This window comes from Ceratotherium simum, chromosome 2 (assembly GCF_057802395.1).
Source record: "Ceratotherium simum simum isolate JZ-2026a chromosome 2, ASM5780239v1, whole genome shotgun sequence".
Classification (NCBI taxonomy): domain Eukaryota; kingdom Metazoa; phylum Chordata; class Mammalia; order Perissodactyla; family Rhinocerotidae; genus Ceratotherium; species Ceratotherium simum.
In genome coordinates, this window is record NC_141901.1 from 43,245,132 (window position 1) to 43,316,598 (window position 71,467).

At 44.5% G+C, this 71,467-nt stretch overlaps 2 protein-coding genes and 1 long non-coding RNA gene across 3 annotated transcripts; 1 reads left to right on the plus strand and 2 right to left on the minus strand.

Moving 5' to 3' along the window:
* Positions 1 to 7,830: 7,830 nt before the first annotated feature.
* On the minus strand, positions 7,831 to 8,925 carry PRR9 (proline rich 9). Its single transcript, XM_004436044.3, has one exon. It carries the CDS (start codon positions 8,923 to 8,925, stop codon positions 8,575 to 8,577), a length of 351 nt encoding a protein of 116 aa, XP_004436101.1. The 3' UTR covers positions 7,831 to 8,574.
* An 11,150-nt stretch (positions 8,926 to 20,075) lies between these two features.
* Positions 20,076 to 21,725, minus strand: LELP1 (late cornified envelope like proline rich 1). The gene is made up of 2 exons (XM_004436043.3): positions 21,576 to 21,725; positions 20,076 to 20,381 (listed from the first exon to the last, which is right to left on the minus strand). The coding sequence occupies exon 2, from the start codon at positions 20,358 to 20,360 to the stop codon at positions 20,076 to 20,078; it is 285 nt and encodes a 94-aa protein (XP_004436100.1). The 5' UTR covers positions 20,361 to 20,381; positions 21,576 to 21,725.
* A 16,790-nt stretch (positions 21,726 to 38,515) lies between these two features.
* LOC147917933 (uncharacterized) lies at positions 38,516 to 50,567 on the plus strand. Its single transcript, XR_015548994.1, has 2 exons — positions 38,516 to 38,636; positions 49,702 to 50,567. It is a non-coding gene; the product is annotated as an uncharacterized LOC147917933 (long non-coding RNA).
* Positions 50,568 to 71,467: the final 20,900 nt, after the last annotated feature.

Genomic DNA, 71,467 nt, shown 5'->3' on the forward strand with positions numbered 1-71,467 from the left:
TTTTGTCTGATATGAGTACTGCTACCCCAGCTTTCTTTTCATTGCCATTTGCGTGGAGTATCTTTTTCCATCCCTTCACTTTCAGTTTGTGAGTGTCTTTAGGTCTGAAGTTTGTTTCTTGTATGCAGCATATATATGGGTCTTGTTTTTTTATCCAGTCAGCCACCCTATGCCTTTTAATTGGAGCATTTAGTCCATTGACGTTTAAAGTAACTATTGATAAGTATGTACTTACTGCCATTTTTTAACTTTTTTTTTCTCAGTGTTTTAGTAGTCCTTCTCTGTTTAAGAGCTCTGTGCCAGAAAGGAGGACAAAGACCAAATATATATTTCTTATTATAAATTACAATATCACAGTAATAATCTCAATAACCACTCATAGTTTACCAATTACGAAGTGCTTTCACAAATATCTCATCTGATCCTGAGGAAAGCCACCTAGGAGTGTGGGTGGGTGATCATCATTTCAATTTCACAGATGTAGAAACTGAGGCTGGGAGATTTGCCCAAGGTCGTGCAGCCACTAAGTAACTCAGGACTTCATTAACGAAATTTCCAGAGGGAGCTGCTTGTCTACTGAGGGTGTGTAAAACCACCCACTGGGACCAGGAAAAAAGTATTTGGAGTTTTTTCCATATTTGTTTTTATCTCACTCTTTAAAATTGTCTACATTTTCTGTTTGTTTTCTCATTTATATGATGTTAGGATGGTAGTGCATACTTATTGTTTATAAACAATATATATGTATTATATGATGAGCTCAAATAAAACTTTAAGCTTTGTATTAAAGTATACATTCAGAAAAGAGTAAATATCATAAGCTCAACAAATTTTAACACCAAGGTAAGTAGCCCCCAGATCAAGAAACAGAATATTACCAGTGACACACAAGCCTCTTTCCTGCTCTCTTCTGGTTCTTGCCATCCTGCCCCCAACTCGGGTGTAACGGTTCTCCTGACCTTTACAACACATATTTGCTTTGCCAGTTTTTGTATGTTATATAAATGATATAAATGGAACCATGCAGTATGTTCTATCATATGAAATTGTCAATATTCAACAGTTTTTGACCTCCATAAAGGTAATTTCATATGCTTCATCCTAACACTTTTTGTGTCTGTTTCCCCTCCTCCCCACTTAATTTATGTTGGTGAGATTTTTCCATATTGTTATGTGTAGCTGTACATCATTCATACTCATCACTGTGTGGTATTCCATTGTGTGAATACCATAATTTGTTTATTCATTATACCACAATTTGTTTATTCATTGTTGGGTAGTTCTGATATTTGGCTATTATGAACAACACTAGAATGAACATTCTAATATCTGACTTTTACAGGGTATATGCAGGGTATAGGCCTACGAGAGGAGCTGCTCAGTCATTGGTTATTTGTATATTCGGCTTCAGTAATTGCTGCCAAAGAGTTTTCCAAAGTGGTTGTACCAATTTGCACTCCCACAACCTCACCAAAGTTGTGTATTCCCTCTCTTTAATTTTAGCCATTCCAGTGGGTGTGTTGTGGTGTTCCACTGAAGTTTTAATTTTTATTTCTCTGATAGTTAGGTTGAACGCCTTTTTTATATGTTTCTCGGTCATGCTCAAATATTTTTTATTATCAGGGAGTGCAGTATAAAAAGTTTCAAGACTTGAGAAGAGTAGGATACTTTCTCTAATAGCTTGGACTAATTTTTACTCAGGAAAATCACTGTAGGGGAGGAAGTTCCTGTCTTCCGCGCTGTGACAGCGGAAAAGGAGCAGGGAGCAAACCGAGAAGGGAGACTAGGACTTCCACTTCTCATCTTTGCCAGAGTCTGCCCTGGGTTTGAGGAGAAGCTTGCTCTGTATCCAAAATCCAGTTTTCTGCCCTGATGTGGTGTGTTCCTGATCCTGGGTACTTGGGGCAGGTGTCCCTTCAGTGACTGGCTGACAAAGGCTGTTTTCACTACATTCAGAGCAACCCATATGTAATTCAAGTGCAAGAGTAGGTGGGACTTAATGAGATTAAAAAAAAAAATCTAGTCCAAACTTCCTGTAACTTCTTGGCTAGTCATTTGGCCTCTTCTTGCTTACTTTCAGTGATGGTGAACTCACTATTGCATGAGCAGCCCCTTTCATTGCTGGGCCATTTTATTCCCGATGTGAGCAGAAATCTGCATTCCTGTACCCTGGACTCATTGATCCATGCTCTTCCCTCTGGGATCACCTTTGAAAGGTCTGAAGATAGCCATCGCGTGCCCCCAAGTCTTCTCATCTCAGATGAAGTACCCCATCTTTCAGTCACAGCTCACATGACAAGGTGCCCAGGGGCCTTGTCTTTCTGATGCCATTCATTTGGATGGAAAAAAAGTCGATCAATGTCTACCTTCAAATGCGTGTCTGCAATGAGACTGCAGAGGCTACTGCCCCGCAGAGCTCCCTTGCAGTTGCTGATCAATCTGTGCCAACTCTTGCCCCCACTCTCCACCTCGATGGCTCCTTCGGATCCTTCATATTTCCACTCAGATGTCACCTGCTCTGATAGGCTTTTCCAGACCACCCGACTAAAGAGCACCTCTCCTCTCCAGACACTCTCTCATCACCCTGTTTTATTGTCTACATTTTCTTACTTATGCATTTGCTTAGTTGCTTTTTGTCTGTCTTCTCATCCTGTAAGCTCTGGGAGGCAGGAACTCTATGTATTTAGCTCACTGCTGCATCTTCAGGGCTTGGAACAGTCTTGGTACATACGAGGCTCTCAGTAATGTTTTTAAAGGGAAGAATAGAAGTGGTGGAGTCTAGATTTGAATCCTGGCAGCCTGATTCCTGTGCCCATGTCCTGAACCCCCATGCATGTTGCCCCCACCCCATTATTTATGTTGTTTAACTCTGTCTTCCACATTTAGCCTTCCCCCCATTCTGCTAGATGCTGCATCACTGTGCTCTTGCCTCTGCCAGCAACTAGCATTGGCTGGGCCCCAGTGTGTGTGGCCATCTCTGACTCAGGCCAGGCTGGTGTCACCCACCGAAGGCCCAATGCCTCTATGGCCAGTAGATGGTGCTGCTGGGAAGAGAAAAGAGGTCCCCAGTGCTCTTAAAGGAGGGCTGGTTGGTTATGAGACTGGATGGGGAGTTGGGGAGATGGGGAGCCTGAGGTTAGGTGGCCTGCCAGCCTGTTTGCCTCTTCTTCCAGCCATCTCCAGGTGTGAGGCATGTGTCTATGGGAGAGAAGGAAGAGAAGGAGTGGGTGAGTCCAGGCCTGCTGCACATTGGATAATGATGACAGTGGGGATGGAGTGGGAGGACATAGGGATATCTCCCATTGCACTACCTCTCTGGACCAGGACCTGCCAGTTTGTGCTTATACAGGGCCAGCCTAGATACCTGCCTGTTGATCTAGTGTCCCCCACCCAACACATGCATGCGCGCGCGTGCACACACACACACACACACGTACACACATAGAGAATGGGGCTATGGAGGGGGCAGGCAGTGAGCACTAAGCCTTATGTGCTCACAGTTTTCCAGAAAGATCTCCCCATTCCAACTTTGGGCTGCAAATTCCTCCAGCAGAGAGTTTCATCTGCTTTCCCTCTGTGCTCCCACAGCACCAAGCATCGTGGCTTATACATGTAGGTACTCAGTCAGAGTGACCAGTTTGTCTTGGTTTGTCTGGACTATCTCAATGTCAACACCAAAATTCCTATATCCTGGGAACCCCCTTAGTTCCTGGTTTGCTTGGTTGGTCACCGCATCAGTAAAAGAAGCCTCCTTCATCTCTGCCTCAGAGGGCATGCTGGTTGGCCGACTCTGAGTATCTAAGACCTCAATGTGATTGGCCCTGTGAAGATAGGCAAAGAGCACAGCAAGGCCCAAGGGCTGTCATCTGGGGCTCTCATGCTGACAGGAGACACAGGTCATTCAAACACAAGGCAGCAGCAAGGGGGCCACAGACCCCTCGGGACCAGTCCAGGTGCATGAAGCCCGAGCTGAAGTGCTGCAGGAGTCTCTCTTTATACTTAGGAAATGAACCTGACATCATGGAAGATTTCATGGAGGTGGAAAGGAGGCTGCGTTTGGTTGTCCGAAGCACAAGCACGTGGAACAGATGGACCCCTCCGGCTCAGGAGAGAAAGGAGGTCCAGAAGGTAAAGAAACAAGGAATAAAGGGGAGAGAGTGTGCTAAACCCCAACTGGGAAGATTGGATTTGGAAGGCAGTGAGAATTACTGTAATGTACCACTCAGGGCTGAAGTGTTTGGACCCAATAAAACATATTAAGAAAACTTCTACATTTGGGGGAGCCACTTCTCAAAACTTAGATGTCCTCATCCTTTCCTTTAGTCTTCTTTTGTTTAGCCGTGATCCACACTCTGCTGGTCCCCAGGAGTTTGGGTTCCCAAAGGGCCTCCCAGGAGTGTTCTAGGGCAGAGTAACTTCCTGTCTCCTGACCTCTGAATCTCCCCTTCCCATTACGCTCCTCTGCCCCTAGTCCCAATTCTCCCCAAGAGAGTTAGATAAGTCAGGTGAGTCTCAATGCTAGACAGGTTGGAAGGAAGCTTAGAGCTCACACTGGTTATCACTCCTAGTTGCATATCTCCAGTTCATGGGAGTATGACACATCCAAAGGCAGGTCCTGTCACCAGCAAACAGATCTCATCATAAGAAAGTTATTAAACTGAACCCAAATTCATAACTTCTGTCCATTGGTTCTAACTCTGCCCTTTGGAACCTCACAGAAATCCAATCCCTCCCACACGAAAGCACTTAAAATACTTGAGGACAGCTATTCTGCTCCCTTGGGTATTTTCTTCTCTAGACTAAATGTGTTTCAATAGTTTCTGATATGCAAATCTTCAGGCCTCTGCTCTATCACACATCCCCCTCCCACCAGGTCTAGAGCCTGGCGCACTGCCTTGCTCATAGTGGGTTCTCCAAAAATATCTACTGAATGAATGGGTGAATCCACACCACCATCCCTTCAACTCCTGTCAGTTTGCATCTTTTCCTCTTGGCGCATGGAGTCCGTAGATCCACTCTTGTCACATATTGAGTTAACTGTGTCAAAAATTGAAACCAAATCAAGTTAGAGAAAATTTAAAAGTTTATTGTGCATATAAAAGAACAGTTTGCAAAACTGGAAGACTTCAAGCCAAAAGCACAAGAAGCTCAGAAAATGAGGGTTATAGCTCATTTTCTATAAATGAGGAAGTCCATTGATCTTGATTATGATTGTCTACTACAAGCCTAAATTCCTTTTTGGTAACACTGTTACATAGCTTACTTGTTGGTAGATGATTGGCTAGGAAGCCATGAGATCATGCTGACATGAGGGAAGCTAAAGTTCGCTTGTGGTCGGAGACAACCATTTGGTGAAATCAGGATAGTTTTAAATTTCAGTAATGTGGCTATGGGTGTTCTGTCTAGGGGTATATTCAAACCACGGCCTTCATTTTTGTTTTTTCTTTGACTCTTGTCAACTAGAACATCTACCATCTGGGACTCTCCTTGGTAATGCCCATCCCCCTCTTTCTGAAAGGCTGCAGCACAGGTACAAACAGCTGAGGGAGTCTGGTTGCCACGTGCTTGGTCCTAGCTGTCCCCAGGTCTGTGTCAGTAGAGCCCTGGCCCCAGCAGCAGCAGTGCAGCTGAGGGCTGCGTCGAATCTCTGTGAGCATGAGGAAGGTGTGCGGTTCCCATGACAGAGCTTGATGAAGGCCTGTGGCTCCTTGACGTCTGTGCCCCTATCTACAATCTGCACGTTTGTCTCCTTCCCATCTGCTGAGGCCTCCTCTGTAATCAGAGGGTTGTCCTTTCTTTGATATGGCTGGACTCTCCCTGCTCATTAGCCCTGTTCTTCCTCTCAGTGCCTGAGTGTCTGATCTTGGACTCCAATCTTCGCATACATTTACTGCTGGAGAACAAAGACATTTCTTGGGCCTGAGCCAGGCTGGAGAAGGTCTATGAGCCTCCCTCAGCCCAGTCAGAAGCTTCCCTGCTAGGAAGGCTCTCTGAGGCCTCTCTCCAGGCTGGGACCCTGGGCAGCAGCTACTTATTCCAAACCTGGAAAATGAAAGAGAAAACTTACTTCAACCAGGCAGGGAGGCAGGAAAACTGTGATTCAGGCACCTGGAGATGTTTAAGGAATCCAAGAGGTTTCAGAAAGGCTCCCTTGGCATGCAGCTTGTGGAAAGAAGCTCTCTAGCTCTGTGCCAGGACGCTACCTGCCGGGGTCCCTGCCGTCTCTCCAGCACCTGGCACAGCGCCTGGCACTTGGTAGGTGATCAGTGAGCACTTGTTAGGTGGGTAAATGAATGAATGAGAAGAAGACAGCTTCCAGAAATCTTTTCTGTGTGCCCCGAGCACTTCCTCATGCAAGTAAGAGCTCTGTTCTAGAGTCAAGAGGGACTCCGGTTAGAATCCTGACTTCACCACTTGCTTGCTTTGTAAGGCCAGATCAGTTCCTTAACAAAGGGGCAACATATGAACCTTGTGAAGCTACTGTCAGGACTCCCTCAGAGAATGTGCCCAAGATGTCTCTCAGAGCCCAGTGCTTGCCATCTGCAGACTCAGTGAGTGCCTGAGGGCTCCATGTTGAAATCTTCCCCAAGTCATTCCCTAGTTTTCTCTCCCTTAGAAAAGCTATAAGATTGAGAGACTGGGGGCCGGCCCCGTGGCTTAGTGGTTAAGTGCGTGTGCTCCGCTACTGGCCAGCCAGTTTCGGATCCCAGGCGCGCACTGACGCAGGGCTTCTCCAGCCATGCTGAAGCCGCGTCCCACATACAGCAACTAGAAGGATGTGCAACTACAACATACAACTATATACTGGGGCTTTGGGGAAAAAAAAAAGGAGGAAGGTTGTCAATAGATGTTAGCTCAGAGCTGGTCTTCCTCAGCAAAAAGAGGAGGATTAGCATGAATGTTAGCTCAGGGCTGATCTTCCTCACAAGAAAAAAGAAAAAAAAAAGATTGAGAGACTGGGGTGATCCTAGTGTCAGAAGGCCCTCAGTTCAGTGAAACAACCCTCCAATGGGGCACATCCATATGGCTGAGTAGGAAGAGGGACCCAGGGAAATCAATGAGGAGCCCCTCTACCCCTCAGGAGGCTGGCCCTTGACAAAAGCATTTGGGCCCATGTCAGACCTCAGGGCATGGCTCAGGAAGCCACTATTGGTTCTCTTGTGTGAGTTTTGCTCTTCTTTGGCCCTTTCACATAACCCCAGAGTCCACAGCCTTGTGTTTCCTCCGCAGATGGAGGGGCAACAGGGTGCAAGGAGGTGAACCAGGCTGCCTGGCTGTCCTGGAATCTGGCCAGATGGTAGGGCAGACAATTTTGGTCCTTGAGTCTGTGTCCCTCTCAGAGGCATGCTTAGTTCTTCCTTCTGACGGGGATGCTATGCTTGTAGGTGTCACAGATTGATTGGGGACTCCTTCTTCCATACAACTCCCCTCCTCCTCATTTTAGCTCCTTTCTCTGGGAAGTAAGGATTAGAAAGGAAAGATGCTGTAGTGAAAAGAACCCTGGACCTGAAATTTTGAGTGTGGGCAGGTCCCAAGCCCTGCTGGATTTTCTCAGGTGTAAAGCGTGTGCATAGGTGAGCCTACGCTACATTGTGGTTGAGGGTGGTGTGGTCCAGGTGACCCTTAGGAGGCTTCTTTCAACATTGCTGTTCTATGTATCTGTGAGGTCTGTTTTTTATTCCTACTCCAGATTCTCTAAAAAAAGGAGAACATAATCATCTCAAGGACAGCAGGAGGTTGGGTGTTGAGGAGGAAAGGGCACACATCAAGTCAGATATCAGCTTTAATATCAGCTTTATTCTGTATTTTACGTTCACCAGGGGGAAGAAGGCAAAGAAGCTGGAGAGCAGACCAGCCTGCACCACACAGACACAAATCACATCTCTAAGGATTGTACGTGGCAGAAATTGAGGGCCCAAAGCAGACCAGCCGTGAAGCACAAAGATCAACCAGGACCCCAAACATCCCATCTCATCTTTCCTTGTTGACTCTTTGCATTCCATCATTTACATACTTTGTTTCATTTTTTTTTCAAAGCACAACCAACAGTCCAATGTCTAATCATTTGCTGTTCTTTTTTAGGATGCAGAGACAAAACTACCCAATTTTTGATATTTGCAACACTACCCACCTCTTCTCCACACCCATGGTGGTGGAGTTGGTGATCATTACAAAGTCCGTCGGAATTCAGTTTGTTTTGAGGCTTGAGTGACAGGCTGACTCTCTGAAAGATGAATGGAGGCATCCTTGGTTGTTACACACCCAGGGCTGGGTGAATTTTTGCCCCAAGGGAGCTGAACTAGGCTTCTGTGATCTCCTCTGACAACCATACTCTTCTTGCAGTTGAGATCATCTACTAGATTGCTGAGAACTGTACTTATTCACAGAGGTTCATGAAATACAGAGAGAACTGACTTCAGATACACAGAGCAAGTCCTGAAATACTGAGGAAACCAGAAGGCAAGAACACGGTGCACACAGGGGGACCCACAGGAGAAGGTCACCATTGCATGGGCTGGGGTTGGGTTTTCATCTGTTGGCCATCTTCTTGACCCCAGATGGCATTATGAGCAGCTACTTTCCCTTGCTAGGGTGTAAGCACTTCTCCTGGACTTTCTGTGGGCAAACCTCCACACATTTTGTCTGAGATAGCTCCCGGCATGGCTCTACACACTGAGGTGGGCGTTGGTCTTGGCATGGAGGTGGGCATGGATCTTGGCCTTGCTGTGGGCAGTTTTCTTGGTTTAACTCCTGGCGGTGAGGAAGACACACTTCCTGAGCTTGCACTGGATGCTTTTCTTGGCAGGGGTCCTGGCATGGGGGGAGGCACACCTCCTCAGCCTTTGCCTGGCACTGCTCTTGGATCTTTTGAAGACAAGGAGGAGGCACGCATGGCTTCTTGCACTGCTGCTCATTAAAGGACATCCTAGGGTGATTTGTGGAACCTGAAACAAACACAAGATTTGAAATTATCTGCATTAACAGTATCAGGCTGGGAACTGGGGAATGAAGGGTTGATAGAGGGGAAGGGAGAGTGAATGATTGTTAATTCTAAGAACTCAGTTCTCTGATACTTTTTATCCCTTTTCTTTTCCATCCCTACTTCAGCGCCCTCTGACACTCATCTCCTAGTTGGAAATAGTCTCATAGCTTTTGTCTGGATATCCATAGCCTCAAACCTCAGTCCTATCACAGGTCTTTTCCCTCTCTTCTATTTATATAATCTTTTTGAAAATCAGATAGAATACATGGCGTGGCTTGAGAGGCCCAAGAAATGACAAACAACTTCAAAAATCAGTAGAAAGTACAGTCCAGTGGAGGAAGAGAACAGTAAACCCTTCTGGAGACAGAGCATCTGGGGAGAGAGAGGGTACAGATGTCCCCACTTACCTGATCTTCAACAAGACTCAACAAAGGATGTGGATTGTGGATCCCAGCCAGGTAGGGACTTTTATATAGTGCTTGGTTCAGCCTCCCACAGGACTGACTGACCACGAGGGCTAAGGGCCTAATTGAAGGGTCGCCATAATGAGCTTCCTCTGAAGTTGCCCATAGTTTGAGTCATTGCTTGGGATGCCTGTTAATCAGCCTCCGTTTTGGCCTCTGGGTCCTTGTCATACCTCAGCAGGGAGGGATTCCTTTCAGATCTCTCCCATTAGAGGCAGCAGCAAAACAATGTGCATAAAACGTTATCTCAGTCTGTTAAACGAAGATTGGGTTCCTTGTCTGCCCAAACTGGTTCAGGATGTGGTAAGAGATAAGATCCACCTTGCTCATCTTGTCTTCACCCGTGGGAAGACTTTATGCCTGAGGCCTGGAATCTGTCTGGTTCAAGCGCACATGTGGCCTCTTACAGACATTTCCACTGGAAGCTTCTTCATTAAGCCTGGAAAGTCACACTTCCAGACCCAAGGAAGAGGGATTGTCCTGTGGTCTCAAGCAAACAAAGGACCTACAGACTCCTGGAGAAAGTGATTTTCTTGTGCAGGGGTCTTGAATGAAATTGGAGTCATTTGTTACTCTTGGGTTATGAAGTAGGGTGGAAAGGAAGAGAGAGGAGAGAGAAGGCAGGTAATCTTCATCTTCTCAACCTTGGTTTATGACACTTCTAAAAGTAGAGTTACTCACAGAGTTTTCATAGTGACCAAGAAAGCAGGATGGAACAAGCTTGGTCTGTCTCCTTGCCTTCTGGAAAATCTTTCTTAGAACTCAGGTCAATAAAAGCCAGGAGGATGAAAGGAAAAGTTTCAAAGCAAACACACCCAGTTTTCTCTACTTCTAAGTCTCTGTTTGGGCTGTCACTTCTATCTTGTGTGACCTCCCTCTCTGTGCCTGTTGAAGCCCTAAGCATTTGTCAAAGCTCCACTCAAGCCCATCACCTTCCAAGAATCTTTTCTGATTACACTAAACCAGAAATGTATTCACCTCTTTCCGAACTCCCATAGCATCTATTGCTTGTGCTGTTTGTATGACATTTACTGTTGTTATTAGGAATTCTAGTTATTTACGTACAAGGTCTGATTACTATTCTGGGTTGTAGGTTCCTAGAGGGTAGGGGCTGTGCCATAAATAGAGTAAGTGGAAGATAAATGATTACTGATAGAGTAAATGCATTAAGGAATGAAGAAGGGAATGGGGGAGCCAACTGGGAGTAGAGGAGGATCTTGTGTAATGGAAAATGGGAAAAGATTCATTATGAAAGAAGCCTGTAGACTATAAAGTGGTGGCCTTGTGCTTGTTTGCTAAAGTTGACAAAATTCCAGGGACTTTAAAGATGATGATGCCCCCTTAACTTGAAAAGGTACATTTAGGTCATTTTATAAGAGAGATATTTGGCTAAAATCAGAAATTTCTTCAAAGGTTTATACAGTTTTTGGATGCTTGATCCCTAAAAAGTTTTTAAAAAGCGAGCTGGGTGAGACTATGTGATATTTTGGCCTTTAGGACTGGTGCACGGAGGATTGATGTAGCACCAGTGTAGATCCTTCGGTGTCCTGGTAAGAGACAGATGCCTGGGTGGAGAAGAGTCAGAAGCTGGCCCAGGGGAGTTGTGCTGATATTTCTGTGAGGGACATGATCTTCTGGAGGCTAGCATGGGAGTGAGGCTGTGTGGGATGGAAGAGAGAGATTTGGAAGACCCATGGGTGTATCTGAAGAGAAAAAATCATTTGGGTAATCTGGGAACTGGGTAATCAGGTATAGGATGGGGGGGGCTCTCTTCCTTTTCCTTTTCCTTCTCCTTTTTTTCATCTCCTCCTTCCATTTCTCCTTTCCCTCTTCATCTCCTCCATCTTTTCTGTGGAGTGTTGTCTAAGAGACAAAGCAACTCTCCGGAGTCCTAGGAAGCAAGGAATTCTCCTTCACTGTGTTTATTCATTCATTCTTTGGCCCTGCTTTCAAGGGGTTCACAGTCTCTTTGAGAAGATGGGCAGAGTAAGCCCCCACACCCCAGAAGAAATCCCCTTCATTAGTCTTGGGTGGAAGGTCCTGGAAGGCTCCTGGGGGAGGACATGTCTGTGTTTCACTGGACACAAGGAATTACCCAGGCAAGGAGGGTAGGCAAGGGCATTCAAGGCAGCATGGAAGAAGGAATCCTTCTTAGGAGCCTGTTGAGATGAGAGGAGAGCCTGAGGCTGATTCAGGAAAGGGATGGGTGAGAAATTGGGGGAGGAGACCTGCTTGGTTGAGATTTCCAGATGTTTTCTGAAATAGGGTGCATGAGATGACCTTGCTCATGCCACATACATTTCTGTATCTTTGGCTGAGCCTAAGGAGAGAGAGACCAAAGAGGGATGTGCAGAAGAATGGAGAAGCCAGGTCATGTTCTCAGGGAGGGCGGTGAATGCAGTTAAGAAGAGCCCAGAGTTCAACATCTCTCAAAGGACTCTCTGCCTAACATTGAGCTGATTACATTGAAGGGGCCCAAAGTGATTACAAGGGTCCTTATTGTGGAAAGGAGGCAGAAGAGTCAGCGTCAGAATGATGTGATGTGAGAAAGACTTGACTGGCTATTGCTAGATTTGAAGACAAAAGGAGACCCTGAGCGAGGAATGTGGACATCTAGAAGCTGGAAAAGGCAAGGAAATAGGTTCTCCCCTATAGAGCCTCCAGAAAGAAATGTAGCCCTGTCAGTATTTTGACTTTAGACCAGGGAGTCTTGTGTCAGAATTTTGACTTCCAGAACTGTAAGATAATACATTTCTGTTGTTTTGAGCCACTAAAGTTATGGTAACTTGTTACAGCAGCAATAGAAAATTAATACAACTTCCCAATGTCTGAAGCTCTTGGGAACTCTGGAGGAAGGAAGGCTCAAATGAAGAAGTAAAATCCCAGCTTAGCACTCCCTCATTTAAATATATACCTACTTGTCATGTCAGCCCTTCAATCAAAGACCAGCTTCTGGTAACGTACGGAAAATGAACTGGACTCAGGATACCACTGAGCTAAGGCTGACTCTGTTACAAAGAGCATGTGTAATATTGGATAAGCTACTTAGTCTCTCAGAGCCTGAGTTTCCTCTTGTTGAAAAGGGATAATACTGCTTCACAGATTTCTTGCGAGTGAAATTAGAGAACTTGTGCACTGGTACTTAGGGCCGTCAAGCTACTTAGAGAATGTTAGTGCAATCTGAATCTATTCAGGAGTCAGCTCCTTCCTGATGCACACCGTTGTCCTTGTTCTGGCTCCTTTACTCTGTCCTCCAGCATGCAGTCTTTGATTTATGCTTTTCTACTCACTGTGATGCAGTAGACAATGCATTGCACAGGGGCCCAGGAAACCTGGTTCTGTCCCTAACAAGATGTGTGCCCTCAGGCAAGTCCCCAACCTTCTCTGGCCTCATTTTCATCATCTTTAAAATAGGAAAGTTAGGCTAGGAATCAGTCAGGTCCATGCCAGCTTCGACATTCTGTGATATTCTAAATGTGGCCATGAGTGATTAGCCAGGGTATCTATGTGCGCTTTGTCAGTATGTGGGTGCATGTGAGGGTGAGGGCTCTTCCTTCTTGACTAGGTTATAATCTACCCACAGGAAGACCCAGTCTTCTGTCTTCTGCACATGGCAGTGGCCTAACTGGGTGGCTGAATGACTTTAGGTGACCTATCTTTTCCTAGGTGCAGAGTGGGAGTATACGGGGTCTAAGCCCACAAAAATCAACCTTAGCAGCCCAGTATCTGGGGCTGTGGCTTGGATGGCTTTAGGGAGATTGTCTCACCCAACATCTTATGATAAGATGACTAAGTAGTTTCTCTAACCATTCCCAGCCCTTCAGCAAGATTGGGGCTAATCTGATTTCATGCCATCTGAGAGTTAAGATTTTAGATTTCTGTAGCTGTCATTATTGAGAGCCAGGGTGTAATTACACAGGGTCAGCACAAGAGAGTCAGGTGTGTGCAGGACATTGCTTTTTTTTCCCATTCCCATCAAATAACTATCTCCTTTGTTCAGATCATAAAAGTTTCCAGACTCCTCTGATTCACTCGGCTGGCCCCATCTGCATATTACAGGGCAATGGCTTTGATAAAGCTGAATGGTGCAAAATGTGGCCCATCTTGTTTCCTGGGGAGCAGGTTCCTCTGAAGAGCTTACTGAGCTTGTGGGTTCCTGAGGGAGAGTCCACCACTCCTTTCACTTCCCTTCCTCCTGTGTCATCCACACAGGGAGTCTGAATCAGAGATTGTGGGAGAGGCTGTGGATCACAGGCCACCAAGCCTAGAGAGGGCATGAGAGGTCACCAGATTCCACCTCTTTGTTTTAGCCCAGCAGTGCTTTGAACACGAGGCACGAAATTATTTATTGACTGCATTTTTTTAGAAGAGCAAACTGAGGTGCAAAAGTATTAAAGGCCTTGTTCAAGGTTGTGTGGTGAGCTTGTGTTTGGACCAGGCAATGGTCCGTGTAAAAACATTTAGGACACTACGGTATTGGGGAATCTTTTTTTTTGTGTGTGTGAGGAGATCAGCCCTGTGCTAACATCTGCCAATCCTTCTCTCTCTCTCTTTTTTTTTTTTGCTGAGGAAGACTGGCCCTGGGCTAACATCCGTGCCTGTCTTCCTCCACTTTATATGGGATGCTGCCACAGCATGGCTTGCCAAGCAGTGTGTCGGTGCACACCCGGGATCCGAACTGGCGAACCCCGGGCCGCCGTAGCAGAGCGCGCGCGCTTAACCGCTTGCACCACAGGGCCGGCCCTGGTATTGGGGATTCTTTATCAACTTCAAGGAGTCAACAAAAGTGTAGACCAGTCAGTAGATCTTAACAGTCTTGGGGTATGAGGAAATATACATATGTGCATGACTTCACCTTCAGGGGATTCATGGCCCCCAGGTTAAAGATCACTGACACAGAAAATGGGGACAAATGATGTTCCCAAATTGTTTAGGTTTGACGTTGGTCTTCAATTCTTTTCCCTTTTGAGTCTGAATCCTGGCTCATCTTTGCCTAAATTGGGGTTAGAAATCCTAGACTTTTCCAACAACAAACTCACTGTGACTTTGGTTAAGATGCTTCCCTTTCTGGAGTTCAGTTTCCCTCTTAGACACTGAGGGTCTATTAAGTGCCATATTGGCTCTCATATTCGTTGATGCAAAGTCCCCTGCTAGCTCCTAATGTGATTCATGGTCTCCCGGGGCCCAGCTTGTGAATGGGATGGAAGGGATGGCCCCCTAACCATACCTGCCTCCAAAGATATTTGCCTTCCCTTCCTAGAACTCTCTCTTTCTCCCTCAAACCCACTGCCTCACACAGCAGATGTCAAGAAGCTCTTGCTACAGTGGGTGGTGGGTGATGACTCCAAGTGTTGACCTAGGTTCTTGAGTGCTGTTTCATCTTGGTTTTCTAAGCTCGGTTTCCCAAGGCGGGGCTTTGCATATATCATCTTACCTGGTCACTCCTCTCCAAACCTTGGTGAAGCTTTTCTTCTCATTCTTCAGGTGAAAAACTGAGACCCCCCTCTCCCACTGATGTGGAATGACTTACCCAGGCTACACAGCCAGGAGTGTAGAGCTCACTTAGACTCTACATCTGTGTGGTGACAAGGCTTTCCCTCTCCCATGCTGCCTTCCAAGTTGAGAAGCCCACTCAGAGGCAGGCAGCACCTCCCAGGTGAGGCCAGGGGGAGGGCTGGCAGGATCTTCATCTTGTGGCCTAAGGGGAAAGTGACCAAGGCCAGGCATGCCTTTCTCTCAGCCCCAGGCCACCCGTATTCAGCCCTTACTCTCTCTCCCCACCTGTGAATTCTGGGAATGATACCATGTGGGGAGGGTAAGGAGCCCAGTGGACAGATGCTCAGCCCAGAGCAATCCCTTTCTCTTTGGAAAAGTGCCTCCAAAGCTGCTGAGCATTCACTCATTTATTATTATTGAATGTCTGCTGTGCATGTCAGGCAGTCTCTCTTCTCAAAGAGCTTATAGTCCAATGTAAACAGATGAACAGAATATGGCATGGTAAGCATTACAGGAGAAAAATGTGTGGATGCTCTGAGACCACAGAAAGGGGCATCCAACCAGCCTGCAGGTGGGAGGTGGAGGAAGCTTCTCGGAGCAGGTGATCCCTGAGCTGAATTCAGGGATGAGGACTTGCCCAAGTGAATTATTCAGAGGAGGATTCAGTGGAAGAAGGAAGAAGGACAGAGGGAAGCAAGTGCAAAGTCACGAAGGCCAGACACTCTCTGCTGTGTGTCAGGAAATGCCAACAGTTGCCTGCTGGGCTGTAAAGTTCTAGGAGGAGATGGAGAAGTGGTGAGATAAAGCTAGAGAAGGAGGCAGGGCCAGATCCTGAAGGGTTTTGTGGGACAGGTTAAGTCATTTGAGTTGTTCCCTAGGCAAAGAGGAGACTTTTAAGGGTTTTAAACAAGAGAGTGACATGTCTGGATTTGAGTTTTAGCAAGGCTGTCTTGGCTGCCTTCCAGTGGAGGGAGGATTAGAGGAAGGTAAGCATGGAGCTTCAGAGCCAGTTAGGAGGTTCTGAGTGGTGTAGGTGAGAGATGATGAAGGCGTTTCTGGTGGAAAAAGCCGTGAACCCTCAGTCTGAGTAGAATTTCCTCTGAGCCTGGGAGAGAGCACAGAGCTTTGGAAATGAGACATCTGAAGTTTCATGTACCTGGAAGACAGGTGCTGCTGAAAATACCCTGGTATGCATTTTACAATCAGTTTGTGTCATAGAATCTTTATGTGTTTGGCGAATGACTTAATGTATTTACTGATCTATTTATTTGCTAAGCATCAACAGCTGTGGCGTAGAATCAGTTATGACTTGTCACCATCAATACAGCCTCCCAGAATGTGCCTGTTCTCGCATCTCTGGATGGACTATTTGGTCATGTGGAAGCAGGAAAGGAAAAATAGGGCAGGTTTGGTAACTGGTTACTTCCTGCCGTCTCCCCCGTTGCCATTCCCATGTGGGGGTGGGAGATGCATGAAAATGATCTCTAACGTTCCTCCCAGTTCCAGAGCTTCAAAGCAAGACACCCCTGTGATTCTGTGCCAGCACTGCCCTAGCCCTGGCCCACTGCACGGCCAGTCGTCCCAGCTGGCCTGGTTTGGGAGGACTTAGAATTCCTTTTTCAAGGCTGGCTGTATGCTGCCTGATTCTTGAGGAAGCTTGAAGCAAGGGGATCTGTGGTAGAGTCTCCTCTTGTTGCCCTCCTATTGGACCCTCAGAACTGCTTTTCCACGAAAGGAGAGGGCCTGATCCTGCCCCATCTAGTTATCTGTGAGCCATCAAGCCTGGCACCACACAGATTCTTGTGGTGCCACTCTTCGGTGTTGCTTATTTATTTATACAACCCACTGCCATTTGGAGCAAGGCCCCCATGTGTGATTGCCACTGGGGCTGGGAGTAATTATGGCATTCTGTAGGGAGGTGGCACACTCATCATGTTCTAGCATCTTTCCTTCCCGGAATTGCCTTTGATCCAGCTCTGTGCTGGGATAGTAGCCATTAAGAGATGTCTATCTTTGGTTTCATTTACATGAAAGAAAAAAGAACTAAATTGTCAAATGGATGGTTTCATGTTCTCTCAGCTGGCCTCCACCCTGTCTGTGCCCAGAATCCTCAGAGCCACCTGGGAGAGCACCAGCCCCTGACCCACACTGTCATGGAGCCACTCGGAGACCTGGGACGGAAATCCCACACCTCGAAGGAAGGCATCCAAAGTGGGGTGCCTTCTACACGATGTGTGCTCATGGTGCATGCTCAGGCATAGGAAAACGATTTTCCTTCTTTTCCTTTTATTTGTTCATTGAGAAAATAAAAGAACTTTGGGAGTCTCTGAAATATTCATGATTATATCATTTTTTCTGTTACAAAAGAAATAAAAGCCTATTAATGAGAATCCAGAAACTTCACTGGTGAAAATAGAAATACTCTACTGGTTACCCATAATCCTGTTGTCCTAAAATAACTAGACTATCAACAAATTTCCTTCTATTATTATTATCATCATTATTATTCATAGAAGTTTTTGGTTAAACATAGTTGCTTTATGCCATACATTCAGTTGGGGCCTTGCTTTTTTTCCCTTTAATATGTTTTAATGATTGTGTAATGTTCCATCATGTAATAGGTTCAAATTTATTTAATCAAATCCCTGTTAGACATTTAAACTGTTTCTAAGCCACACGGTGATAATCAGCTTTATATAGCTTTTTTTCCACTTTGGAATTATTTTTCTTTGCATAGATTCCAAAAGGTGCAACAATTGGATCAAAGAGTTGATTTGTTTTATGCTTTTGATTCGTATTTCCATATTCTTCAAATTATTTCTAAGAAGATTTTTGTCTATTTATACTCTCACCAAGAGTGGCACACTCTTTAGTGCTGAGATTCTGGGATTTATTATTTAAAATTGATCATTAAATAGATGAGAAGATGCCACATTATTGTTCTATTTCCTCTTCCTCTCTCTCTCCCCTCCTCCATCTTCCCTCCCTCCCTCCCTCCCTTCCTTCCTTCCTTCCTTCATTTCTCCCTGTTCCCTCCCTCTCTCCCTCCCTTCTTTCTTTTTGATTCTTAGTGAAATGGAAGAGTTTTCCACTTGTTATCAACAGTTGACCACAGGCCCCATAATGCCCTAACCTAGGATTCCAGAGGTCCCTAGCATCCAGGAGGCTCCTCTCTGCAGGGCCCTAGAATGTGGGAAACTTGGTGCCAGGCTCCCATTCTTGCCAGGAGACCGTGAGACCCCAAGACCTCCTCATGTCGGAGAAGTAGCTATTACTTTTCACATTTGGAAAATGAGAGGGTTGCGCCCTAAAGGCCTTCTCCAGCTCTCGTATTCTAAAAACCCGTTTCTGTAACTAGCTGATTATACGGTCTTGGTCTGATGGGGCTCCCAGGTGTCTTTTTTTTGGGCACATTCTGGACTATCTGTACTTACCGTCCTGTACTACAGGACCCTTTGTGGTCCTGAACTATATTCCAGACTCAGAAGGATAGAAAGCTGTTTATGTGCCATGATTCCATACAGGGCACCCCAGATGTGGCCTCTTTAATTACCTCCTACTGTGACAGCAGAGAATCCTAAACCTACTTCCTCCTGAATGTTGTGGGCTATAACAATGAGTTTTATCTGTGTGGCAAAGCTCTTCATCCCCTTGGTCACAGGGGTGGGCTTATGCCCTCCTAGCAATCAAGTTATTTTCCTGGAAATAACAGGAGCGCCTCATGCCCAACCCATCAACAAGCTGGGGCTGCAGTGGCGGAGGACCTTACCATGTGGAGGGAGCGCTAGGAGAGGAGGAGACCCACCCTGAAGAGGAGTGGAGACTGGTGGAGATGAGAAAGATTAAAAAGGTAGCAGTGAGTCCAGGGTCCCAGGCCCTGAGTCCTGGTTCCTACAGTTCTATGTCCCCCTCCCGACCCTAATATCCTGCCCAGTAATATGAACTGATAAACTCCCTTTTGTGAATTAAGCCAGTTTGACGTGAACTCTTTCTAGCTACTTGTAAATAATCCCCACTAACATATCAGCTGTGAATGCTTTTCCTATTCCTCATTCCTAACTGAGATCCTCCCAGACTTATCCTTTTCTATTCTTTTTTGTACTTAAGTTTTTCTTTGGAAATTTTATAGCTTCACAGAAGGTTGCAAAAATAGAGATCCCTTGTACCTTTCCCTGGAATCCTGTCAATGGTAACATGTTACATAACTATAGCTCAGTGTCAAAGCCAGCCAACTGACATTGGTGTAATCTGCAACTCCTTTTTTATTTTTTAAAAGAATGCTTAGCCATGCTTACAAGTATAAGTTAGAACCTGACTGTTGCACTCAGCAGACTTAGAGCCTGAGGAGGAAGAGAAGCACAAGGCAATTACATTCAGATGTGATGTGTCACACCTGGGCAGGTGCACAGTGCTCTCCTCACCAAGCACTCACCACGTCCAAGCAAACCAGGCACTTGGCGTTTGTTAACTCCTTAAGCCTCGTGACAATGCTGTAACACCAGTACTATTAGCATCATCATTCCTTTTACAGAGAGAAGGAAACTAAAGTAACTTGCTTAAGGTCACAAAGTTGTTAGGGAGCAGAGCTAGAGTAAACCCATGAGGCTTGTTTTCAGAGTGTTCTGCCCAAGCATTATGTAATGAGATTAACAGCAAAGGGTAGAATTCTTTTCCTGAGACTCCTTGGATCTTTCCTCAATGTCCCACTTCTCTTCCCCCCTCACACCCTCTTCCTCTCTCATGCCCACTTGAGTTTCTGGGGTTAACTACTCTAACAGTCCTATTTACAGCTCTTTCAGGCTGTGCTCTAACAGGGGTGGTCTTCCCTGGGTGCACCCTTCAGAAGGTGTCCCATCCCTCTACACAGCAGGGGATGTGGGTCAGAGGGGAGGCCGTCTTCAAAGACTGTGAAGGGCCGGAGTCCTAGCCTCACTCTCCAGGGATTGCTTCTTGGTCGTTTAGCACTGTAAAAAAACCAAGTAAATCAAAAACTGCCAGGAAACCAGGAGAAGAAAGTCTTGCACAGCAGAGGAACACATTTACTTGTCAGTTCATGGCTTTAGCTCTCAGCCCCAAGGTGGTGATCATGGTGGAGATGATGGAGGTGGTGGGCTGGTGATGCTCTTGGTACCTCATTCTGGGGGTGGGCAGGGTGGTGGGCATTTAGGAGGACAGGGTTTGCAACAGGGCTTGGGAGGGCAGGGAGGTGGGCATGGCGGAGGGCACGGCGGGGGGCATGGCTGGCACTTTGGTGGCACTGGGCACTTCTCCCGTGGGCACTTTTCAGAGCACCGTTGCAGCAGCTTCTTTAAACAGCTGGGCTGGCATTTGGTCTCACACTTTTGTTCACACTTGGGATCACAGTTCTTGAGCTCATTCTTGGGTTCGCTAGATTTATTTTTATCATCACTCGACATACTTTCTTGATTTTCTGGGCCCTGCAAAGAAATATGGGACAGGTTGTATGTGGGACACCACACTGCAAAGCGACAGAGAACCAGTACAGCTGCCCCACTCACGCCTGATGCCCATCCTTGTTCTTAAGAAAGACTTTCCCAGGATGTGTTCAGGCCCTAGACCAAATTCTTATTTAAGGGCTGTCCTCTTGTCCTTGTAGTGGATTAGTGATGGCATTTCTTGATCTCTCCGCCCTTACTCTGCCTTCTTTTCACTTATCTTGTCTCCTTCCCATAGCCTCTAGCAGGAGTCTTTAACCCAGGGTCCTGGGGGTCCACCTCCTCCCAACCATAAGAACCGTATTTAACCATATATTTATCAATGTAGTTGGTATCTTCTGTAATCCCATGTATTTTATTTAATTCATTTAAAAATATTATTCTGAAGAGTCCATAAGTTTGATAGACTGTTAAAGACATCTATGGCACAACAAACATTTTAAAGAACTGTAAGACCACCTCCCCATCCTTCTGGAAATGGAGATGGAAGGAGGGTATACTGGGGGACTTAGGGACCCAGGACACTCTTTCAATCCTGTGTTCTGCCTAGGGCCTCAAAACCTTGAGAATTGCTTTCTTCACTGAAGACTTGGGACAGGAAGATAATTGAATCCGTACCATGGCTGGGCTCCCACGAACCACTCTAGGAACTCCTTCCCCCCGAGTGACAAGGGTAAGAGAGGAAGTCAAGAGAGGAGATGAACTGGGAAATTCTAATTCCTCTGAAAATATGATTGTTAGAGCCACAAAATATGATTTTAAGGAGGAATTCTTTTTCCCCCTCTGTTGAGTTTTGCCTTGAGCTAGGTTTTCCTCTATGGACGGTTTGACTTCTAGATATGGACAGGGCTTTTCAGTCCCTGACAATACTTGCAAGTTGCATCAAATTGGCACACGTTTGATTTCCTTTAACAATATAGAAATAAAATTTTATCTAATTTAGTTTTAAAATCAGTATGGCTCTTTGGAGAGGCAGATCATTAACTGAACTCAAAAATTAAGAATCTTGCTTTCAAATGAATTGTTCCCCAGTTCTTGCTACTGAAAATGAGAGGAAACTTTCACCCAAACATAGCCATCATCTCAACCCTGTTCAGTGCTCGGGGTGCTGTAGGGCACACCCAGAAAAGGAGAGGTAAAAGAGGGGGCATTTCCAGATGTCCAAATGCAACTCACCCCTTTGTGTTGGTAGTGAACTTGACAAGTAGTCGAGTCAGGTGGATGTTATAGCTGTGCTTGGGAAGGTGGATTTTCCCTCTAGTTCCTCTGCCCAACTCTGAGGAAGCCAGGGGTAAGGGGAAAGGGGAGCCCCGCTTGTGACCTCATCACTGCATCATCAAGTAGTGATTGTTGTGTGACTCCAGAGCTCCCAGCTCAACTCAAGCCCTTGAACATGAGAACAGACTATGATTAATCACCCCCTTTGTCATCTCGTTCCCTCTCCGGGTCCCTCAAAATTCATGCTGGTGAAATCAGGCTATGGTGAAGACTACTGAACTCTATGGATAGGGAGGCTCATTGTTGCTAGGAGCAGAAAAGCTCTGTTTACACGTGGTCTCTCTTTCCTCCCCCAGCCTCCCGGCTTTAACTCCCTTGAACTTGTCCCTTCTCCACCTTTCTAGGAGAGCTTCCCTGGACTGATCACAGCCATTTTAACTCTCCTTTCCTTCCTGTTTTTCTAATATGAGACTCTGAAACCTCTTTTTACCACCCCATACTCCTCGGCTCAAGTCCAAGCATTATTTTAGCTCTTTTTCTCAATGTCTCTGCCCTATAATTCACTGTTTGTTGGGCTCTGTGATTTTTTTTTTTTCAGTCAGGGAGTGGCCACCCTTGATGTCTGAGGTAAATGAAGCCTATGGTAGGGAAATTGGGTTGGATGCTCCTGACCAGTCCCGACATATTGGGTTAAACCCAGATCCTGTCTTAGAGTAGAAAGGCTTGCCTCTGAGAAAGTTCCTTCCTTGCCTTTTCAAAGACCTTGTCTTTGTGGCTGGAATAGGGTAGCAGTGTGTCCGGGGTGGTAATAGGAGATTGGAGTGGGAAAGGCAGGTGGGGCTCAGACACATAGTGCCCTAAACTCAGATCCAGGAAGTTCATCTTGGCAGTCATTCACTGATGCATCTCAGTGACTTTTGCTTAAAATTGTGATACAATCATGTCTGAGGTGTTGGAAGATATTTCTGACTGCAAAGTGTGGGATAGGTTGAGGGATGCAGTGGTGGAGTGCAAGTTGAACTAGCCTGCTTCAAAGAAATGATAAAAATCTCCAAGTCTGAAGGAAGGCAGTGGTGGTGCTAGAAAGAGGGTGGCAATGAGAGAAACATCATCAGGGAGGCAAATTTATGGGATTTGGTTAATGGAAAATTGAAAAGAAAATTAGAAATGTTGACTGTCAGGTGTTATTGTTAATGGGCGCTGAGGAAATAGAACAGGTTTGTGTTAGAAGAAGATGGGTTTGAGTCTGAGAATGTTGAATGTGGTTGCAGTGGAACATCTTGAGTGGTTATTGGAAATATGGCTCTGGTCTTTGTGCCACTGGGCAGACCTGAGACCTTGAGTTCATTTCAGTCCCATGCGTGTTTACTGAGTGGATGAGAATGAGCTGGTCTGGAGAGAGGATTGGGGGAGAGAAGAGAAACATACTGGGGAGGATGCGGAATCCCAATAGAGGGCTTATTTGGTATTCACAGTGGATAAAGAATGTCATATACAATTGAAACCCAAGTGAACCTAAATGAAAGGGGAGAGTGGGTCAGAATTTACCTCTCTGCCGCTGGGATAACTAGTGTTAGATCCATTGTCTTGGTGCAGTCCACTGCCCTCTACTCATTTTCTTTCCTCTGTAATTTTGTTCACGAGTTCTGTCTCTTCAAAGCTGTTGAGAAGCAGTTCCCACACCCAGCTCAGGAGACTCAGCCCCGCCTGCTGTTTAGCTCTGGACTAAAGCTAGCAATCTGGTTATGGAGAAGGCAGTCATTTGTGACAGTGATGTCAAAAGACGTAGTGATTTCTACTGGCATTGTCTAGCTGTCATATCTTTTTTCTCTCTCCTTTCTTCCTTCTCCTATTGCTTGCTCAAGAAATTCCCACTGAACGAAAGTATATCACTCATTGAACTTTCACCAGGACATTTGCCCATGATCTTTTCAGTCTTTAAAACCCTTCTTTAAATGTCAAGACTCCTGACTGTTACATTTAGTATCCCAGCTATCAGCTTCACCTTTGGCTTAGGGTTTGCTTAGCAGCTGGCTGGCAGCAAGGCACTACCCAGATGAAACACAGAACAGCCTTCTTGAATGGCTGGGTCTCAGGAGGAGAGAGATGGGTCTCAGGATGGGGAGATGCATGGGTATCAAAGCTTGCAGTTTGGGGCTTGCCTGGTGGTGCAGCGGTTAAGTGTGCGTGCTCTGCTGCAGCCGCCCGGGGTTCTCAGGTTTGGATCCCAGGTGTGCACTGATGCACTGCTTGCTAAGCCATGCTGTGGCGGCGTCCCATATAAAGAAGAGGAGGATGGGCACGGATGTTAGCCCAGGGCCAATCTTCCTCAAGAAAAAAGGGGAGGATTGGCATCAGATGTTAGCTCAGGGCTAGTCCTCCTCACAAAAAAAAAAAAAAAAAAGCCCACAGTTTAAGAGCAAAGACCTGGGAATTAGATTCCTGGGTTCAAATCCTGCCTTCATCCTTTAATTACCAAATGACCTCTAGTACTTAACCTTTCTAAGTCTCAGTTCTCTCATCTATAAAACGTGATGAAAGCATCCATCTTAGGATAGTATGTAACTTATATTGAGTGCTTATAACAGGCCAGACACTTTCAAGTGCAAAGCCTACAGTCTCATCCATCATATTGCCTCACTGTACTCATAGGTTGTTGTAAAGATTAAAGGAGATTCTACGTATGAAGAAGACCTCCCTTTAAATGTTCACTATACATATGAGTTATTATTTTTGTCAGTGTTTTCCTGACTGTGTCATCTCTTGGTTTGCTGGATCTCTCTTTCATTTTCTGATATTGGCCTTGAAATATGACTTTTCCATATCATTTTTCCCCCTTCCAGCCAATGTTCCTGGTGGTGTTCACAGGAAGATTAGATATGTCAATATTAACTGTTAATGGATGATTTCAGTTTTGAGTAAGGAGAGTTGATATAAGTGTTATTGATAAAAGATAGTAATTTAAACATTCACTAAGACCAAAATCATCAGCAGACCATTCAGTGGTGTCTCCTTGTGACCTTGTAGGCTCTGTATGTTTGTATATTGTGTCAGAGAATTCTGTGTCAGCAATTTTAACTTCACTTGGATCCCCCTCTCTGTTTTCTAGGTGAAGGCTTTCTTTTTTTTCTTCCTTTTGCTATCTCTCTGTGTAGTTCTTGTTGAATAAGCAGGATTCACAAGACAAAGTCAGAAAATAACTCTATTGTCCCTCTGGGTGCTTCTTAAAATCCTCTGTGGGGCTGACTTTTCCCCTTTTCCTGGGATGGAATCTCTAACAGATGACATTGACTTTTAGGATCATGCTTAGACCATAAGAAGTTCTCTGGTCACTTCTATTTACGTAAACACTCTTATTTCAGTAATCAGAAGTTCTATTTCCTGAACACTGGATTTCTTTCCCTTTCCCACTTGGGACCAGAAAGGAGAGCATATTCTCTATTTGCTATTTGGAGTTTCTCCTCCTCTTCCTTCACTCACCTAGCTGCCCCTGGTTTTGGGACAGGGGCTGTAGAGGGAGGAGAGAGAAGGGGCAGGAAAGTTCTTACCTGACTGATATTGTTCCAATCTCCTGATACCTAGGAGCTTTCTGGGCTTGGCAGGTGGTTAAAGCTGACCTTGTCTTTTGTGAGGAACTTGAATGTGTTCCTGACACATTCCAGCCGAAGTTCCTGGTGGTGTTCATACGAAGATTATTACTATTATTAATATTTAAATATTAATATTTCAATTACTAATATTTCAATATTAACTGTTAACGTATGATTTCAGCCCCACCCCTCCCCTGCTGGGGTTTTAATCTCAGTTCTTCAATATTGGCAGACTTATCTCTTCTGGCTGGCTGCGAACAGCTCCTTCAGTGCCTAGGCATTCGGCAGGTCTCCTCCAGCTTCTCTCTACCGGGGTTACCTGTCCTCCAGGTGTCCGTCTTGAATGTGGTTTTACACAGCCTGAAGAGCCAGCTCTCCCCCTCCTGGGGGCCATATCTGACCCACGGGGAACACTCACAATCCTCCCCTTTCATTGTTCACCAGTTACTGTTGGTGGTGTTTTCCTGATGTTTATGTATTTTTGTTCATTTGTTATATATTAGGTGAGGGAAGTTCTATGACGTCTTCATGGACATGGTTCAGTATTTGTCCAATTTGACTTTACTATAGTATTTGACACTATTGTGTCCTCTTTTTTACCCCTCTCCCCTTGGGTTCCTCCACTACCTGGATAGTGTCCCTTTCTCTGGCCTTATCTACCCTCCTCTAGGACCTCTTCCTCCTCTGCTGAATCCTTTCAGCTTCCCCTGGCTCCTTTCACTTTACACACTTGCTGCCGATCTCTTTCTCCATCGTTGATCTAACCTCAACCTCTATGCCAAAGAATCCCAAACCCACACTCTTCCCTCTTCTTTAGGTCCGGATATTAACATCCATGACATGTAATCTGGTGCCTCAAACGGATTTTACAAAATCAGAATCCATTCCCTTCCGCATCTTTTCTAACGTGCCCCTCCTGTGTGTTCCAACTCTGCAAGTAGCGTCCCCATTCACCAAGACCTCTCAGCTAGAAACCTGGGATCCTTCCATCCTCCTGCCTCCCACTCAACCCCACACCAAATTTGCTGCTAGGATCCGCCAGTTCTATTTCCTAAACCACAGGCTCCTAACGCAGGCTGGTGTTTGGATGTCTCTCTTGAGTCAGTCTCCCATCATCCTCACAGCTACTGCTGTTGCTTTTCCTGAGGTTGTCATTGTCACAGGTGTCCCACAGTGCCCAGCTCTACCTCATACTCCACAGCACTGTCACAGCAAATTTTATAAAACCAAAGTCTAATTTTACCATTGAACTTAAGATGAGGCCCAAGGTTGTTAGCTGGGTTTACAAGATTCTTCCAGTTCAGTCTTCTCCTTTTACCATAGATTCTGGGGCTAAACTACTTGCAGCTCCCAAACTACTTGCAGTGCTGGGCTTTTTTGACTCTGTGTTTTTTCTCTGCCAGTCATCTCCTTCCTCTTCCTTCCTCCAAAGTTGAGCTCAGGAAATTTACCCTGGGCGTGATTTATCTGACCCTCCCAGGCTGCTAGCTGCCTGAGCCAAGCTCATTCTGAGATTTCATTCCTGTATTTTTTAGTTATTTATTTCCCAATTTCTCTTCCTCACATGATGGGCTAGTCTAGATCAGGAACCACTTATTTTTATCTCTGTACTCCTAGTGCCCAGTGCATGGCCCAGCACATCTTAGTCATTCAATAATTAATGCTTATTGTCAAGGAAGAGATGCAATAATATTATTTCAATCACTTTGATATTGCTCTTCTGTCAAACTGGAATGTCCTCCCCCTTCTTGTGTGATTGATATTTATTTGTTTTCACCTTCTAAACTCATCTTGAAAACACTGCCTTCCATGCAAACCTTCCTGGTTCCCACCCTGCTGTGGTCAAGAGATGCCATCTTTGAACATGGCCCCTGCGCTCCCTACAGCTTGACGATCTCACCTGTTCTGCAGGCAGGTGACACCTGTGTCCATTCTGCTTCCTGCCTCACACAGGGCCCTGCTCCAGCTAAGGGCCTTCTTATTCTTCTTTGAACCTTTAGTGCTGGCCCAGGGCCTGATATATAATAGATGCTCCGTGAATACTTGGGGAATAAATGAATGGATATACAAAAGAAATCTAGCAGGGAGGTTAAGAATAAAATGAACTGTCAGAGGAGGGAGATATGACTTCATGCAGGTGGAGGTTATAATGAGGAGATGTGTCTCCAGGCATCAGCGTCCATCATCAATATATCCGCATCAGCCCAGATACCCTAGGAGGTAGGCACCTTTGGGCCTTATGGGCTGGAAATCCCAGACCACCCAGATTTATGCGGGATGCAGCCCCCATCTGGGCCAGGGTCCCAAGCCGAGATGGACTCACACATCAGGCTCCAGCCTTGTGTCTCATTCTCCCCTTCCCTGGAGCTAGCATCTCCCTTGCCTTGAACCACCCCCAGCCTCAAATATACACACACAAATTCCCTGCCTGGTGAGGCCTTCTTTGGGAGTAACGGGAGGACACAGGATGGGGTGGACTTGGAAGACTGACAGCTGGGTATGGGGTCTGTGAGGCAGTAGGTAGATGGGAGTCATTCTCTTGAGCAAAGCCCCCAGCTCCCTCCACTGTGACCCATTGCCTCCTCCTCGGGGTTCTTCCTAGGGCTTCCCAACTAGCTTCTGTTTCCTGTGTGCTCCTGTGTTTCTGTCACCTTCCTATCTCCCCACAAGGCGGAATAAACTGGGGTCAGACTGGACAGATGTGTTAGCAGAGAGAGCAGAGATGGAGAGAAAAACCCTCAGCATGCTGGGAGTGCCTTCTGCAGGCTCAGTGTGCCGAGGGAGAAATCTGTGCATGTAGAAAAAGACCAGGGACCCATTTCCTTTGCTGAATGTGGGACTGAAAAGTCAGGAAATTCCTGGGGAATTTTCAGGTGATTTAAGATAGTTCTGGTCAGTTTCTGAACCAGCTGTGCTTTACAAGATCTTCATATTTTTTAATAAAATGGGAGGAAGCAGAGAACTCTGTTTTCTGAAAGATCTTCTTCTGCCATGAGGAGGCAGCATGGGTTGGGACAGCAGAGGATGGAAGAACCAGCCCTGTCTGATCAAACAGAGGACAGGAGTAGGGTAAGGACGGGTACATCTGGCTCCAGGGACAATCCTGAAATAACTTTTGTGTCTCAGGATCTCTGCTGTTTTCTGGGAAGGATCTGGGAAAAGTCACTTAACCACCTGTGGAAAACCTGAGGGCCATGAAGGTTTTATCCTTGGGGCTCATGAGAGTTGGGATTTTTATGGGGTTGTGGGGTGCTCACGGTGGGGTTGGGGGAAGGAGGTGCATGAGGTGAGCCTCAAGTCTGGATTTTGGTGGTGGTGGCTTCAGAAGCTGTCATGTCTGCTTGGGTGGGCATTCCTGCTGGTGTGGTAGGTGCTGCACATAGGTGTCCACACTGGCTGGAATGGGTGGGCAGTGCTCAGGGACTTGGGGAGGGGGTGGGTAGGGGACTTTACTTTGTTGCTGCTGTGATAGGACCTCTCTCTCAGTTCTATGGGAGTCCTTCATTTGTAGGGCAAGAACTCATAGTTTAACAATAACCATGAGGGAGTTTGAGTCAAAGCATCCAGAGGGGAGTGGAGTGGCACCCCGTTCCTTCATCCTCTGTGATTACGATCTTTCTGCTGGATTTCACCACAATCACAGGAGCCACCATGGCCACAGCTACTGAAAATCCAGTTCAAAATGTGGATCCTGTGCTCACCTCCTAGAGGCACTTATCGATGTGTTTGTCCTGTCCTGATTTTGTGGAACTCCTTATAGTAAGAGGGATATTGTCATTCTGGAATGACTCAAGATTACAGAGATGAAGATGGGGCAGGACCAGGAAATCAGGCCATGTGAAAAAATGCTTGAAAAAAAAGAAGTACTGGTGCTGGTTAACCTGGGGAAGAGAATGTTTGGGAGGGTAAGAAACTGTTTATAGAAGCTGATTAGTTTTCAATTGCTACATAACAAATCATACAAACTTAGCAGCTTAAATAACACATTTATTATCTTGTGGTTTCCATGAGTCCAGGGTCTAAGCATGGCTTAGGTGGGCCCCCTGCTCAGGGTCTCATGATGCTGCAATCAAGACGTTTGCTCCTGTGTTCCTTTCTGGAGCTGGGGGTCCTCTTCCAACTTGACTCATTCGTTGGCAGGATTCAGTTCCTTCCAGTTGCAGGACTGAAGTTCTCAGTCCCTAGAAGCCATTCCCAGTTCCCTGCCACCTGACTCTCTTCATAGACAGTTCACACCATGGCACTGCTGAATTTCTCAGCCCCCCATGCTGGGTCTAACCAATGGCGTCTGGGCAACCTGCTGGGGGAGGAGTGAGAAAGTCCTGAGGTGTATGGAACATTTGCTGCTTTTATGCATATAAAGCCTTCTGCCATGGAGAATTTCAAGCTACCAATGGTTTTAACAACTGACTTCCAAAATTCAGAGTATTGAACAGTCAGCTCTCATGAGTGTCATCTCCAGCATCCCACTGGGCCTAGTCCAGGGGCTCCAGGGCTGATGAACTAAGTGTCCTTTATGTCCCCTCCCCTTGCCCAGTACTTCCACCTCATGTCTCCTTCAGAAATTTTGAGTAGAGGGAATGAGGTTTCTTTCCTATTTGTTATAACAAATTACCATAAACTTGGTGTAAAACACAATTTTATTCTCTTACAGTTCTAGAGGGCAGAAGACTAAAATCAAGGTATTGGCAGGGCTGTGTTCCTTTAGGAGGCTTCAAGGGAGAATCTGTTTCCTTGCCTTTTCTAGCTTCTAGAGGCTGCCTGCATTCCTTGGCCCATGGTTTCTTGTGCACGTCACTCCAACCTCTTGCTTCCATCATCACATCTACCACTCACTCTGGTCTTCCTGCCTCCCTCTTTTTTTTTTTGTTTATTGCAGTAACATTGGTTTATAACAGTGTATAAAGTTCAGGTGTACATCATTATACTTCTATTTCTGCATACATTACATCATGTTCGTCACCCAAATACTAATTACAACCCATCACCACACATATGTGCCGAATTATCCCTTTCGCCCTCCTCCCTCCCTCCTTCCTCTCTGGTAACCACCAATCCAATCTCTGTCTCTATGCGTTTGTTTATTGTTGTTGTTATCTACTACTTAATGAAGGAAGTCATACGGTATTTGACCTTCTCCCTCTGACTTATTTCACTTTGCATAATACCCTCAATGTCCATCCATGTTGTCACAAATGGCTAGATTTCATTGTTCCTTATGGCTGAGTAGTATTCCATTGTGTATATATACCACATCTTCTTCATCCATTCATCCCTTGATGGGCACTTAGGTTGCTTCCAAGTCTTGGCTATGGTGAATAACACTGCAATGAACACAGGGGTGCATGTATCTTTATGCATTGGTGTTTTCAAGTTCTTTGGATAAATACCCAGCAGTGGAATAGCTGGATCATATGGTAGTTCTATCCTTGATTTTTTGAGGAATCGCCATACTGTTTTCCATATTGGCTGCACCAGTTTGCACTCCCACCAGCAGTGTATGCGAGTTCCCTTCTCTCCACATCCTCTCCAACACATGTTGTTTCCTGTCTTGTTAATTATAGCCATTCTGACGGGCGTGAGGTGATATCTCATTGTAGTTTTGATTTGCATTTCCCCGATAGTTAATGATTTTGAACATCTTTTCATGTGCCTGATGGCCATCTGTATATCTTCTTTGGAGAAATGTCTGTTCAGGTCTTTTGCCCATTTTTTAATTGGGTTGTTAGTTTTTTTGTTGTTGAGATGCATCAGTTCTTTGTATATTTTGGAGATTATGCCCTTATCAGATGTATGGTTTGAAATTTCTTCTCCCAATTGTTAGGTTGTCTTTTCGTTTTGTTGATGGTTTCCTTTGCTGTGCAGAAGCTTTTTAGTTTGATGTAGTCCCATTTGTTTATTTTTTCTATTGTTTCTCTTGCCCAGTCAGACATGGTGCTTGAAAATATGTTGCTAAGACCAATGTCGAAGAGCGTACTGCCTATGTTTTCTTCTAGAAGTTTCATAGTTTCAGGTCTTACATTCAAGTCTTTAATCCATTTGGAGTTAATTTTTGTGTATGGTGTAAGGTCAGGGTCTACTTTCATTTTTTTGCATGTGGCTGTCCAGTTTTCCCAACACCATTTGTTGAAGAGACTTTCTTTTCTCCATTGTATGTTCCTGGCTCCTTTGTCAAAGATTAGCTGTCCATAGATGTGTGGGTTTATTTCTGGGCTTTCGATTCTATTCCATTGATCTGTGTGTCTGTTTTTGTGCCAGTACCATGCTGTTTTGGTTACTATAGCTTTGTAGTATATTTTGAAATCAGGGAGTGTGATACCTCCAGCTTTGTTCTTTTTTCTCAGGATTCCTTTACTTATTCGGGGTCTTTTGTTGTTCCAAATAAATTTTAGGATTCTTTGTTCTATTTCTGTGAAAAATGTTGTTGGAACTTTGATAGGGATTGCATTGAATCTATAGATGGCTTTAGGAAGTATGGACATCTTAACTATGTTAATTCTTCCAATCCAAGAGCACGGAATCTCTTTCCATTTCTTTGTGTCTTCTTCAATTTCTTTCAGCAATATTTTATAGTTTTCCGTGTACAGCTCTTTCACCTCTTTGGTTAAGTTTATTCCTAGGCATTTTCTTCTTTTTGTTGCAATTGTAAATAGGATGGTATTCTTAATTTCTCTTTCTGCTACTTCGTTGTTAGTATAAAGAAATGCAACTGATTTTTGTACGTTGACTTTGTATCCTGCAACTTTACCATATGCATTTATTACTTCTAAAAGTTTTCTGTTGGATTCTTTATGGTTTTCTATATATAAAATCATGTCATCTGAAAATAGTGACAGTTTCACTTCTTCCTTTCCAATTTGGATCCCTTTTATTTCTTTCTCTTGCCTGATTGCTCTGGCTAGGACTTCTAGTACTATGTTAAATAGGAGTGGTGAGAGTGGGCATCCTTGTCTGGTTCCTGTTCTTAGAGGGATAGCTTTCAGTTTTTCACCATTGAGGATGATATTAGCTGTGGGTTCCTCATATATGGTCTTTATTATGTTGAGGTACTTTCCTTCTATCCCCATTTTATTCAGAGTTTTTTTCATAAATGGATGCTGTATCTTGTCAAATGCTTTCTCTGCATCTATTGAGATGATCATGTGATTTTTATTTATTTATTTTTTATTTTATTTTATTTTATTTTATTTTATTTATTTATTTATTTATTTTTATAATTCTTTCCTTGTTTATTGCAGAAACATTGGTTTATAACATTGCAAAAATTTCAGGTGTACATCATTGTACTTCTATTTCTGCATGGACTACATCATGTTCACCACCAAAATACTAATTACAACCCATCACCACACACATGTACCGAATTATCCCTTTCACCCTCCTCCCTCCCCCCTTCCCCTCTGGTAACCACCAATCCAATCTCTGTCCCTATGTGTTTGTTTATTGTTGTTATTATCTACTACTTAATGAAGGAAATCATACGGTATTTGGCCTTCTCCCTCTGACTTATTTCACTTTGCATTATACCCTCAATGTCCATCCATGTTGTCACAAATGGCTGGATTTCAACATTTCTTATGGCTGAGTAGTATTCCATTGTGTATATATACCACAGCTTCTTTATCCATTCGTCCCTTGATGGGCACTTAGGTTGCTTCCAAGTCTTAGCTATCGTGAATAATGCTGCAATGAACACAGGGGTGCATGTACCTTTACAAATTGGTGTTTTCAAGTTCTTTGGATAAATACCCAACAGTGGAATAGCTGGATCATATGGTAGTTCTATCGTTGATTTTTTGAGGAATCTCCATACTGTTTTCCATAGTGGCTGCACCAGTTTGCACTCCCACCAGCAGTGTATGAGAGTTCCCTTCTCTCCACATCCTCTCCAACACATGTTGTTTCCTGTCTTGTTAATTATAGCCATTCTGACGGGCGTGAGGTGATATCTCATTGTAGTTTTGATTTGCATTTCCCTGATAGTTAGTGATTTTGAACATCTTTTCATGTGTCTGTTGGCCATCTGTATATCTTCTTTGGAGAAATGTCTGTTCAGGTCTTTTGCCCATTTTTTAATTGGGTTGGTAGTTGTTTTGTTGTTGAGATGCATGAGTTCTTTATATATTTTGGAGATTAAGCCCTTATCAGATGTATGGTTTGCAAATATCTTCTCCCAATTGTTAGGTTGTCTTTTCGTTTTGTTGATGGTTTCCTTTGCTGTGCAGAAGCTTTTTAGTTTGATGTAGTCCCATTTGTTTATTTTTTCTATTGTTTCTCTTGCCCGGTCAGATGTGGTGTTTGAAAAGATGTTGCTAAGACCGATGTGGAAGAGTGTACTGCCTATGTTTTCTTCTAGAACTTTCACAGTTTCAGGTCTTACATTCAAGTCTTTAATCCATTTGGAGTTAATTTTTGTGTATGGTGTAAGGTAAGGGTCTACTTTCATTTTTTTGCATGTGGCCATCCAGTTTTCCCAACACCATTTGTTGAAGAGACTTTCTTTTCCCCATTGTATGTTCTTGGCTCCTTTGTCAAAGATTAGCTGTCCAGAGATGTGTGGGTTTATTTCTGGGCTTTCGATTCTATTCCATTGATCTGTGTGTCTGTTTTTGTGCCAGTACCATGCTGTTTTGGTTACTATAGCTTTGTAGTATATTTTGAAATCAGGGAGTGTGATACCTCCAGCTTTGTTCTTTTTTCTCACGATTCCTTTAGCTATTCGGGGTCTTTTGTTGTTCCATATGAATTTTAGGATTCTTTGTTCTATTTCTGTGAAAAATGTTGTTGGAACTTTGATAGGGATTGCATTGAATCTATAGATGGCTTTAGGAAGTATGGACATCTTAACTATGTTAATTCTTCCAATCCAAGAGCATGGAATATCTTTCCATTTCTTTGTGTCTTCTTCAATTTCTTTCAGCAATGTTTTATAGTTTTCGGTGTACAGATCTTTCACCTCTTTGGTTAAGTTTATTCCTAGGTATTTTATTCTTTTTGTTGCAATTGTAAATGGGATGGTATTCTTAATTTCTCTTTCTGCTACTTCGTTGTTAGTGTACAGAAATGCAACTGATTTTTGTATGTTGATTTTGTATCCTGCAACTTTACCATATTCGTTTATTACTTCTAAAAGTTTTCTGGTGGATTCTTTAGGGTTTTCTATATATAAAATCATGTCATCTGAAAATAGTGACAGTTTCACTTCTTCCTTTCCAATTTGGATCCCTTTTATTTCTTTCTCTTGCCTGATTGCTCTGGCTAGGACTTCTAGTACTATGTTAAATAGGAGTGGTGAGAGTGGGCATCCTTGTCTGGTTCCTGTTCTTAGAGGGATAGCTTTCAGTTTTTCACCATTGAGGATGATATTAGCTGTGGGTTCCTCATATATGGTCTTTATTATGTTGAGGTACTTTCCTTCTATCCCCATTTTATTCAGAGTTTTTTTCATAAATGGATGCTGTATCTTGTCAAATGCTTTCTCTGCATCTATTGAGATGATCATGTGATTTTTATTCATTTTATTAATGTGGTGTATCATGTTGATTGATTTGCAAATGTTAAACCATCCCTGCATCCCTGGAATAAATCCCACTTGATCATGGTGTATAATCTTTTTAACGTATTGTTGTATGCGATTTGCTAGTATTTTGTTGAGGATTTTTGCATCGATGTTCATCAGCGATATTGGCCTGTAGTTTTCCTTTTTGTGTTGTCCTTGTCTGGTTTTGGTATCAGGGTAATGTCAGCTTTATAGAATGAGTTAGGGAGCTTCCCCCCCCTCCTCAATTTTTTGGAAGAGTTTGAGAAGGATAAGTATTAAGTCTTCTTTGAATGTTTGGTAGAATTCACCAAGGAAGCCGTCTGGTCCTGGACTTTTATTTTTGGGGAGGTTTTGATTACTGTTTCAATCTCCTTACTGGTGATTGGTCTATTCAAATTCTCTACTTCTTCTTGATCCAGTTTTGGAAGGTTGTATGATTCTACGAATTTATCCATTTCTTCCAGATTGTCAAATTGGTTGGCATATAGCTTTTCATAGTATTCTCTTATAATCTTTTGTATTTCTCAGGTGTCTGTTGTAATTTCTCTTCTTTCATTTCTGATTTTACTTATTTGTGCCTTCTCTCTTTTTTTCTTGGTGAGTCTAACTAAAGGTTTGTCAATTTTGTTGATCTTTTCAAAGAACCAGCTCTTGGTTTTCTTAATTTTTTCTATTTTTTTTTGGTCTCTATTTCATTTATTTCTGTTCTGATTTTTATGATTTCCCTTCTTCTACTGAGTTTGGGCTTGGTTTGTTCTTCTTTTTCCAGTTCCATTAGGGGCATTGTTAGATTGTTTATTTGAGATTTTTCTTGTTTGTTTAGATAGTCCTCTATTCCTATAAACTTCCTACTTAGAACCGCTTTTGCTCTATCCCATAAATTCTGGCATGTCGTATTTTCATTTTCATTTGTCTCCAGGTATTTTTTGATTTCTTCTTTGATTTCTTCATTGAGCCAGTCGTTGTTCAGTAGCATTTTGTTTAATCTCGACGTATTTGTGGCTTTTCTGATTTTCTTCCTATAGTTGATTTCTAGTTTCATACCGTTGTGGTCAGAAAAGATGCTTGGTATTATTTCAATCTTCTTAAATTTATGGAGACTTGTTTTGTGGCCTAATATGTGATCAATCCTGCAGAATGTTCCATGTGCATTTGAAAAGAACGTGTATTCTTTGGGTTTGGATGGAATGCTCTGTATATATCTACTAGGTCCATCTGTTCTAGAGTATCATTTAAGGCCAATGTTTCCTTATTGATCTTCTGTTTGGATTATCTATCTGTTGGTGTAAGTGGAGTGTTAAAGTCCCCTACTATTATTGTGTTACTGTCTATTTCTCTTTTATGTCTGTTATAATTGCTTTATATATTTAGGTGCCCCTACATTGGGTGCATAGATATTTACAAGTGTTATATCCTCTTGTTGGATTGTTCCCTTGATCACTATGTAATGCTCTTTGTCTCTTTTTACAGTTTTTGTTTTAGTTTATTTTGTCTGATATGAGTACTGCTACCCCAGCTTTCTTTTCATTACCATTTGCGTGGAGTATCTTTTTCCATCCCTTCACTTTCAGTTTGTGAGTGTCTTTAGGTTGAAGTGTATCTCTTGTATGCAGCGTATATATGGGTCTTGTTTTTTTATCCAATCAGCCACCCTATGCCTTTTAATTGGAGCATTTAGTCCATTGACGTTTAAAGTAGCTATTGATAAGTATGTACTTACTGCCATTTTTTAACTTTTTTTTTTCCTCTCAGTGTTTTAGTAGTCCTTCTCTGTTCCTTTCTTCTTCTATACAGAATTGATTGTCTCTTTAGTTTGACCTCTGTCTGAAAGTTCTACTCTTTAACTCCCATCCTCCCTCCTTTATGTTTTTGATATCATATCTAACCTCTTTTTGTGCATTTGTATCCATTTCCCTCTTATCATGGAAATAGATAATTTTTCCTATTTGTAGTCTTCTTTTTCCTCCTTAAATCAGTCCCTTTAACATTTCTTGTAGCACTGGTTTCTTGGTGACAAACTCCTTTAATTTTTGCTTGTTTGGGAAATTTTTGATCTCTCCTTCCATTTTGAATGATAACCTTGCTGGGTAGAGTATTCTTGGCTGTAAGTTTTTTCCTTTTAGCACTTTAAATATATCATGCCATTCTCTTCTAGCCTGTAAGGTTTCTGCTGAGAAGTCAGCTGATAGCCTTATGGGGTTTCCTTTGTATGTAACTTGACTTTCTCTTGTGCTTTTTAGGATTCTCTCTTTATCTTTAATTCTGGACATTTTGATTATGATGTGTCTTGGTGTGGGCCTCTTTGGGTTTATCTTGTTTGGGGCTCTCTGTGCTTCCTGTACCTGGATGTCTGTTTCCTTCCTTAGGTTAGGGAAGTTTTCATCTATTATTTCTTGAAATAGATTCTCTGCCCCTTTGTCTCGCTCTTCTCCTTCCGGGACACCTATAACATGGATGTTAGTGCACTTGATGTTGTCCCAGAGATCCCTTAGACTGTCCTCACTCTTTTTAATTCTTTTCTCTTTTATCTGTTCAGCTTGGGTAATTTCTTCTTGTCTTTCGTCCAGCTCACAGATTCATTCTTCTGTATTCTCTACTCTGCTTTTGAGTCTCTCTAGTGAATTTTTCATTTCCAGTATTGTATTCTACATTTCTGATTGGTTCTTTTTTATATCTTCCATTTCTTTGTTGACATTCTCACTGAGTTCGTCTATTCTTCTCCCCACATCAGTGAGCATCCTTAACACTCTTAGTTTGAACTCTCTGTCGGGTAGGTTGCTCATTTCTGTTTCACTTAGCTCCTTTTCTGGGGTTTTGTCCTGTTCCCTTACTTGGAATGTATTCCTTTGCCTCCTCATTTTGCCTCTTTCCCTGTGCTTGTGACTACGTATTAGGTAGGTCAGCTACGTCTCCTGCTCTTGGATAGGTGACCTTATATAAGTGATGGCTTAGGAGGCCTGCAGTGTGCTTCCTTCAGTTCTCAATGTTCCAGGGGTGACCCTTATGTGGGCTATGTGTGTCCTTCTGTTGTGGCGTGTTTGTTCTCCCTGTAGGCGCCCAGGGAGGCTGAGTTATGCTCCTGGCCAGCTGTTGTAATGCTCAGCTGCTTGTAGTTGTTGTGGGCCCTTCAGTCTCTTTATCAGGTGTGGGGAGCCCCAGCACAGTTGGCTGCAAGTTCTAATACCACATTTGTGTTGCAGTATTTCTTTTAAGTGAGTAGGCCCCCAGCGTGGCAGGTTATTAGGCTCAGGGCCTTACAATTGCTATAAGCCTCCAGCCTTTAGATCTCTTGTCAGTTCTCTGAGGATTGCAGCTGGGTGGGGCTGGCCTCAGGCACAGGAGCACCCAATTGTTTCAGGCTTTGGAAGGTGGGGCAAACCCCCTATGTGGGTCTTTGAGAAGCACAAGTCTTCTGCAGCTGACAAGCCCTGCCACCCACAGGTGCACACACACAGTCAACACGGTCCTGCCCTGTGTGTGTGCCCTGACCTCCCAAAGCAGACCCAGTCTCCCCACGGCGAGAGCCCCACACACTCCACCACTGCCCCACACTCTCCACCCGCTCCTTGTGCACACTCTGCCCCACTGAAGTCAGCTCAGTTGCCAGGCTGCAGAGAATCCAGTCACCAATCTATGCAGGCCCACAAGTTGCCTGAGGGCTTGTTGTTGGGTGGGGCCAGTCTCTAGGGTGGGCTGCCTGCCCTGGCTGAGATGGATTAAATCAGTGCTCTAGCGGGTGGGGCAGACCCTGGGCTAGCTGGCCCCAGGGAGAACTCCAATGGCGTCTGTGTCAGCACACCCACACCAGGCCACAACAATGGCCACCGCCAACGTCCCAGTCCCTGGAGAGGTCTCGCCTCTCACCGAGATGCACAGAGGGCCTGTTAGGTAAGTCTTTTTCACCAAAGCACTGTGTACCTTTCTTTCTGGTGATTTTAGCTTGCTTTCTGAACCAGGTGAGTTTGCACGTGGGCCCTTTAAGAGCCGGTTTTAATGTCTTTGTGAACCAGCTTTTCTGGGGGTACTCCCCAATGTTTTAATAGCAGGCAAAGTCAGATATTATGCCACTCATCTGGATTGTGCTGGGTCCACAAAATGCCCACAGCGGTGGCGCTCCCAGCTCATGGCCCCGCGCCTCCAGGGAGGGCTGCGTACTTTTGGGCTGCTCTGTGAGGCACTGCGGCTTGTGAAGGCGGCGTTTTTCCTCTCCAGAAGGGAGTTTCTGCCTCTTCTACCTCAGTTAGGATTGTCTGTTGTTGCAGAAGTTCCTTTTATCCAGTTTTCAGTTCTGTCTCAGGGGTAATTTTTCCATGAGTAGTTGTAAATTGGCTGTGTCCGCTGTGGGAGGTGAGTTCAGAGTCTGCCTATGCCGCCATCTTGACTTCTCTCTCCTGCCTCCCTCTTATAAGGACCCTTGTGAGTACATTGGGCCCTAGATAATCCAGGACACTCTCCCCATCTCAAGATCTCTAACTTAATCCCATCCACAAAGTACATTTTACCACGTACGGTAACATATCCACAAATCCCAGGCATTAGAATGTGGACATCTTTGGAGGCTGTTATTTTTCCCACCACACGGTCATATCCATCACAAATATACACAACTTAGAGTTCTGACGGTTGTTAGATTTGCCTGTCTGCTCTACAAAGTTTTGTGCCTTATGTTTGTATCTCCCTAAAAATTTAGTTAGGAACAGAGCTGTTACCTAAGCATCACTCATTGAGGGCACCCACCCCTCAATGTTCAGGGGGAGTTTTGAAATTATTTTGTCTCTTTTGTTTTAGCCATTCCTTGTATTAGAATTCCCATTCCTTACATTAGAATGGCTCTTAGAATATCTAGCGTAGGAGTGGGCTTTGGTCTTTGAATTACAAATACCTATCTTATAACTGTACACAATAGAGGTCACATGCTGTTTTGAGTCTGTCTGTTCATTTGGCATTGTAGCTGAAGTGTGGTGTAATAATCTGAATACAATTCAAAGGAAATATTTACTCTCCCTTCTCCTTGGGGTCCTGCAGACCCTGAGTCTCCTTGGGGACATTCAATAGCTCCCTCACCAATGAGCTCACCTTCTCTCTCTGGTGTGTCTTTCCTCTGGAAGGAAGGCTGAGGAGCTGAGGGTACAGCTCATTTTGGGGAATAGTCAGTTGGGTTTGGAGCCTGAGGAAGGGGGGCCCCAGACGGAAAGAGTTCTAATTCACTTATCTATGTCCTGTTTCCTTGGATAAGCCATTAGTCCCTTTCCTATAACTCCTGCCATTCCCCAGCCCCCAAAACCCACCCATTGACACCCACAATGGTCTGGGCATTAACTCAACAAAAACCAAAGTTGCTCAGTGGTAATATTTTTAATGGATCAAACAGAGGAACTGGGTATGATTCCAGCAGGATTGGGGGAGGGCGCAGAGCTAGCATCAGTTCTGGGAAGGGTCCAATTAGTAGTAAGAGATGGGTGTGGGAGTGTTAAGGGGTAGGGAAGGCAAGTGGCTTCAACAACTTTTGCATGCATGGAGGAGAGGAGAGAGGTTTCTCATACAAATTTTAAGATCATTTAGGAGAATTCTGTTTTTCTTTATGTAATCTGAAGAAAACCTAATGTTTTCTTTCCTTTATGGCATTCGTCTTCAGGCTCCAGAGGTAGAAGTTGTCAGAGATAGACCAACAGCACTGTGGGTAGAGGTGCAGCAGTGGAAGAATGGCCTTGTTTTGCCCACTACAAGTGATGGTAGCTAGAGAAGCACACCCCTGTCCATGCTCCAAGGAGCACCTGAGCACGTGTCACATCAGTCCAACCTCTGCTGTCTGTCTGGGAGAGATGAGAGGCTGATGGATTAACTGTGGAGGTTTCATGATTCATCTTGAGTTTGGGGAAGTAGTCTCTTCTGGGGCCGAATGTGGTTCATGTTATCGGATGAAAATAGAGTCTATGGCGAGAGGGAAGAGAATCCAGTTGCTTCAGGTGCAGGTTGGGGAGGGTGGCTTCAAATGAATCACTTCTGCTTTGGCAGGTATTCCTGCTGGCATGGGGGACGTTGCACAGGGGGGCACTTCTGCTGGCTAGGGGGTGGAAGGCAGGGCTCAGGTCCTTTTGGAGGGCAGGGCACAGGGACCTGGGGGGGGCAGGGCACAGTGACCTGGGGAGGGCAGGGCACAGGGACCTGGGGAGGGGGCTGGCAGGGGAGTTTGCATTGTTGCTGCTGCTGATAAGACATCTTTCTTGGTTGAAGAGAATCTGTAAGAAACAGGAGATACTTTTTATGTTGTGGTTGGTACTTTCTCCACTAAACTATCACAGCCCTACCATCACCCTCAGGACAACCTTCCATCAGACTTTCTGGCACATCTGCCATGTCATAGGACCTGCCACTGGTAGCTGCCAAATAAGGAAAAACTTTGGGACTGTAGGAAGGTTTTTCTGTCACCAGCCCCTCTCTCCGCCCTGAGGTGACCACTCCAGGGCTGTGTGGCACACCCTGGGCTCTGACATCTAGGCAGTGCCCTCTTCAGGAGAAGGGGACCAGCAGGTCCAGCATTGGCATAGCCAGGTGTGGAGATGACGAGCTTAGGTCAGAGAGACTTGGCTGTTGACTCCTTTGTTGTCACCTAATAGCTGTGTGAAAATGAGCAAACCAGCTCCCTTTGCTTTTCCTCAGGCTTCCCCTTGAAATGGGGGTAATAGTGACCACATCCTAAGATTGTTGTAGGAATTATAGAGATAAATTTGATAAAGAGGCAGGTACCCAGTGAGTGCTCCACTGCTAGTCCAAGAGAAGAAGACAAGGAGAAAAACCCCAGAAATTGTATTATGGTGTGTGTAGGGGGAATAAAGGGTCCTGCTTGGCCTGGAATAGAAAAGAGTAGGGGAGAAGTGGGACAAGAGAGCTTCCTGTCAACACCTGAGAGGTGCATGTGTGGAAATTTCCAGCAGAGCCAGCAGAGCAATCCATGTTAGACATGATCAGAAACATCCTCCACGGGGTTGATGACAGAGGAAGGCTCCCCCACTCTGATTCACCCTCCTCAGCCACCTTCAGAGGCCCACACACCCTTCATCTAGATGCTTTCAGCCTCATTTTGCTGAGGAGGGAGGCTGCTCTCTGTCTCTCCAGGGCTCCTCCCAAGGAGGTAGTCTCTGACCTCGGACAACATGAAGGATCTTGTCCTTCATGTCTCAGGACGGGCATTCTTCCTGCTCACATGCCCGCTCTGTGGCCAATCTCTAACCCTTCCTCTCTTCCCTGTTACCCCATTCCCCACATCCTCCTCTGCTTAGCTCACTCGGTAATGATTTATGAGAGGGTATTATAACCCCCCCACTTCAGTGTCCACATCAAGCAAGCAGTAAGCAAAGGCCCTCTCACCGCTAAACATCCCCAATTCTGGAATATAGGAATATTAGCACAAAATCTTATTTTTTTTTTAACTTAGTGGTTCTACCCAAGCCCACTTTCTTGTTTAGCCTATGATTTCATCCAAACTGAGGAAAATGAAGGATCCCTGGAGTTAAAATGGAGACAACCACTGTCTAGTTTGTCTTGAGTTTCCACATATTACCTCTGGGACTTTGGATTTATAGCATGCATTTTTCTCACCTGAAATGTATTGCATTTCAGTGAACTGTCCCAAAATTTCTTAAAGAAAATCATCTACAAGTTCCATTCATGAGAGGCATGAAGGTCTTTCCACTAACTCACTCATCTTTATCAATACTAACCCTTCCAGTTCCCACCAAACGCAATGAAAAACCAGAGTCAAAGTCCACGTTCAGCATCCCCTGTCTTCAGCCCCAGAGGGGCCTGGGATCCCCAGCCGCTCTCCCCAGCCAGCTAAGCCATTTCACTCACCTCCTCTCCAAGTGCACCTGTCCTGGGAGGATGGATCCAAGTGTGCTGAGGAGGCTCACACCTGGCCCTTTTATTGTGGATTCAGCCAGGCTGGGCGAACTCCCAGGATTCCCCCCTGACTTCCTGGTTCCAGGTCTAGCTCTCCAGTTCCTAAAAACACTTGCCAAACTCCTTTTCTGAGCAGGAAACTCTACTTCGGCACTACCCAGTGAGTAATGGCATTTCCTCCTCCACAGAAAGGACAGCCCAGGATGAGATGGATGTTTCACGTGTGTATCAGTCCATGGCCATCTCCTCAGGTTTCAACAGGGCAGTTCACTTGAGTGTGGAAACCCAAGGTGAAGGGTCCTCATGGGGTTGGACTCCTGGAGGCTGGGCCATATCCTCCAATTTCTCTCAATAGTCCATCCTCCATGCTTCTTCTTTTGTGCCATGACCAAGATTCCCTTTAAATCCCTTGTCAAACACCTGCCTCCCCACCTTGTATTTTAAGCAGGAGTATTAATCAGGAGTCTCCAGAGAAACAGAACCAACAGGATGTGCATATGTATTTTTTAAGGAATTGGCTCATGTAATTGTGGAGGCTTGGCAAGTCCAAAATCTGCAGAGTAGGCAGACAGGCTGGAGACCTAGGAATAGTTGCAGTTCAAGTCCAAAGGCAATCTGCTCATAGAATTCTTTTGGGAGAGGTCAGTCTTTTTTCTATTCAAGCCTTCCACTGACAGGACGAGCCCCACCCACATTATGGATGATGATCTGTTTTACTCAAAGACTACTGATTTAAATATTAATCTCACCTAAAAAATACCTTCTCAGAAACATCTAGAATAATGTTTGACTAAATATCTGGGTACCGTGGCCCAGCCAAAAGTAGACACAAAAATTAGCCATCACAGCAGGTGAAATCAGGCAATCCTCAATCCAACGAATCACTTGAGAAACACACACACATACACTCACACACACTCTCACACATACTCTCACACACACGCACACATGTGTATACACACACACTGTTACCATCAAACCCAATCACAGGGCAAGGCCTGTGTGATAGATGGTGGGAGTTAAAGACCCTTGAAGAAAATTCATAATTTTTGGACATGGTTTTGGAAGTGATTCAGTGTTCTGCCCTGTCTGTCTTTTCCCTCAAGACACTGCCCAAACACCAGCATCTGGGGGCTCTTAGGTCCAGGAAGAGGTCTAATCTTTGGTTTCATGATCTGACAACATAGAAAAATACAGATATAAGCTGCTGTTGCTTCTCTCTATGACACTTATCATTAATCCCAGATTTTGATCTTCCATTTCAGAGTAATGGTTTAGACTTTCGTTCCAATTTTCAGTGATTAAGAGCTATTTACGGAGCTTGGGAGTTCAGAGTTTCTGATTCACTTTTGGTTTGAGATGTTGCTCAGGGCAAGCAAGCACTGTCCTTTTAGCCTTTCTTCTGCACATCTGTGATGTCTTCACAGCTCAGAGAGATGCTCTGAGCCAGCAACCATGAATTGGTGGGCCCCAGGGCTCAGATCTCTGTACTGTTCTGAGAAAAGGAGCACAGGAGAGGAACTGTCCCCAGCACACACGACAGAAGTTATAAAGCCTTATAAGGCACAGTGGGAAAGGTTGGTCTTGCATTTTACTCCATGCCCGTGTAGACGTGAGAGGAGTCATCCCAGCTCCTTGGACCAGCCAGGGAGACTTGCAGGAAGAGAGGTTAAAGGGGCAAGTCACCCCGAGGATGACAATGGAGAAGGTGAGGGGCATGTGGAGCTCTGGGAAGGGGAGTGGCTGGCTCTGGAGGACGGGCCAGCTCTGAAGGGGGTTATTCCACTGAGAGAATAGCATAGGTAGGGGCAGTGTTATGTCAGGAGGCCATGACTGCTGTCTCAGCATGTTCATCCTTTCATCCTCGCATCAGGGCAAATCTCCCCCAGGAGCAGCCCCTTGCCCCAGACTGGGCTCTGTGCTTCCATAGTGCCCTGAGCATAATTTCGCTATTCATATATATCTCATCTTATTGTCTATTTATGTACATGTCCTCCCTTCTGGCCTGTGAGTTCTAGGGCAGAGATGTGTTTCTGGCACACCCTTGTCCTCACTCCTGGTCCACGGCCTGCCACCTTGTGGGCACATCATGACTGCATCCAAAGTGGCCCAAAGGAACACCTGATACCTACTGTCAGAGTCATGGGTGCAGTGGTTCAGGTCTCTGTAAGCTCTTTTCTTCTGTTTAAAACCCTTGGAGAAGAGGGTAGGGGAACAGAAAGGGTCTTAGTTCAGCCCAGGAGGCCCAAACTGTCAGGAGACCCCATTTTTTCTGTCTCTTCACACTTGTCCAACTGCCCTGAAGACCCCAGGGGTGCTGCAGAAGGACTTTCCAAGGGCAATGCAAATGTTGTTAGCAATGCAGACTGTCAAACTCGGGTTTTTGGTGCATAGCCAGATTTCATCAGTGTTTTCATGTGCTGGAGGGTAATATTCTGCAACCAGGAAATAATGGGAGACCTCTTAACATTACATTATTCATTCTTTGCATATCACATGTTTATATCCTGCCTTCTGCTTTGAAATATAAGTGTCTTCAGGGCAGGGACTCTGTCTGTGTATTGCAGGGCCTGGAGCAGTAACTGGCACACAGTGGAGACTTACTCAATATTTGCAGACTGACTGCTGACTTACTCCTGGTGAAACTGAAAACTGGTAAAAACGAGCATTGGTCCTCTCTTCATGAGACCTAAAATCTCTGAGGCCTGGAACAGCCTGGAGATAGTGGGAGGGAGATGGTGCTCTGCCTATGGTTGGGGATGGCTGAGGAAGGTTCCTCATTGCCCAGCATAAGAAGGAAAGGGAGAGAGATAGAGGGAGGAGAGAGGAGAGGACAAGGAGAAATGGGTGGTGGTGCTGACCATAACCAGAGACTAATACAGAAATTGAGAAAGAACAAGAGTGAGAGGATGTGAAGGTGAGACAGACCGAATGAACCAAACAGACAGTGTGTAGACAGAAGCAGACACTTGAGAGCCTCTGTTTAATGGGAGCAGGTTTCTGAAACTGAATTCCCAAGTCACCAAGTGGTTTCTGGCACTTGAGTCAAACCAGGTGGTTTCCTGAACCAAGCAGTGAGCCCACACCTGTCTCTTCATGCACTCACCTGACCTTGCCCTTGAGCTGCACCTGACAGAGCTACTCCCCACTAGCAGGTGTGTGCACATGGGCCATTTGCTGCCCACTGGGCTCACCAGCTCACTGGGCTCACCAGCTTGTGCCTCTGGTGCCCAGAGAAATTTATTAAAAAGAGACCTCATTCCCTAGCTCTCCGCTTTCTATATTATAGACCTGAGGAGCAAAATTGATTGTGGAATTAAAGCATAGGACTTTAGTTACATAAAACCTCTTCAAGGTTTTCATACTGCCCACTAACAAAATCTTCATTGCTGGTCCAGAGTTCTCCTCCTTAACATCTTCCAGCATCACCTCCCCACAAGTGAGAAGGCGAGTTCCTCCCTCTGTCCCTGAGCCAGTTCAGGACAAACTCAGCCATATGTGGAGCTGTCATTCCTACTGGCTTCCTCGAAACCAAAACCCAAATTGAGGTCTAAGAGGCCCAGAGTGCAGCTTAGAGTGGGGGTATGTCACCATGTCACTTTAAGGGTGAATGAGAACCTGTAGAGACCAGGTGTGAGGTCTCTGGAAGGATCCTGAGGAGGACATGAGGCCACAACGTAATCCCTGTGGGGGTCGCCCAACAGCACCATTGCCTTTTTCCCTTAATAAATATTTAAATAATTACTAAATATTTGTGGAGTGACTCAACATATTCCTGACTGACGCTGGTAAAAATGAACATTGGTCCTTTCTTCATGACTTAAAATCTCTGAGGCCTAGAACAGCCTGGAAAACTAGGTAGGGAGGTGGCACTCTGCATGAGCCCTGGGAGGGTTCCTGATCCTCCAGCCTGAGAATGATGAGAGAGAGAGAGAGAGAGAGAGAGAGAGAGAAGGAGAAGGAGAAGAAGGAGAAGAAATAGAAGAAAGAGAAGAGGAAAAGAAGGAGAGGAGGAGGAGAAAGAGGAGGAAGAGGAAGAAGAACAGAAAGAAGAACAGGAAGAAGAAGAAGAAGGAGGAGGAGGAGAAGGAGAAGAAGGAGAAGAAAGGAGAGGAGGAAGGGAGAAAGGGAAGGAGAGAGAGAAAGAAAGAGAGCAATCACTTCTTTTGTTTCAGTGGTACTTTTTACTAAGTCTAATTGTGTACCCCAGACACAGTCCTGAGGAGATGTGGAGGACGGAGCTGCAGTTGCAGTGGACAGGATCCATGGGATGTGGCAGGCTGCGCCCCATTCCTGATGGGGTGCTTTGTGCTTTAGGAAGCTCCTTGGAGATCTGGATTCCCTGTCCCATGAAACACGATGGTATTTTCCCCTGAGGTCTCTGAGTCTGAGGAAAACATCTGATTGAGGGAGGAATGGCTTGGATATGAGAATTCTGGTGTTTTTTCGCACACTGGTTTGAGCTTGCTCCACAGAGCCTTGATGAGAATTCCATGCTTGGGGAGAGTGGCACCACAGCTTCTAGACTACTGTACTCATGGGAAGAGCAGCTGAGATGAACAGCTCTGTGGGACACACAGAAGAGGGGTGTGCCTTTATGAGGAGCACAGTGAGGAGTGTTAGTTTCTCTTCTTAGAACAAGCAGGAGAAGGTATCCCTCCCCTGATCAACTTGGAGCCCTTTCTGAAGGAGAGTCAGAAGGACGGTCGTTCAATTCTTGGAGGACTCTGGTGGAGGGTCAAGGCTGTTCCTGGAACAGGACAGCACTGGAATGGGAGATATTCCACCTTCACCATCCCTTGACGATAGACATACTTTAGAAGGAACTCCTTGACCTGTTCCCTGACCCCCAGCTAACTCTCCAAACTTGGGACCCCATAGCACCCACAGTACGTTGATCAAATTCCTGTCCTGTCACCCTGCCCTGTAACTGGGTGTCCACCGTCTGACTCTCTCACAAGACTGTGAGCGTCCAGATCTTGGTTGGGTCTCTGTGTTTATCACCGTGTTTTCCCTGCTAGCCTGGGGCCTGAGGCCTGAGAGGTCTTCAGTGGTTATTCAATGACTAAATGACCTGAACATAGCCTGACCCCAAATGTCAGAGGTTGAGATGGTGTGTGTTGATGTTGATGATCTCCTCATGTCCCTGCAGAAAAATACCTATATGTGTATGTGCGTGTGTGTCTGTGAGAGAGAGACAGAGAGAGACAGAGAGAGAGAGGAATGGGTGATGATAAAAATAGTGCTAAAACCCAGCCCTAAGACCTTTAAAGATGGCCTGTTCCCTGGGAATCAGGACCCAGGACTCTTGTCCTCATCTCTCCCATGCCATCCCCCCAAAGGCTGATGATCTGAGTCTAATCCTGTCACACCCTAGAGGAAATCCTTCCAGAGTGCTTGAAAATGTGGTTAGTCATCAGGCAGCTGCCAAACTGGAGTTTTTAGTGCAACGCAGGAGTCTGACAACTGTTTTCAGGAAGAGAGAGGTACCTGAGAACAAGAAATCTGTTGGGAAATCCCCTGTTTCCTCCTTGTCCTGCTGCATCCAGGATAAAAGGGCCCTGGTGTGGCCTATTGGTGCTACTTGGATCCTGAGTTCTGGAGCAGCAGGAGGCAGGTGAGTGAGAGAGCTCTGCTCCTCTGGGGTGAGGCCCAGCAGTGGCCTATGGGTTGGCATCCAGTTTTTGGTAATGAGGAGAATTTATTGTATTTCTTTTCATTGTTAAAGCTATTTTAATTAATCAATTAATTAATTAGGATTTGCTGCAAGGAGTAAATTTATTTTTTAATTTTATTGAAACATAATTGACATGCAACACTACCTAAGTTTAAAGTGTACAACATATGAAGAGAATTTATAGATGTGTAGGATGTAGAGAAAGAGTGAGAAAGAGAGAGAGGGAGAGAGAGAAGAGAATACCTAGAGCACCATCAGGAAAACAGTTACAGAAAGAAAGAGAATTTTTAAATGGGAGGTGGGGTGAGCAAACCCCGGTGAGGGATGGAATGTGAGATCCTGGTTTTCAATGTGATGAAAGTTCTAGGGGAGTAGAGCCACATCCTGCGTCACATGGGTGGTTTGTGGTAAGACTGGCCCTGGGGTTTCTCTTTCATAGCTCCCTTTCCATGCGCCTTTTTCTTGATTGCTGTGATTATTTCTTTTGGTAGAGCTTCTTGCCCCTGTCCCAAGCACGACATGCCATCAGATACATGAATGAGCTGAAAGACGAGTTGTATTCTGATTCTTGGACAAATAGTAGCTGAGATTTTCTATAGATGATTGTCTTTGCTCTTTGTTTCTGACTCTTTATTTGGCCCATGAGCATGGGCACATATACACCCCCGTCAGGAGTCACCAGGATTCAGTTTGGAGAGTACGGTTGGAAGACTAGATAGAGCAGAGGAAGAGAAATGCCTCCATCAATTACAGACTTACAGACCCAGTGACAGGAGAATTTGCACGGCACGCTGCAAGCCCCACTGAATCAGAATCACTGCATCAACAGGGCCTGGGGTACAGCCCTTGCATAGGTGCTCCAGCCTTGGGCCAGTCCAGGGTGGGAGGGGCCTCTTTCCTGACCCCTCCACCCCCCACCCCATGTGGCTATGCCCCCTGCAGACCCACAGATGGGTCTTGTTCTCCATGAGGAGCAGCCCTTGGGGTGAATGCAGGCTGTATTATTGCCTCTCAAACCTGTTCTTTCCCAGGATGAACAACCCCAGCTTCTTGATGCTTTCTTTCCTGGCACAATATTTTGGTTCCAGGCCATTCCTATTGCCCTTTCCATGACTGGACCCTTCTTCTGGACAGAGCCTGGGAAGGACCCCAGTTCTCTGCATCAGGCTTATCTTGGGCAACCATAGGGTGGATATGTTGTTGTCAGCTGTGATCAGTGGAGGCCCCCCCGGGACTGGCTACCATGGCAGTAAACAAGGTGGGAAGGCCTGGGTCTCTGAGAGGTAGACAAGAATAGGAAGCGATAGAGGTCATCCGTGGGAGAACTTGTGTACTTTCTTCTCCCAGCTAAAAGTGTTTGTCTCCTGTTTCTTGCAGGCTTTCACCAATCCGGGAAAGATGTCCTATCAACAGCAGCAACAATGCAAAGTCCCCTGTCAGCCCCCTCCCCAGGTCACAGTGCCCTGCCCTCCCAGGGTGCCTGAGCCTTGCCCTCCCAAGGGGCCCGAGCCCTGCCCTCCACCGTCCAGCCAGCAGAAATGTCCCCCTGTGCAGCATCCCCCGTGTCAGCAGGAGTACACACCAAAGCAGAAGTGACACCTCTGAAGCCACCACACCCTAATCTTGGGTATGAAGCTGCTGTATCCTCTCTCTGCCTACCCCAGACTCCTTCTTTCCAGAAACCACAGGGAACACCACACAGCCCCAGGAGAATCTACCTCTCAACTGACTCAAAGGAGAATGACAGCTGCGTTCACAGGTTTTCCAGCAATTGTTCAACTGATTCCTCTCAGCTTCAACATCTAGAATCCAACAGGAATTGGACTGAAGTGCCATGTTATCAAGGCCTTCCCTGGAGCCATACATGTATATTCGCTGTGGCCAAGGCAGGCCCATTCCTTTAGCTGCTACCTCCGCACCTCTGCTGCCTCTGTTGGCCTGAGAAGATCATCAGAATGATGGAAGTGTCCTTTGCCTCTTCCTCCTGCTCTCCTCCAAATTTTTTGAGGTTTTGAGAAGCCAATATCTTTTCAGTAACTGATTTAAATAAATGGAAAATTCCCTCCAGTTCCCTCTTCCCACACTCTTCAGTTATGGCAATGAGGTCTTCTGTGTCTTATCACCTCCCTGCTCACTTCATCTTCAGAGACAGCTAACTCTCCCTCTGTCCCTGAGCTTGGACACTCCCAATCCTGTGATGCTTCCTTCTTCCTACTTCCTTCAATAAATTCAGTTGTTCCTGAGTGGGTCAGACTCTGCTCACTGGCTGTGCTGGGAAGGGAAGGGGAGAAGGTGGTGGTGGGAGAGGAGGGTCCTGGGCCTGGAAACAGAACAAGGGAGTGTGTGGGTGCTTGAAAAGTCCACCAGGGGGTGACCAAGAAGCCACAGGAAGGAGATGCAGGGCTTTTCTGGAACTACGGCATCCAGATCCCCATCTGCACTCTCAGTCTGGGTCCACATTGCCTGGCAGCTGGCGCCAGGTCTGTTAATAGCCCCAGAGACTATCCTCCTTTCCTCAGGGCAGGGAATATGGGGAGTATGGGTGCTGGAGGGCCAGCATCAGGGTGTTGCTGAGCTGAGCAGGAAGTGGAGTCTTCAGAGGTCAAGGGAGGCTGGCCTTTGTGGTTGGAGCCTTAATTGTGAGCCTGATCTTGCCTGTCCGGGGAGGCACCATGGATCCAGGTCTCTGTGCTGGGAACACACTCCATCATGCCAGGAGTCCACAGCCCTGAGAGAATTCTGAGATTTTCGATAAGAAATATGAGGCCTGTGTCCTCTTACTTTATAGGTGGGCTTGTGTATTATATGTGGATCTATTTCTATTCTTCTCTAAAATTGCTGGATAATCAATAACCATCTACTGAGTACCTACTATGTGCTGGGCCCTGGTTCTCACTGTGGGGACACAAAGAAGGACAGGCCAGCTTGTTTAGTGTGGCCCATTGATCTTCAGGGAGGGCAGATAAACATATGGGTATAGAGCCATTGATCAGGGCTTTGTGTCAAGCTACAGAGAATGGGAGATGTCACATGCAGGAAGGTGCTCCTGATCCCCAGGGGAGAGCCAGGACCATCTTCCCAGAGCCTGGTCCTGACTGTGAATAGCAGATTGCCAGATAAACGCATCCATGGTTCACTTTCTTTAACCACAGTGTTCCATTCTATTAACTCACTCTTCTTTGATCTTCAAGACATTAAAACAATTGTCATGACATGGATTGTTGCAACCTTAGGACTTTAGTCTTTGTCCTAAGGAACTTGTCTGGCCAGCAGGTGACAGTAGAAAGAGGTGGTAGAGCAGGTGGAGGAAAGTCTAGCCCCAGCCTGTCTGTACAGCTCTAGGTGGCCACCCCTTGCAGGGAGCATGACCGTTTTGTACAATTCCTGGGGCAGAATTTGGTGAGTGTGGGCAAGAAGGCCCATAAATGCCCAATACCATAAAAAGATTATTTACAGTGACCCCTAGTGCCAGAGTCCCCACCCAAAGTTGAACATCTGGCTTAGGAAGTGTTCAGACAGCAGTTTGTGATGGATTAAAGCCTTGTTGAAGAGATTCTAATCTGGGACACATTAGATTCCATCGTCTCTTGGGTTCTTCAACCCATCCTTCCATGATGTCTGTGACCCTAGTTCAGAGTTGAGACATAACTTCAGCTTCTCCAGCTCTTTTGGGTCTCTTCTCCAATCCATCTGTAGCTGACCAGGCTACTCTCCAATGTGCTATCCCAGGATCCAGGGCTGTGTTGATTTGCCCCAGCAAAGAGGCCACAGCTGGGACAGTGGGTTCAAGATGATTCACTGTCAGTCTCCAAGAGCCACACATTTAGCCTGGCCTAACCTGGGGATTCGATGGAGACATTACTGGGAAGGCGATCCCTGTGTCTTTAAAGTATTTGAAGGCTTGCCAATCTCTGCAGTCTCTCCAGGCATGAAATTTTGTTTTTGGCTTATAATTTAGGTGGGGAGGTTGAGTTCCAGTGACTTGCTTTGTCCTTTTCTTCCATAATAGCCCTTATCCAAGGGAAGGGAGCTAATTTGAGATTCTTCCAATTGTTGGTGTCCCAACTAGTCATTCAGGAACTGGGGGAATAAACCCAGGATTGATTTTGGTACCACTGGGTAAGCACAGGTCAAAATTCCATTTATCACTTGACTCCAGTGTTGGCTTGGATGGAGAACTGGCTGTTGTACGGAAGCATTAAAACCATTGGCTTCCTCCTTAGTCTTCCCACCTCACATCCAATTTCGCTAAACTGGATGTTTAGTATCCAGTTCTAAGAGTAGAGTCAAGAAAACATTGGCCTTCCATTGATACTTATTGGGGTAAGTTATGGGATAAGATTCTGGTTGACTGTAGGAAATAATGATTAATTTAGCTTTCATGGGTTGTTCCCTCTGCATGGAATGCCCTTCTGTCCTTCTCTGACGATCAACCTTCAGTTCACCCTGCAGACTCCTTTTTAGGGTCTCACTAGTTCTGGCTCCTCCACAAAGTCTGCACTCCCACTTATCAGTCTCATGCATGCTTGGCACCCCCATTTCACTCTCTGGACTGACTGCCCTGTAATGGCCAGTACACAGGTCTGTTCCTCCACCTAGAAAATTAATGACTTCTCTAAGGTCCTGGTCTATTTTTCTCTATATCCCCAGCACCCAGCTCATGGTGAACACAGTAGATGCTCAATAAATAGCTGTCATTTGAGTAGACAAGACACAGCTTAACAGTGAAATTGAGAGACAAAAATTGAAATGCCCAGAAGATACAAAGGTTAATTTATGAAATCAGAGGAGCCTCATTAATGCATGCATGTTCTCTGAAATCTTCTTGTAGCATTGGACTTCCTGGATTCTTTGCCTTTCTCAGGCTTGGACATCCCGTAGGCATAGCTGAAGGGATTGCTCGTTGACATGTCGTGTCTTGCAGGGTAGGCTCCAGGCAGGGTCAGTTCACACTTCAGGGACCTGGCTCAGAGCTGAAGCTCCCACCTGCTGAGTCTGCAGAGCCTCCCTTCTGCCCAGCACCCCCTACAGCCCTGGTGCTAGCGGCTCCAATGTCAGCACTTTGCACCATCCCTGCCTGGTGGGTCTTTCCTCAGGAAATGGGGACTTGGGAGGGAAGAATCTGGTCTCCCTGTGGGAAAATGAGGGGAGTCTCTGTGGGCCAATGGGGTGTTCCTAATTTAGCTGCGTCCCTACCTTACTCTTTAGTGGACCATTACTGTCTCTAGGGTCTCTTAAGGACTTGCCTTAAAGATCTCTTGCCTGCCCAGGTCAGTCCTTCCTGGGCCCAGCAAGAGAACAGAGTCAGGAATGTTCGGAGATGCTTTATTGGAGGGAGCATAAAGGAGGGAACGTCCTCTCAGCAAGTCCAGAACAGGCTCAGGGGCAGAGTGAGGAGTCAGCTGTCTTAGGAGAGGAGGTGATTAATAGGAAGTATGACATTGTCTTGATTGAGGGTGAGCAATTGGAAAGTAAAGAAATTCTGAAGAATTTTATATTGTAGCTTTATTTTTAAAAATTTTTAATCTTGTAATTCAAGGTCCCCCAAAATGGTGAAACCCAGGGGTACAGAGAACTAAGGAAGGACTATTCTGTACTTTGAATCATCTTCTTGAGCCAGCAGGGGGCAGCAGCGGGCGTCGAGGCAGCACCTAGAACTGATTGGTCCTGACCACAGCAAAGTCAAAAAAGAGAATGGAGAACAGATCTGGCATCCAGGAAAGATACCTAAAACTTGGCCTCCTTGGCCCATCCTCACTGTTTCCTGGAGGAGGAGCTGAGAGGAGACTGTTGATTAAATGCTGTCAAATCAGTGGTCTGTGAAGAACTTTCTCCTCAAGCAGATGAAAAGTAACTTATGGGCTGTGCGGCGTTCTCTGTTGGTGCTGGAAGAAAGGGACTGGAGAGGGGCAGGATGCCAGAAATGCCCAGCTATTTGAGGATGGAATGCTTCAGAAGAGCCACTTCCACTTTGGTGGTCTTCCTGTTAGCATGGGGAGAGTGTGTACTTCTGCTGGCTGGGGGGTGGGGAGCAGGGCTCAGGGACCTGGGAGGGAGCTGGCAGGGGATTGTGTACTGTTGCTGCTGCTGCAGGACCCTGTTCCTGAATTGATGAGAACCTGCAAGAAACAGGAGATAAACTTTTGATCTGTAGAAACAACAGTGGAAGAACTAAATCCTGAGTATTCACATGGGAGAAGGGCCCTCTCCTCTACCCACTTAATCACTCTTAGGGACTAAGATCTTCCCATTTTTCCCACTCACTCCCACTCCACTGTAGCCTCCAAGGAGCAGGATCTCAACAAAGGGGAGTCCTCTGGTGTTGCACTAGATGCTCCATGTCTGCCCACGTCCACCCCAGCCCTAGAGGGTTCTGCCCTCTAAGAGGATCATGCTCATCTAGCAATGACTCAGAGAAAAAGCAAAAAGTTTCGGGAGCACCAAGAAGTAGTGCCTGCTAAGAAATAGAAAAATTGAGTTGGGGATTTTTAGTCTGAGGAAACAAAGGTTTGAGGGGTACAAGACTGCACATAATTCACAACTGTCCTTCACATAGACGGTCTCCCAAATGTTCTAGAGATGGAACAGGGTGAGTGGATAGAAGTGCTAGGAGGTAAAGGTGAGGTCCCTGATGCCCTATTCTTACCACAATTTAGCAGCACTTCCTAAGTTAATGAGCTCTCTGGCCCAGTAAGTGTTCAATTAAGCGCCAAGTAATCTTTTAAAGGTCCATTGATAGAGAATAATTAATTTGGTGGGAGGCAGGACTGGATGACTTTTAGAGTGTTATGCAAAGTTTTCGGTCTTTTGATCTGTGCCAATTATGAAGATATTTTGTGTTTTCCCTTAGACTTATTGGCTACTTCTCTTCTCCATCGATGCTATCTCTGGTTACTTTAAAACCTGACTTCTGTTTCTTCAGGGAAGTTAATATATGCCAATTTGAAAATTAAGGAGTCAAAATCAAACATCAGAAGAAACAGCCAGGGCCGGCCCTGTGGCTTAGCGGTTAAGTGCGCGCCCTCTGATGCTGGCGGCCCGGGTTCGGATCCCGGGCATGCACCGCTTCTCTGGCCATGCTGAGGCCGCGTCCAACATACAGCAACTAGAAGGATGTGCGGCTATGACATAAAACTATCTACTGGGGCTTTGGGGGGGAAAAATAAATAAATAAAATCTTTAAAAAAAAAAAAAAAAGAGAAACAGCCAGTAAAACCACAGGCTTTTGTTACCCTAGCCTGGGTACAAAATCAAGATGGTTGCAGCAGGAGGAGCAAAGCAGGGGATCCAAGGAAGTTAAGTTCTAGTCCAAGTCTAACAGAACCACGTCTGTGGTCTGGGTCTCTGGTTTCCTCATCTACAGCTGTCAGCATGAGCATAGTGCCCAGGTGGTGCCTCAAGGGGCTCTGCTGTATGTGCAGTACTCACAGACCTGCAGAGATGTTGTTGCTCTAAGCCCCAGGGGGAACTCCTGTTTGGCAGCTCCTTGGTGCCACTTCCTCTGGATGGAGATGGGGAATAGAAGGGGCATCGAGGCAGGCACACTTTTCTCAGCTGTACTGAGTCCTTTGGGAGGTCCTGCTGTCTGCAAGGAGACAAGCAGAAAGGACTTGCTGAAATCCTCATCCCCAGGAAACAGGCCTTCTACAAGGATTCCAGGGCTGAGACTCAGCATCTTTCCTAACCCCCAGTGCAATCGCACTATCTCTTTCAAGTACTTGAAATGAAATTACTATCAACATCAACAATACCACCTCCAGCTCTGAGCTTTAGCCTCAAATGGAGTTCAGATAGTTTAGTTAAACAGTTCTTGAGCATCTACCAGAGGCCAGGCCCTGTGTGTGTGTTTGTGTGTGTGTATGTGTGTGTGTGTGTATGTCTGTCAGGGTGTGAAGATGCAGAGAGCCCTGGAGGAGCTCACAGTCTGTGTGGGGCAGGGTGGGTGGGTTACAGATGTTTAGACACAGAGGGAAAGTACAGAAACATGACAGAAGTCTCATCAACATACTGTGGAAGCCCAGTGGGTGGAGGTTGGTTGGTCACAGAAACCCTCCTGGGGAGGTGACACCTCCAGGGATGATGTCTCATTCTAGAACTTTCCTATGCATTGACCTTCCAGTGGCAGTTTATCAATCTTCCATTCTTCAGCTGTCTTCATGGATGGATACTGCACCCTTTTCTTCTCATTACCAGGAAGGCTTCCTGGGCTGGTCAGCAGGCCAGGAGAAGGTTTGTTATGCTCAGTCTGTAAAAATAAAGAGATGGAGACCTCATCCTAGTCTGCACCTCACAAAGGCACTCACCTTGTGCTCCTTACCTAGGCACAGCCCAAGAGTCTCTGATTTTTCCATACTGCTGCTTACTAGCTGGTGAAACACGTCAGGGGTTTGGGCAGGACACTGGATGAATGGAGGTCCGTACCTACCTAGTAATAGTTTTAGCCTAAAGTTATTTAAGAAATTCTGCCTGTTAATCTTTAAAAAAAGAATCCAAGCTTTGAAAATTGTGAAGAAAATACGTTGTATACACCAACAAAGCCGAGTCAGCATGAGAAGGATTTAGGGCTAGCAGAAGAGATTAATCACAAAATTTAGAACAGAAACCAGAGCTGCCTCTGGTCTCTCTCTGTTTCAGAATCTGAAATCAACCACTAGGGACGTTCCTGTGTACAGTGAATGGACCCAGGAGCCTACAATCAACTGGAAGAAAGGGAAATGGTGGAGTTTGGGGGAAAGATCCACAACTCTTCTCAATCCTACTGTGTGTAAAATTAGTCCTTATCTTCTCTCTTCTTCACCTACCCTCAATTGTTCTTGAAATTTATTACCCTTCAGGTATATTTATCAATTGACTATGACCTGATTTTACCTCTATGGAAGTAAGAGAGAGGCTATTGTGTGGCTGGTGGAGAAGGAGAATTGGGAAAGACATTGAATGTGATTAAATTCAAACTTCCATAATCACTGGATATGATTAGCTCTCAAGGAAGGTCTTGCCTGTGGCACTTAAGAACCCAAGGAAGAAGCCCAGGTAAGAAACCAAGGAGGCATCCTCTTCTCTATCTTCTTCTCCGCCTTCAGTATTCCATACATCACCCCAGCACACCTGTCCTCTGCATTGTGATGTACGCCCTTGTCAGACGGCATCTAATGGTCCATGAGGCATATATCTGTTCCCACCATCCCAGCAGACCACTGAGGAGGCTTCTCTAGAGAGCCTCATTCTCCTCTTCTCTTTATCTCTGGGTTTTATCAGTTCCAGACACTATATTCGTGCTAATCAATGATTATTCAGTGAAAGTACAGAACTCGATTTATCAGAGTAGTTAAATGACAGACATAAATAACCCCATTTGTAAGCTGAGGCTGAAATGCAAGGAGAACTTCCTTAGTCCTTCCACATCTGTGTTACTGTGTTATCTCAGGCTCAGGGACCCTGGAGGCCTGCCCCACAGTGACTCACTAAGCCAGTGGTTCTCAAAGTGTGGCGTAAACATCCTGGGGGTTCTCAAGATGCCTTCAGTGGGATCTGTGAGTCGAAACTATTTTCACAATGATATTAAGATGTTATTTGATTTTTTCACTCTCATTTATCTGTAAGTCTACAGTAAAAATGACAGTAGAGACTACATGACACGTGGTGACATCATCACTTTGACAGCTAGTGCAATGCCTACTTGTATATAATGTGTTTTAAAATTTTCTGTTTTAATTTTTAATAAAAGAAATATCAATAGATAAAATTCAAAACAGCAAAAGCTCTGAATTATTCTTCAATAATTTAAGAGTGTAAATCCATCCCAAGACCAAGCAGTTTCAGAACTGCTGCAGTGGATAACCCTCTTTGGGGTCCATCCACTCCAAGCCAGTCTCCACACAGAGCCGGGTCGGCAATTCTGGTGCCAGGTACCGGTGCCACAGACCTCCCTGGACCTTGCAGAGCCCATCTCATGCTCAGCCCAGCCTGCAGCCCTGACACTGATTGGTGGCTCCATTGTCTCACTCTCTACCTCCCCTGCATGGTGAGTCCTTCTCAGGAAAGGAGAGGTGGTGGATGTAGAGGTGGGCTTGGGAGACATGTGGCCCTTTGGGGCACTGAGAATGAGTGACCAGAGAGGAAAGGGAGACCTGCTGTCTTGTGCAGGGTCCCATCTCCCTCTCCTGTGGCTCCTGATCACCTCCAGGGTCCTCCCAAGGATATCCCACTCAGTCTCTGCTTCCCATCTTGGGCCCTGATTTTTCCTTCCGTGGCTTTCTCCCAACCCTGGCAAGAAAGCAGAGACCCTGAGAGCAGGCCAATCAAGGATTCATATTTTTTATTGAGAAGCAGGGAGGAAGGAACATCTTAGAGTGTGGAATCACTTTAATGGCTTCAGAGTCCAGAGGGAGGGATGAGATTTGTTAGGGGTTATGGAGATTACTAGGAAATAGCAAACAGAAGACCTCACTCCCTTCCCTAGAGTGTGGAGTTGTGCTGTGAAGAACTCTGCAAAATTTTCAATTGATTTAAACAGTTCTCTTGTTTTAATTTTTCAACCATATTTGCTCCTGGAAACCGTCATAGAGTTGTTGAATCCCACAGAGGCAGATTGCTGAGCAAGAAAATCTGTGTCCTTGTCGTGACCTTGTACAACCAGCAGGAGGCAACGTGGTAGAGGAGATAGCAGCTGGAAAGTCTGGCCTGGTCCTGACCACAAAAGTGGATGGAGAAGGGCAAGAACAGGTCTGGCCTCCAGGGAAGGTTTTGAGAACATGGCACTTCTGTCTAAATCATGTGGTCTCCTGGGACAGGAGCTGGGAGGAGTTGATTCTGGGAGGAAAATCCAGTAGACCATGATGATATCTTTCTTCTTGAGTCTGAAGAGAGGCAGCATGTTCTAGATTGTGTTGCTGGAAGTGAGGGGAAGGGGGTGAGCAAGGGGGCACAGTATCTTCATGACCAAGTTGGGGAGGATGGCTTCAGAGATGTCACTTCTGCTTTGGCGGGTATTTTTGCTGGCATGGGGGGCACTTAACAGGAGGACACTTCTGCTGGCTGGGGGGTGGGGGACACAGATCTTGCACCTGGGGAGGGCAGGGCTCAGGGACCTGGGGAAGGCAGGGCTCAGGGACCTGGGGAGGGGGCTGGCAGGGGACTTTGCATTGTTGCTGCTGCTGATAGGACATTTTCTTTAGATTGTAGGTAAACTGAAAGAAAGAAGAAAAACACTTTAGAATGAAACAACATCAGGGGAGGAGATTATTTCCAAAGTAGCACAAGGGAGAAGCACCTTCTCTTATCACTTTTTTCTTTAATATCTGTGCTAAGACCATCCTATTTCACTCCTTCCCAAGACCACACACCCCACAGAGCCTCCATGGATTACAGTGGCCAACAAGGAGGATTTTCTCGTGGGCTGCCCCACCAATGCCCAGTGTCTGCTCTGTCTGCCCCAGTTGTGAGCTGGTGCCTGGACTGTTCTATATCCTTTAAATAGAGCATGTGCACTCTGCAGGGAGACAGGAGAAAGAAAAGATTTGGAAAGTATCAGGAAAATGTGCCTGAAAATAAAAGGTAAAATGTCTTTAGAATCATCAGCTAGAAGAAAAGAGGGTTGGGAGACAACAGAGCACTTGCTAAATTCTGAAAGATCTGTTGATGAAGAGAGTCTAATCTGGAGAGATTGGGTTATATTTGTTCCAGATATCATGAAGTATTTCCTTTCTCTGGAACTGTGACCTATTCGTTGCTGAGGCATTTCTTCCTCTCACTTTGTCCTCTTCGGCAACTTCTCTGGTCCTCTGTGTCATTCCTGACTACTTTAAACCTGGTCACTGCTTCTTCAAGGATAATTAATGTCCTTCACACTGACTGTCTTAAGAGCTGGAACCAAGAGCAGAGTCAGAGTCAGCAGGAAACCCCAGCCAGGCATCCAGCTCAGATCCCCACTAGATGGCTTATCAAGCCCTGACCTGGGGTCAGAAGCTTGACCATGAATCAAGAGATATTCAACTGGAACATAAGAAAGAACAAAGATGGGGGTTATGAAGGCTAAGTTCTGGCCTCAGCTTTACCAACATCCGTTTGGCTGACCTGGAGATTTTTCATCTCTACCTTTAATCACATTAATCTCAAATTACCTTCTATTTTAGAACAGTGGTCGGCAAACCTTTTCTGTAAAGGGCCAGATAGTAAATATTTTAGGCTTTTCAGACAAACCAGTCTCTGTCACAGCTATTCAACTCTGCCATTGCCGTGTAAAAGCAGGCATGGACAGTATGTAAGCAGACAGGCATGACTGTGTTCTAGTGAAACATTATTTACAAAAACAGGTAGCGGGCCGGACTTGGCTTGCGGACCTCAGTGCACCAACCCCTGGTTGAGACCCTGACATTCTGCATTGCACTCATCTCACTTATCCCTGCTCTGTGTCTCTCTCACCTGGTCTTTATTTTCTGGTCTGTTTTCTTATCTTTTCCTATCACTGTTTCTGGTCATCTGTCTTTCCTTTTCTGTATCCCACCCTAACCCATAAGTCTACACAATCTTCTCATTCCCTCTAGCAGGAACCTACCAATGGCCCCTTAGAGGGCTTCCTCTACCACAGAGCAGAGCCTCCCCACTCACCTGCCTCTCCAGGCTGTTACAGGCTTCAGGAACTCAAATGCATGAAGAAGCCCGGAGCAGGGTCCTTTTATTCTGGGCTCAGCCTGGGCAGGAGGAAACTAAAGGGTTTTCCCCACTATTTCCTGGTGTCCTGATGTCTCATTCAGTTCTTGAAAACACTTGCTAAACTCATTCTCTGCATGAAAAACTCCAGTTTGGCAGCTTTTGAGTGAATAATACCATTTCTATTCCCTCTGGAAGGATTAGTATAGTGATTGATGGGTGGGGCCGAGAGATATAGGGATAGATGCATTTTCTTCAAGTGTTCGTGGATCCTTCAGTGAAGTTTGGGTGGATATGAGGAGACAGGAGGAAAAAAAGTCTCTGGGTTGATAGTCTTTTCTAGGGATGCCAGGGCTGGATCTTAATGCACTTCATATTCCATCCTAGCATCTCCTCCTCACATTTTATACAGAGTTAATGAAGTTATCATCCGCACCACACACACCCCACCATTAGCATTGATATTTGGGGTCGAATAAAGTTAAGATCATTTACCCAAAGACCACTGAGTACATACTAGGGACCAAGTCTATGAGTGGGGAGGATACAATAATGACTAAGACCCAGTCCAGGCCCAAGAAATATTCATAGTCTTGTAGGAGAGAAATATGAACATGCAGAGTGAAGGGACAGTGCAATGTGGCAGACATTTGATCAGTGCACTCACTACGTTTGCCACCTGGGATGTTATGTGGAAGGGGATTCTCCTGTGCCAGGGATTCTTTCCCCTTCTAGAGTTGTCCTGAGCTCGGGAGCTAGACTTAACCCTCCTACATCAGCTTCACATCCTCCTGCTCCCAACTATTATCCACTCTCTTCTTCCCTTCTTCAGAACCAATCGATACACAAGGACCTTGTATTACATCCTGTATTTTCAGGGAATAAAATGTGAACCTCCCCCTTGGTCACTGACCCTCCTTATTGGTCCTTTCATCCTTGGGGCTCCTTTTCTGCATACAGGCCAATGATCTCAGAGTCCTAGGCACCACCTCTTCCCATTTGGTAGCTCCAGATTTCTTATGGTACCAAGAAAGTCTCGATAGTGTGGGAAGAACAAAGGGAGCCCCAAACTGAGTCTAAATCCCCAAGAAAATTAGCATATCCTACACTCCAAATTTTAGAAAAGATTACTTGTTAATGGAAAACATCATGCTATATTCCCACAAAGAAAGACTATACTGCACTGAGATGAACTACAACTACACACTAGAAAAGGAATGAATCTCACAAACACAATTTTGAGGGAAAAAATCCAGGCAACAAAGAACTCCTACTGTATAATTCCCTTTATATAAATTTCAAAAACAAGAAAAGCAAACCCATGGTGTTAGATGTCAGGATAATGGTGATGTTTGGGGGTGGATAATGACTGTCCACAAGATGGACTACTGGAGTGCTGGTAACATGCTGTTTCTTCATCTGTGTATTGCTTACATGGTTGTTCAGCTAGTGAAGCTTTATTGAGCTGTAGACCTAAAGTTTGTGTTTTTTTCTGAATTTATACTTCAAATTTAGTTCATTTGAAAAGTTACTTTAAAGAAACAAGAAATCAGGCCAACCCCAGTGGCCTAATGGTTAAGTTCAGCACACTCTGCTGTGGAGGCCCAGTTACAGGTTCCTGGGTGCAGACTTATATCACTTGACTGTCAGTGGCCATGCTGTGGTGGTGGCTCACATACAAAATAGAGGAAGATTGGCACAGATGTTAGCTCAGGGCGAATCTTCCTCAGCAAAAAAAAAAAAAAAAGAGAGATAAAGGAAATCATCAGGATGCCAAGGTTCCTGCAATGCAGTGAACAAGATGAGAGAGATATGATTAGGTCAGCAAAATAGTTGACCTAATCAACTAATTGGGACCATCAACTAATAGGAACCATCAGATGAATGTTTTGTAGTATAGTAAGGACTTCTGATTTTATTCTAGTTACAATGGGGAGATATTTGATTTCAATAAAGACAAAGTATAATATTATTTATGTCTTTATATTATTGCTGCAGTTGCTCTAATAAGGGAATTTTCTGGCACAAGATAGGAAGAGGAAACAAGAAAGGAGATTTTTGCAGTGGTTTGGACAAAGGATAATAGTGGCTCCAATTAGCGTCAGAACATTGGAGATAATGAGAAGGTGAGAAGTGATTCTATTCTTGAGACAGAACTTGAGGACTTTGGGACAAATTGTATGTGTGAGGTAAGAAAAAGAGGAATCAGAGATAAATTTTAGGATTTTAAAGTCATTATTATTACTTTAAAATTATTATCATTATTACTTTAAAATTATTATCACTACTACTTTAAAATTATTATCATTACTTTAAAATTATTATTATTATTATTAAGTTTGTGGCTTGAGCACATTTATACACATGGTGACATCATTGTGTATACTAAAAGTGGGTAGAAAGCATTATTGACAATAACCAAGTTACGGAAACACCTAAGTGTCCATCAATGGATGAATGGATAAAGAAGATGTGGTTTATTATTTAGCCATAGAAAAGAAGGAAATCCTGCCATTTGTGCCAACATGGATGGACTTGGAGGGCATTATGCTAAGAGAAATATGTCAGGAAGGGAAAAACAAATACCATATGATCTTACATACATGTGGAATCTAAAAAACAAAACAAAGCAAAAGAAAAAAACCTGAGCTCATAGATACAGAGAACATATTGTTGGTTGCCAGAGACGGGGGGTGGGGGGGTGCTGGGTGAAATGAATGAAGAGGATCAAAAGGTACAAACTTCTAGTTATATGATAAGTCATGGGGATGTAATGTATGGCATAGTGACTGTGGTTAATAATACTGTACTGCATATTTGAAAGTTGCTAAGAGAGTAGATCTTAAAGTTCTCATCACAAGAAAAAAATATTTTGTAACAATGTACGGTGACGGATGTTAACTAGACTTACTGTGATGATCATTTTGCAGTATGTACAAATATCAAATCACTGTGTTGTACACCTGAACCTAATATAATGTTATATGTCAGTTATATCTAAATTAAAAAAGAATTAGACAGAAAATATTCCACAAATGAGAGACATGACATTATTACGTAAAAAAGATAATGAGCAGATATTATAAATAACTTCATAACAATAAATCTACAACTTAGATGAAAAAGACAAATTCTTTGAAAATACAACAAAAACTAACACATAAAGAAAAGAAAATTTAGATATCCCTGTGATGATCTTTTGATGTGCCAACTTGGCTAGGCTACAGTCCCTAGCTATTCAAACCTAATCTAGGTGTTGCTGTGAAGGTAGCTATGATTCAAGTCTGTAGTCAATTGACTTCAAGTAAGGGGGAATATCCTAGATAATCTGAGTTGGTCTGATTCAATCAGTTGAAAGACCTTAAGGGCAGAGTTGAAACTTCACTGAAGAAGAACTTCTATGTGTGTACAGTAGCTTCAGCCCATGGCAGACAGTTTCAGCCTGCCCTTCCTGATGGCCTGCCTTAAGATCTTGGGCATATCTATCCAGCCCCCATAATCACGTCAGCCAAGTCCTTGCAATGACTTTCTTGTGTACCTACTGTTTCTGTTCTTCTGGTTGAACCCTGAATGATAGAATCCCAATAATTCTTAGAGAAATTTAACTCATAGTTTAAAACTTTCACTTATAGAAATCTCTAGGCCCAAATGGCTTAACTAGTGAGTTATATCAGATACTTAAGGAAGAAAAAATATTAATCATACATAAATCTCTTTCAGAAAACAAAGCAAGAGGGAGTACTCAGCAAATCTATGTGAAGGTAACATAGCTCTGATACTGAAACTTGACAAGGACATTACACAAAGGAAAATTACAGACCAGTATCCTTCATGAGCATAGAGGCAAAAATCATTAACAAAATGTTAGTAAACTGACTCCTGCAATATATTAAGAGGATTTATCACAAGAATGCAAGATTTATTTAATATTCTAAGTCAATGTAATTCACCAAAATTAACTGAACAAAGGAGAAATCTATATTATCATCCCAATAGATGTAGAGAAAGCATTTGACAAAATTCAATATTTGTTTATTATAAAACTCTGCAAACTAGGAATAGAATGGAATTTCTCTATCTGATGGTCATCTATGAAAAACCTACAACTAACATTATATTAATTGTGAAGTATTTTCCCCATAATATTGGGAATAAGGCAAATGTATCCCAACTCACTACTTCTATTCAACATTTACTTGAGGTTCCAGTCCCTGCAATAAGGTAAGAAAAAGAAATAAAAGTGTGAATTGGAAAAGAAGCAGCACAAATGTCTTTATTCACAGATGATATAACTGTCTATGTAGAAATTCCTGAGGAATCTACAAAAATATATACTGGAATGAAGTGACTTTGGTAATGCCTCAGAATACAAGGTCAATATGTAGAGATCAATCATATTTCTGTATACCATCACCAAACAATTGGAAATCAAATAAAAAATAAATCCACAACAGAATAAAAATATTAAAGTTTAGTAATATATTTAACAAATTGTGCAAGACTTTTATACTGGAAACTATAAAACAATCTCGAGAAAAATGAAAGAATATATAAATAAATGAAGATATACACAGTGTTCACATATTAGAAACAGTATTTAAAAGATATCAATGCTCTTAAATTGATCTCCTGATTCCTTGCAATCCCCATAAAAATCCCAGGTGGCTTTTTTGGAGAAATTAACAGGCCAAATTTAAAATTTATACAGAAAGGCAAAGAATCTATAGCAGTCCAAACAATCTTGGAAAAGAATAAAGTTGTGGGCCTCACACTATCCAATTTCAAGACTTATTATAAATGTTCATCAACCAATAATGTAGTTTTGCAAACAAACACATAGATAAGGGGAACAGATTGGTGGTTACCAGAGGGGAGGCAGGTAGGGGGAGGGCGGAAGGGGTAAAGGGGCACATATGTATGGTGACAGATAAAAACTAGACTATTGGTGGTGAATATGATGCAGTCTATATAGAAACTGAAATGTAATAATGTACACCTGAAATTTACACGATGTTGTAAGCCAATATGACCTCAATAAAATAATTTAAAAAATAATCTGAAGAAACAAAAAGAATGTGTGGTTTTGATATATGGATAGACATATAGGTCAATGGAACAGTATAAAAAATTCAGAAATAGATCCAACACTTATGGTCAAGTAAAATGTATAAATGACCAAAAAATGTATGAAAAAATGTTGAACAACATTACTAACGAGGAAAACGAAGTTAAAAAGCCCCATGAGATACCATTTCAGATTCACGAAAATGGCTAAAAGATGAAAATAAATGACTAAAGAAGTGTGGCAGGGATGTAGAACGCTTGAAACTCTCATACAATGCTGGTGGGAGTGCAAAATGGCACAACCAATTTAGAAAGCAATTTGACAGTTTCTTATAAAGTTAAACATACATCTGTACTATGACTGAAAAGCTCCACTCCTAAATATTTATTTAAGAGAAATAAAAATATATCTCCACAAAACCCTAGTACATAAACATTCATAGTAGCGTGGTTCAAATAGCCACAAACTGAAAAAACCCAAATGTCCATCAACACAGAAAGGATGAACAAATTGTAGATAATTCACACACTGGAATGCTGCCTAGCAATAAAAAGCCTAAAGCAACTACTGACAAAAGCAATAACATGATGAATATAAAAATTATGTTTAGCAAAAGAAATCAAACATAGCATAGTATGTTCTGTATGATTCTGTTTATGTGAAGTTCTAGAGTAAGCAAAACTAACCCATGGTTTTAGGAATCTGAACAATGAATGCCTTTGGGAGGGGCTTAACTAGAAAAGGGTATTGGGAATATTCTATATCTTCCTGTGCTCTAATGTTGCAGGGGCTATCTGTTCTGATAGGATCATGGTATCCTATCCACTTCTCTTATTGCCTAAGTTTTTTTTGAGGTAAAATTATTCCACTGGAAGTCTACATACTTGAATTACATTATCCACACTAACCTTAATGAAATGATGCGCTATTGCTTTACTTTTTCACTTTTACTCACAGTGACTACAAGAACTGGCTACATAAAATCTAGATCTGCTTTCTTCTTGCCCCTCAGCAAGTGCCTTCTGTGAAAGCTCCAGAGGTGTCAGCAAAAGTAGTCTTTCTTATACCCATACAAACATGGGTGTGTTCTTTCTCACCTATGGCTGTTCTTCCAGGTGAGGGAAAAATGTTGATACCTGTACAGTTGCCAAAGTGGAGTTTTCTTTGAAAGTCAGGAGTTAGTTTTCAGGAACTGATGTGAATCAGAATTGCTGGGGGAAGACTTGATATTTGTTCCAGACCAGTTGTGTCTAGGATAGAAGTCCCCAGGTCAGTCCCCTTCATGCTTTAGGGATCTTCTGAGGACAAGAGAAGCTTGGACAGAATGATGGATGGAGTGATTCTGTCTGGCCAGGTGTGGGGCTGGGGGATAATTAAGACTGACAAGCCGACATGGATGGATTGATAAATGTATGTGTGGGTAATAAGCTAATAGAATATAGAGGAAGTTCAAGAAAGATTTTAAGCTTGTGTGTTCTATGTTCCAATGGCAGAACCAAGGTCTAGAAATGTAAAATAACGTGTCTACGGCCACACAATGAATATTGGGACCCAGTAACGTGGTTGGCAGTGCCCTGTTCTTTCTGTGGCACTACCAGCTCTCCTCTCATTCATGGCCAAGCCTTGGTTTCCAGGGGGAAGAGAAGTGGACCAGATCGTAAGAGTTATTCAACAAATATTTATTGAGGGCCTCCTATGTCCTGGGAACTGTTAGGTGCTGGGCATACAGCAGTGAGTAATACATGGAACTTAAATCCAGTAAGGACAACAGACATTAAATGAATGGTTACATTAATAAGTATTTAATTACCATGATTATATGTGTCATGAAGGAGTGGTTCAGGTTTATGAAGGCATAAGACAGGAAGAAGTAACCACATCAGGAAGAATCAATGAGAGTCAGCTTGAACCCTGTATAGCGCATGAAAGTCCGCGAGGGAAAGATAGCTCCTGGCTGAGAGACCAGCGTGTGCGGAGGATGGGAGGGAGGGAACCTGGTACATATGAGGAGCAGAGAGGTTCGTGTGACTAGAAACCAGGCTACGTGGGACTGGATACGTGGAGAGAGCCAAACAATCAGAGCATTACAGGCCAATGTTGAGGAGGTCAGGTACTTTTCTCAGTGCAACAGGAAGCCACTGAAGGATATTGAGCAGAGAAATAACATAATCCCCTTTGCATTTTTGAAAGATCATTCTGGCTGTGGCATGGTGAATGGCTTATAGGGCATCAGGCATTGAAGAAGACCAGTTAAGAGGCTCTTATAGTTAGGCCAGGTGAGAACTTATGATACTTGGGTGAAGGCAGCACGAGTGAGATGGAGAAAGATAAATGGAAAAAATAGAGGCGATATCAGGTGGAACTGTTAAGCTCACAATATTAGCTCTGATCAATCTAATAATTCCCTGGGTCTGGTACCCATAATAACATCTCAGCTGTCAAAATTATAGCACAACTAATAAAGGCAGTTAGGTCTACCTTTCTCAGGTGCAGCTTGCCTAAGAAATTCAGTGTTCCATTAAAAAAAAAAAAAATAGGGAACATCGAGGCAATTTCCAGCTAGCAAAACTGGACCCCCTGACAGATGTTTCAGATATTTTGCTGACATTGCCAGGTGTTATCTCAGCTTGCGTGGATGTAAATCCAATTCTAATTTGTGCTGTGGCAAATATAGGTAATGTTTTTCCTCGAGTTCCAATACCCTTTGAATGCCTTCACTATGTATGGGCTATTTTAGAGACTGATGCATACTCTATCAATCAGAACTTGCTCCAGAAAAGAGCAGTTGGAGGAGGGTCTCTTCGTAGAGTACATTTTGCAGGCAAGGGTGGTGGCTTTCTTTTCCATTGGCCCAGGATGCAAAGGCGTGTTCCTGGCACAGATATTGCATTGGCGGTACAGTGGTGGCAGCAGCTTCTACACCAGGCCAGTTCTGAGGTGTGGTGTTGGGCATTGTTCCTCGATACTCAGCCTCAAGCCTCGTTCTTCAGCCCTCCCAACAGTTCCCTAATCCACCCAATAGCCTTTCAATAAGCTCTTTTTCTGCTTAGTCAGCCAAAGTGAGCTTCTGTTGCTTGTAATTAATATCCCCAGCTGATATAAAACAGGTTGTTATTAATTACACATTATTAAGCTGATCTTTCAATTTCACTAAAATGACATCATGAAACTGAGGTCCTCGGAAGTATCACTGAACAGGAAAAATAGGTCTGATCAAAGCTTCTGTTCATACTTGGCTTACACAGGGGTTATAACAAACATTTATCAACAAATAAGATAAAAGTATGTCTCTAAAATATTCTAAAGAAACCATTTCACCAGACTATCACATAGAATTTCTGAGCTCATCTGCTAAAATCAAAATACAGCAAAATAAAAAATTCACATGCCTCTGAACTACTGAGTGAATCTTTCCTGCCTCATGTTTTCGAGATGAGGAAAGATCTGTGAAATTTCATGAGAAAGCTGTGAGCAGATGGCAGAGTGGCCCCAGTGGGGAAGATCCAAGGTATAAACAATTACAGAAGCTAAGGAGAGACTTCAGTCCAGCCACCCCCAGCCCCAGGGAAGGAGCCTCCGGGAGCATCCCCAATTTAGAACTTCTAGGTTCTGCTACAACATCTCTAGTGATAAGGAGGTAACTACTTTTCAAGAAATCCACCCCACTGGGAGAAGATCTGCTTGTGAGAAGTGTCCGTCTTCTACCAAGCTGGAATGGGCTTCGTATAACTTCTACTCACTCTCCCTCCGTCTACCACTGGCACTTCATAAAGAACTAGTGCATCCTCCTGTAGGACCTGTAGGCGTCGATCTCTGCCCTCTTTCCCATCAAAATCTTCTCTTCTCCAGGTTAAGCAACTCTGTTGCCTGCATATTTCCACATCTGACCCAATCTGATGGCCTTTCTCCTCTCCTACAGAGACAGTATTGGCAGGGTTGGAGTCAGACAGACTCTATATTATTAACTAGATGCATAACCTGGGGCAAGTTACCTAATCTCAGAGATAAATGCATTTATTAGAAAGGTAATATGCTCCCAGTAAAGTGACTCAATTCATATCTTGATTCTATCTTTTCTAAATGTGCAATTTATTTTAAGTTATTTAATACTGAGCCATAAATAATTTAAAAGTCAGTCATTGGTGATTGTGAGAATTAAATTATTTAATACAAGTAAAGCTGTGGCTCACAGTAAGTGCTCAAAAAACCAGTTATTTTATTTTATTATTCCCAACATGTGGTAGCTCCTAAGTGGCTGATAGTGGTGACAGAGAGGTTTTGGTCCCTAAGGCTGAAAAAGGGGATGAGAGGACGAAGCACCCTTACATTCAAGCTTCAACTTTGTAGTAATGCAGCTTAAACGAGAAAGTGCTAATTGAAAAAAAAGGCTCTACCATTTCTTGCAGGTTTCTTAATCCTGGAAAGATGCTTCAGTCATAGCAGCAGCAGTACAAAGTGACTTGCCAAACCTGTCCCCAGATCCCGGAATCTGTCCACTTAAGACATGAGCCCTGCCCCATCTCGCTGTCAGCAGAAGTCCTTCCACCAAGGTCTTCACTCTATCTCCACCTATCCTCCTCCTTCTTTTCCTTCTTCTTCTTCTCATTCTCATTCTTCTTTTTTTAACTATCTGGATCTTCAGAGTCTCCTATGGTCTCCACTCTGCCACTCCTTCATCTTTCTTCCCTGGCTGAGCACTCACTCCTCTTTCCATTAGTGTCTCCCCTTCCTAGCCTTAGGTTCCACTCTCTCACAAGAGAAGAGTGCTGAGGATGAATGCCAAGTGAACAGGAGGCTGGGCCTCTCCAGGAACCATGTTTTATTGGGAAAGCAGAGGGAACCAGCTGAGGGTCTCTGGATAGCTGGTGGAGGTTGGATGCAAAGGATATGCAAAGGACAGATTTAGCCCTCTGTGAAGGTGAGAAGGGATCTAATATGCACAGTCTTTTATTGAGTTGTCCAGACCTTGGGGCACTTTTGTTCAAAAGGGGTGAGATCTAGAGAAGACAATTAAACCTCTGTCCCGAAGATTTTCCCCAACCAGCAGCTAGAAGAACTGACTCTGTCTTGACCACAGAAGATGATAAGATAAAGGCAGCTGTGTCTGGCCTTCAGGGAAGATCTTGAAAGTATGTTATTTTTATTTCTTACAGGAGATACTCCCAAGAAAAATGATAAACTGTGCTTTGATTTACTTTGTAATTGCTTCTGAGGATATCACTTCTGCTAAGATGGGTATTCCTCTTGATATGGGGCATGCTTCATCTGGCTGTGAGACAGGGGCAGAGTTCAGGGCCTTGGGTGGACCAGGCTCAGGGATTTGGGGAAAGGACTGAATGAGGACCCTGATTTGTCACTGCTGCTGAAAGGATGTCTTTCTTGGATTTAAGTAAACCTGTAAAATACAAGAGGCAAAAATGCTCAGACATC

Bases quoted from the DNA above. Each gene is read 5' to 3' on its own strand.
- PRR9 (XM_004436044.3), bottom strand. From the start codon at position 8,925: ATGTCCTTTAATGAGCAGCAGTGCAAGAAGCCATGCGTGCCTCCTCCT.
- LELP1 (XM_004436043.3), bottom strand. From the start codon at position 20,360: ATGTCGAGTGATGATAAAAATAAATCTAGCGAACCCAAGAATGAGCTC.